At 47.4% G+C, this 65,480-nt stretch overlaps 19 protein-coding genes and 2 non-coding genes across 21 annotated transcripts in view; 12 read left to right on the forward strand and 9 right to left on the reverse strand.

Annotated features, from left to right (window-relative positions):
• The first annotated feature begins 876 nt into the window (after positions 1–876).
• Positions 877–2,221, forward strand: F4817DRAFT_249784 (RTA1 like protein-domain-containing protein). Its single transcript, XM_049299148.1, has 3 exons — positions 877–1,436; positions 1,490–1,664; positions 1,729–2,221. The coding sequence occupies exons 1-3, from the start codon at positions 975–977 to the stop codon at positions 2,109–2,111; spliced, it is 1,020 nt and encodes a 339-aa protein (XP_049155285.1). The 5' UTR covers positions 877–974; the 3' UTR covers positions 2,112–2,221.
• Positions 2,222–4,470: 2,249 nt separating this feature from the next.
• F4817DRAFT_249813 (uncharacterized protein) lies at positions 4,471–6,396 on the forward strand. Its single transcript, XM_049299149.1, has one exon. The coding sequence runs from the start codon at positions 4,562–4,564 to the stop codon at positions 6,161–6,163; it is 1,602 nt and encodes a 533-aa protein (XP_049155286.1). The 5' UTR covers positions 4,471–4,561; the 3' UTR covers positions 6,164–6,396.
• A 4,291-nt stretch (positions 6,397–10,687) lies between these two features.
• Positions 10,688–13,099, forward strand: F4817DRAFT_249865 (ferric reductase NAD binding domain-containing protein). Its single transcript, XM_049299150.1, has 4 exons — positions 10,688–11,259; positions 11,313–11,465; positions 11,519–12,396; positions 12,458–13,099. Exons 1-4 carry the CDS (start codon positions 10,994–10,996, stop codon positions 12,970–12,972), a joined length of 1,812 nt encoding a protein of 603 aa, XP_049155287.1. The 5' UTR covers positions 10,688–10,993; the 3' UTR covers positions 12,973–13,099.
• A 4,459-nt stretch (positions 13,100–17,558) lies between these two features.
• Positions 17,559–20,309, reverse strand: F4817DRAFT_349370 (uncharacterized protein). The gene is made up of 7 exons (XM_049304819.1): positions 19,908–20,309; positions 19,789–19,848; positions 19,641–19,705; positions 18,789–19,569; positions 18,609–18,719; positions 18,280–18,557; positions 17,559–18,206 (listed from the first exon to the last, which is right to left on the reverse strand). The coding sequence occupies exons 1-7, from the start codon at positions 20,031–20,033 to the stop codon at positions 18,122–18,124; spliced, it is 1,506 nt and encodes a 501-aa protein (XP_049155288.1). The 5' UTR covers positions 20,034–20,309; the 3' UTR covers positions 17,559–18,121.
• A 597-nt stretch (positions 20,310–20,906) lies between these two features.
• Positions 20,907–20,980, reverse strand: F4817DRAFT_t141. The gene has a single exon. It is a non-coding gene; the product is annotated as a tRNA-Asn (tRNA).
• Positions 20,981–21,520: 540 nt separating this feature from the next.
• Positions 21,521–22,735, reverse strand: F4817DRAFT_361406 (uncharacterized protein; the record flags this gene model as incomplete). Its single annotated transcript, XM_049306400.1, has 2 exons — positions 21,521–21,576; positions 21,796–22,735. 2 exons carry the CDS (start codon positions 22,733–22,735, stop codon positions 21,521–21,523), a joined length of 996 nt encoding a protein of 331 aa, XP_049155289.1.
• A 656-nt stretch (positions 22,736–23,391) lies between these two features.
• On the reverse strand, positions 23,392–25,759 carry F4817DRAFT_361407 (FCH-domain-containing protein; the record flags this gene model as incomplete). The annotated part of the gene is made up of 3 exons (XM_049306401.1): positions 23,392–23,798; positions 23,848–25,621; positions 25,715–25,759. The coding sequence occupies 3 exons, from the start codon at positions 25,757–25,759 to the stop codon at positions 23,392–23,394; spliced, it is 2,226 nt and encodes a 741-aa protein (XP_049155290.1).
• Positions 25,760–26,570: 811 nt separating this feature from the next.
• F4817DRAFT_250028 (DEAD-domain-containing protein) lies at positions 26,571–28,497 on the forward strand. The gene is made up of 4 exons (XM_049299151.1): positions 26,571–27,001; positions 27,075–27,560; positions 27,622–27,859; positions 27,915–28,497. The coding sequence occupies exons 1-4, from the start codon at positions 26,826–26,828 to the stop codon at positions 28,392–28,394; spliced, it is 1,380 nt and encodes a 459-aa protein (XP_049155291.1). The 5' UTR covers positions 26,571–26,825; the 3' UTR covers positions 28,395–28,497.
• Positions 28,498–31,691: 3,194 nt separating this feature from the next.
• F4817DRAFT_250054 (uncharacterized protein) lies at positions 31,692–34,500 on the forward strand. Its single transcript, XM_049299152.1, has 2 exons — positions 31,692–32,380; positions 32,446–34,500. The coding sequence occupies exons 1-2, from the start codon at positions 32,086–32,088 to the stop codon at positions 34,401–34,403; spliced, it is 2,253 nt and encodes a 750-aa protein (XP_049155292.1). The 5' UTR covers positions 31,692–32,085; the 3' UTR covers positions 34,404–34,500.
• Positions 34,501–35,679: 1,179 nt separating this feature from the next.
• On the forward strand, positions 35,680–36,400 carry F4817DRAFT_250076 (uncharacterized protein). The gene has a single exon (XM_049299154.1). It carries the CDS (start codon positions 35,825–35,827, stop codon positions 36,125–36,127), a length of 303 nt encoding a protein of 100 aa, XP_049155293.1. The 5' UTR covers positions 35,680–35,824; the 3' UTR covers positions 36,128–36,400.
• F4817DRAFT_250075 (PLP-dependent transferase) lies at positions 36,401–39,048 on the reverse strand. Its single transcript, XM_049299153.1, has 3 exons — positions 37,562–39,048; positions 37,372–37,493; positions 36,401–37,255 (listed from the first exon to the last, which is right to left on the reverse strand). The coding sequence occupies exons 1-3, from the start codon at positions 38,442–38,444 to the stop codon at positions 36,674–36,676; spliced, it is 1,587 nt and encodes a 528-aa protein (XP_049155294.1). The 5' UTR covers positions 38,445–39,048; the 3' UTR covers positions 36,401–36,673.
• Positions 38,918–40,459, reverse strand: F4817DRAFT_349388 (RmlC-like cupin domain-containing protein). The gene is made up of 2 exons (XM_049304820.1): positions 39,945–40,459; positions 38,918–39,785 (listed from the first exon to the last, which is right to left on the reverse strand). The coding sequence occupies exons 1-2, from the start codon at positions 40,080–40,082 to the stop codon at positions 39,273–39,275; spliced, it is 651 nt and encodes a 216-aa protein (XP_049155295.1). The 5' UTR covers positions 40,083–40,459; the 3' UTR covers positions 38,918–39,272.
• A 53-nt stretch (positions 40,460–40,512) lies between these two features.
• On the forward strand, positions 40,513–43,490 carry F4817DRAFT_349390 (ArfGap-domain-containing protein). Its single transcript, XM_049304821.1, has 4 exons — positions 40,513–41,278; positions 41,360–41,376; positions 41,486–41,596; positions 41,661–43,490. The coding sequence occupies exons 1-4, from the start codon at positions 41,164–41,166 to the stop codon at positions 43,407–43,409; spliced, it is 1,992 nt and encodes a 663-aa protein (XP_049155296.1). The 5' UTR covers positions 40,513–41,163; the 3' UTR covers positions 43,410–43,490.
• F4817DRAFT_250119 (uncharacterized protein) lies at positions 43,479–45,059 on the reverse strand. Its single transcript, XM_049299155.1, has one exon. The coding sequence runs from the start codon at positions 44,966–44,968 to the stop codon at positions 43,547–43,549; it is 1,422 nt and encodes a 473-aa protein (XP_049155297.1). The 5' UTR covers positions 44,969–45,059; the 3' UTR covers positions 43,479–43,546.
• Positions 45,060–45,691: 632 nt separating this feature from the next.
• F4817DRAFT_t140 lies at positions 45,692–45,763 on the forward strand. The gene has a single exon. It is a non-coding gene; the product is annotated as a tRNA-Cys (tRNA).
• Positions 45,764–47,064: 1,301 nt separating this feature from the next.
• On the forward strand, positions 47,065–47,957 carry F4817DRAFT_361414 (uncharacterized protein; the record flags this gene model as incomplete). The annotated part of the gene is made up of 2 exons (XM_049306402.1): positions 47,065–47,479; positions 47,557–47,957. The coding sequence occupies 2 exons, from the start codon at positions 47,065–47,067 to the stop codon at positions 47,955–47,957; spliced, it is 816 nt and encodes a 271-aa protein (XP_049155298.1).
• Positions 47,958–48,238: 281 nt separating this feature from the next.
• On the forward strand, positions 48,239–49,527 carry F4817DRAFT_349396 (GAF domain-like protein). Its single transcript, XM_049304822.1, has 4 exons — positions 48,239–48,433; positions 48,507–48,621; positions 48,747–48,827; positions 48,911–49,527. The coding sequence occupies exons 1-4, from the start codon at positions 48,431–48,433 to the stop codon at positions 49,264–49,266; spliced, it is 555 nt and encodes a 184-aa protein (XP_049155299.1). The 5' UTR covers positions 48,239–48,430; the 3' UTR covers positions 49,267–49,527.
• A 665-nt stretch (positions 49,528–50,192) lies between these two features.
• F4817DRAFT_361415 (carbon-nitrogen hydrolase) lies at positions 50,193–51,221 on the forward strand (the record flags this gene model as incomplete). Its single annotated transcript, XM_049306403.1, has 1 exon — positions 50,193–51,221. One exon carries the CDS (start codon positions 50,193–50,195, stop codon positions 51,219–51,221), a length of 1,029 nt encoding a protein of 342 aa, XP_049155300.1.
• A 4,532-nt stretch (positions 51,222–55,753) lies between these two features.
• On the forward strand, positions 55,754–57,325 carry F4817DRAFT_319675 (uncharacterized protein; the record flags this gene model as incomplete). The annotated part of the gene is made up of 3 exons (XM_049301093.1): positions 55,754–56,006; positions 56,072–56,262; positions 56,363–57,325. 3 exons carry the CDS (start codon positions 55,754–55,756, stop codon positions 57,323–57,325), a joined length of 1,407 nt encoding a protein of 468 aa, XP_049155301.1.
• A 1,595-nt stretch (positions 57,326–58,920) lies between these two features.
• F4817DRAFT_361417 (uncharacterized protein) lies at positions 58,921–61,154 on the reverse strand (the record flags this gene model as incomplete). The annotated part of the gene is made up of 4 exons (XM_049306404.1): positions 58,921–59,125; positions 59,336–59,761; positions 59,871–60,698; positions 60,931–61,154. The coding sequence occupies 4 exons, from the start codon at positions 61,152–61,154 to the stop codon at positions 58,921–58,923; spliced, it is 1,683 nt and encodes a 560-aa protein (XP_049155302.1).
• A 2,216-nt stretch (positions 61,155–63,370) lies between these two features.
• F4817DRAFT_349422 (glycoside hydrolase family 3 protein) overlaps positions 63,371–65,480 on the reverse strand; it is a 3,960-nt gene continuing 1,850 nt past the window's right edge. The window contains exon 5 of the mRNA XM_049304823.1: positions 63,371–65,480. This exon is cut by the window's right edge and continues 85 nt beyond it. Coding sequence (XP_049155303.1) covers positions 63,897–65,480 — 1,584 coding nt within the window. The 3' untranslated portion in view covers positions 63,371–63,896.

The raw sequence follows: 65,480 nt of genomic DNA on the forward strand, positions 1-65,480 counted from the left end.
TCATCTTATCTCTTACGTCCTACGGGAAGGGAAAGTCTATTAAGTCTTAGACCAGGCTAAGTATATAGCCCATCAGACGGTTTTATCTCAAAAAGCAAAATAGTACAGTTTAACCTCGAGCACTTCCCGTACAGTGTCCTACAGTCAGCAAGTCGAAAAACATGGATTAACTGCGGCCATAAGACGCGCTGACATTAGCCGCGCTGACTTGCAGATTCCTCGTATGATTGGCCACTGTTAATATGGAGTCTATGGTCGAACCATACTGTCGGGTCAGCTTTCGCCCCCCGTCGAACCCCGATTGGGCATCTCGCAGACCTGTTTCCATGTGAGAAGCACATCGAGAGGTCCTCTCTAGCCTTGCTTGGAGATCGACCCAAAGTTCTGTTATGTCCGGAAAAAAAAAACACCTCGGTCGAAGAGAGACAGGAAGCCGATGTTGCTCGGCCCGCGGAAAACTACTTGGGCACCATTTATACCGATATTCTCGTTTCTCCACTGTAGATGCTAGTCTTCTAGAAAGAGACACATAGACGCCGTTTAAAGGCTATGGATTGGCTGAGTGGGCCTGCGGTGTTCCCCTGTATAGACAGGTATCGTCGCATGCCAACATCTTGTGTGCCCTCCTTGTGTGAATCTTATCTCCAATCCCAGAGCGGGCTGTGGGGAGAGTACCTACCAGCACGATTGAGATGGGATGTACCTTTTGCAGGGGCCGTCCTAGATCTTCCATCGGCTCACCATGAGGAAAATCCATCTCGGGCCGGTGCATGGTGAGAGTTCATCCGATTGCTTGTGCTGTTTAGGCATCACTGCGATTTCCTCTAGGCACTTAGGATACCTAACTGGACCTGTGATTCTGAGTCTACCTTACATCGGTATGAGATCTAGCCGACTTATAAACTTGTTCACCCCGTTAGGACTTTCTCGTCTTCCAAATTGTCGTCAGCTGGAGCCGACAAGTAACATGCGACATGGCTAGTTCTACGGATTGCGTCTCGGGCCGCTGCTCGCGGATCTTTCTCACATACGAACCTTTCCTCGCTGGAAGTGCCATCTTCCTGGCCTTATTTGCTATTTTGATTCCCATCACATTGGCCTTAGGGATCAAGTACAAGAGCTCTGTTTTCGCTACAGCGGTAGTGACGGGACTCGCCTTGGAAGTGGTGGGATATATCGGTAGACTCCTGTTGCACACTACCCCGACCGATAGGAGTGGTTTCATTCTATTCTTGATCGGAACTATCACGGGCCCGACGTTCATCTGCGGCGGTATATTCCTTATAGCGCCGCAAATCGTTACCATCTACGGCGAAGAATTCCGCTCATGGAGGCCGGTTTGGTATTTATTCGTACTCTATGTGCTCACGGCTGTATCTCTTGTACTCGAGTTGGTTGGAGTGCTTGTCTCGACAATTCAAGATGACATAGGAGAAGTAGGTTTTCACACTTGTGTTAGACATGGTCTATGAGTCTAACTTCTATATAGGTTGCTATAGGCTCCCATGTCCTCGTCGCTGGACTAGTTATTCAACTTATTACCCTGGTTATCTTCATTGGTCATGCTATCCTGTTCGCGATTGCCGTGCAAACGAGACACCATATGTTGGATATCAAATTTGCCGGCATATACAATAGCAGGTCTTTCAAGGCCTTCTTGTTCGGTAAGGAAAAGCGATAACTACAGCCTACGAAATCCTAGTAGGCTAACTTTCAAATAACGCATAGCATTCACATTTGCGATTCTCTTGCTCGTCCTGCGAACAGCCTATCGAATCGTGGCGATTGCCGAGGGATTCGGCAGTTCGATCGCGCAGTCGGAAACGTTGCTACTAGTACTCGACGGGTTGATGGTACTGCCCGCCACTTTAATCTTGCTAGCATTCTTCCCGGGGCGAATTCTGCGGGACTCGGGGTCCCAGACACTACCTCGTAGATCCCCCAGAACGCCACTTCAACCGATACGAGTAGCCCCGTACGACTTGCCGTCGACCAGAAGCAGCCCGACTTATAACCGAATCAGTACCAAGTCTTCTACGCCAGGTCATTCTCCAAGGAAGTCAGCACCGCCGCCTCCAAGTAATATGGTGGACAGTGACGCCTTGTGGTAAACGAGGGCGTTATATGAACCGGGTTCGGAGATCACATAGGGTATCATGTGGGAAATCTATCAGTATCAGGAGGAGGGTTATCTAAGTAGCATGTAGCGTTCTCAACCGCTACCTGTCAGGCCAGCTGTGGTGGCTTTTCGATGAACATTTTCTATTATTCTCATATACCCTTCATTTGGATATAGTAGGGGGTTGGCCTTAGGAGTACTGGGGCGTCACTCATTTAAAGTTGCTTATTCCTGCGTTACGTAGGCGTGGATCCCGGCGTTGAGGATATATATTTTTAGCGGAGCGCAAGGTCGTCACTTTGGGATGAGTTTGCGTTGTGGGTTTATTTACCTTCTTTTGAACCATATTATTATTGTGTCTTGAGCGACTTCTAGCACAGTGGAATCTGAATTAACTACTATTCTCCATGCTATGAAGATGTTTACACCGTTCCTTGATAAGGCCTGCGTGACATGTCCGCATTCCTTGATTTTTACTTGGCCATAATTCAGGGTCTAATACAGGTACCTCTTTTAGGAAGAGTTCAAACCTGCAAGCACGACGCTAACAATATAATACATAAGAGACAGTAATACGTACGTACCAAATAACGCACTCAAGCTATCACGCCAAGAGCTACACTGTGTAATCACCTCGTCTCTGATAAACTAGCCCACCGCAAAATCTTCTCTGTCCCAACCCTCGGTCCCGGCCCTGCTGTCAGCGCCGGGATGAGCCAACCACCGGCTCGGGTTAGTAGTGCCCGTTCCTTGCCTGCTCTGTAAGTCGGGTGCTCCTATTGGTCTCCCTGGACACCTGCTTGTATATATGGCGCTTACCGGACAAAGAGAGTGGAACAGATCGATCGAGGGTGAATATTGCTAGGGTCATTATTAATTTGCATCCTAACGCTAAGAAGAAGGGTCACTTCCGTACTCGCTAAGCGGTATGGGGTCCCGGAACGCTGGTCGGCGTTTATGATCGAGGACGTTCTATGATCTTACCGATGGGGGAGGGGGGCAGAATAGGGGTAAAGGCCATCTACCTACGCACAGAAGTACCAATGTTGGATTGTTAGGCATAGCGAGTATCTCATGACTGGCGGGTAACTATTGATCTAGGAATATTCGCCGGCAAAGGAGTTCTTGTAATTAGCCAGTGACCTACCTGAGGGGTGCAACGAGTTCTATCCCTTGCGTGGGAAGATGCGCCTATTATCTTCGACGAGCGCCACTATAGTCCTAGTAACAGGGGGCAGTTCGCCGGAGTATGTATGTATGCCATAGGATGATTTAAACGCAAATCGACAGCGCTTATAATATTGAGTGGCACACCCTTATCAACGTCGGCATGTTGAAAGTTCTATCATTTTCCGAAGCCTCTACTTGGGCAACAGAACTAAGGCTCCTAGATAGGTATATATACCCAGACATGCGGAGTGTGAAATTTTATATATATATTCGTTAGTCAAACAAACTGGCCAATGCTTTAGAGCATTTACCCCTTTTCCGCTTTGTTGGCGCTGCGCTCGCTACGTATGGGGTATAGAGTATCCATCCAAAGTCGAGGGCATTGCGTAGAATTATATATACTCTCAAGTCAGCAATATGATATCGTTCTAAACCGAATCAGCTTGGTACCGAGCTGACTATTTGCACTGCGTTCCTATCGTCGCCTCGTATTAATTAGTAAGATTATTAAGAGGTATCTTGGAAGCGTATATGATCGGTCCCTAAAGTGTTAAGCATAATAGGTATGAGAAGCACTACTCTAGGAGTTAAAGGCGGGCGTGATATACTTTCAAATGTACTCGGGAATAATAATTTAGGGGTTAGTATTCGCGTACAGTTAGTAGGAAAGGGTATACAGTTGTTAAGAAAGAAAAATACTATACACGCTTCACATATTTTCAATCTCTTAGAGTGTAGGTTCCAAACCTTACGATAGCCAGGCTTAAGACGACCAGTGTCTTCATCTTGCTCCGACCGGGTCTTCCTGGCACTGCCCTACAAGTAACAATTCATTGTCCTATACCCTTTTTTTCTTTAGGAAGCTTCAATGTTCGACACAATACCCTTTGTCTATAGAACATTCGCTTAGCCTTCCACAAAGCCCCGGTTCAATACAATCAAATTACAGGCATCTTCGAGATGATAGCAATGATTCTGTTTCACAACGCTTTCTTCAATTTTGAAAATGGCTTCATTGTGTACAGGTTCCAGTGTGGGAAACCCTTCTATATTCTATAGGAAATCTAGTTGTAAGAAGAAAAGTATATAATATGGATGTAGAACCTAGAGCTTTCGATTTTGCCTTCATCATCTCACACAGATTCCAGATCGTCAACCTTCTGCTTAACAATAAGAACTACTGCTCTAACAAGCTTGATTATCTGTAATCTTCGACTGTCCGATTACTAACTTTTACTCATACACTTACCATTTTATTTAAACATAAACAAGATGGCGGAAACCGAATCTACAGGCCCTTCAAGCGCCGTCGCGCAACTATCGTCTGACAGTACTCTTAGTGGGTTCTCCTTGCCCGACCCCGGCTTCGACCCTTCTAACAATCATGCCATCAAGGCTTATTACGAGAAGAAAGAGAAGAAGGGTGTCCTCGCCGACGAAGATGGTATCGAGGGGGATATCGAAGAAGAGGCCGAGAGAGCAGTCACTGACTGGGAGGAGGCAGTCGGTCGAAAAGCGACCGACGAAGAGCGCGAAAACATGAAGGCAAGGATCCGACAAATTCGTGCCGGTGAATGGCTGGAAGGCGCAAAAGCGCAGCTCGTCGGGAAGGCCACTGTTCCGATCGCTTGGTTCAACCGTCTCGTAGCTCAGAATGAAGGGGTTATCCAGTTTGTTGCCCAGAAATCCGTTGAAATGAAACAACGGAGACAGGAGGCTAACGGGAAAATCGCGGAACTCCTAGAAGAGTTTGAAAGGCTAAAGGACGCTCAAGTGGCCAGCGAGGACATCGACAAACTTAAAGCCCAGATCGAAAAACTGGAGCAAGAAGTTTCAACGCTGCAAGATGATCTTACCAAGGCCGAAGAAAAACTCAAGAAGCTCGGCGAGGAGAACGACCAACTAAAGACCCAGCTTAAAGAAAGCCAGGACCGCGAGAAAAATCTCCAAGATAAATACGACAGGCAAACATCCGAGCTAAATGTTTGCTACAGAAACCTCCGGGATCGAGAGGAAAAGATCGAACAGCTCGAGGAAGAGGCGAGGGCAATACGGAGAAGGGAACGAGCTGTTAGAAATGACAACAGGAACCTCGAGAAGACGATCGCTGAGCTAAAGCGTAGGCTCGAGGACAGTGAAAATGACAAGAATAAGGCAACACCGAGCACCGCGCCTGCCCCATCTGCTGAGTTCGACACTATGAAGATACTTCGAGAGCTCAAGGAGGCGAAGGAGAAAGACGAAGAATTGAAAGAAGAGAGCAAAGAGCTCCTTGATCGATGGATGGCCCAGGTTGCCGACAGGAACAATCTCTTGGAGTTCTACAACGCCGTGGGTGAAGTAAGAGAATCGATGGGCAAGCTGAAGCAACGAGTCGTCGCCTTTTACCATAGTCTCGGTTACGACGACGACACCGTCCGATCTGCGGGAGAGGCTCTCGACAACCTCGAGGAGCAGATTAGGGAGCAACCTCAACAACGGCTCGGCGCCCGGCTCTGGGGTCTCAAGCTCCTGGCTGAGAAGCAGATGTTAGGGACGGAGCTAATGACGCAGGTGATTAGGAACGACACCCTAAACATGAAGCTTGAGATGGCCAAGCCGGACGAGCAGATCGACATGGAGATACGTATGGAGTACAATATATTCAATGACATCGAGATCAATAAGCGGGTCGCAGCAGAGACGCAGATGTACCGGGCGCATCGCCGCGAATTAGTTGGGAAGATGTTCGAATGTGGAGAAAGGTTGAACCTGATCGCCGTCGAATGTCCTGACCAGCCGACTCGAGAAGCCATCACGACTGCGTCTCGGGAATGCTTATCCCTGCCCAGTCTTATGAGGCTAACGCCGGTGGCTGCAGAGTCGCGCGAATAATCTGCAAACATCGCGTCTTCAAAGTTGTCCTCGCTACCATCTCTGACAATAGTCCCTATATCGCGGGCTTAATCCGGAGCGAGCAACTGCCAATATACTATAGAACGGCCGAGTGACACTAAGAGTAGGGCCGGGGGAAAGGGGGAAAGGGGGAAAGGGGGTTATCCAGTAAACTGCCTAAGCGTCTGTGTATAGGGATCTTCACCATGTTTCAATTGTTTACTCGTAAGTTCTGTTTTAGTTAGTAGATGATTGTTTAGTTAATGCATTAGCGGAATATTTCTTGTAAAACTTACAATTTCGCACCTACATATATCGTGTATTTTAGGATGAAAACTTGGACACCGTCGTGAGGCCGCGCTTCTCCGCCATCCCTATACGAATGTTCCACTTCGGGCCGTTCCCGGCCACTATATGCTGATTACCTCGGACGCTCTCGTAGCTCTCTCATTGACGTAGCGCTGATCTAGTCGGAGTTTTCTGGAGTCCTGCAAGATCGATTTGCAGCGGCCGTATTGATGATGCGGGGAAAGCTCGCCAGCAAAATATCTACGACGTAACTCGAGCTTGTTCCGAGAGAAAGCCTAGAGGCAAAGAGACCTTTGAAAGACAAGGATCGCGAACCCATGACAAAGGGTGCCAGTATAGTTGCGGAGCTTTATTGTTACCCCCTCGAATTTCCTTGTATATTTCGGTTCACTCAACGGAATTTTACCCCTCATGTACCTGCATATCTAGAATAAGTGGTTAGCCAACTTCGAGTTAGCTATGCACGGACTGAAAGGGCATGATGTTTTCGATAGCGGAACATCACTCCGTAGTTGAAGGACCGGAATAAAATAGGGTCACAGCAGTGTTGTCACGTTATGCATCCGGGGATGCATGAGGGAAACTGAGCGCGAATGCTTCCTTGTTGAACAGCAGCGTCCAGAATCTCCTGGATTCCGTCTCGGCCTGACTCGTATTGACAATGTGCCTGGGTAGACTTCGTCTGAACAAGCTCAAGCGCTTATGTAAACGTCGCATAGCCAAGAGATCCCGATAGTAGGGGGTTGTTTTCGACCGGGAGTATGGAACGCCATTTAATTATCGTGAGAAGTACAGTTGAGCTTGATATTGCAGGCATGCCGGCTACCGCTGCAACTACCGCAGATCGCACGACATCAAAAGAAGTCTCTGAGGACTCTCATATAGCTGCAAGGTTTATTAATCCGGGGAGACACTTAGGAATAGAGTGTCTCCATGGTTTCCCCAGATTTTCGCCCGGCAGAATACGGTGGGATGTTCCTTGTGAGATGCCAATGCAACCTGCGAGCTATCACTGCAAATTAATTTCTGCGAATGCGTAGGCGATTCTCACGCCGAGGGATGCTGTAGATAATTAGGATAATTGGACGTTGGGGTATCCCGAAGAAACTTGGCGCCACGCCAATGTACCGATACCATTAAGCTGACGGTTATTATGGGAGAGAACATGTGAATTAATTGTCATATTGAGTTTAGTGAGGCTGACCTTTGCATATCATGTTATTGTCTAGGTGAAGGGATTGCCGAAGATTATTATCGAATCAACTGCGCAACCCAATGGCACGGATTGAATTGAATGTGTTTTCCCCTCCAGAGATTTGGGTCACAGGCGGTAGAATTGCTCGCTCGACGAAAATACCTATACATCAGGTAAAAGGTAAGCGACTAGGTTAATTATATACTTGGTTAGCCTCGTCATTGGTTGTAGCGGTCCTTGTTTAGACTTGTATCCTGCTCTTGAGCGAAGATCCGATCTAGTAAAAAGATTCGAAGACTTCCTGAAGACCATTAATACGGAAGAGTGAGAAGTATCATGCCAGTTAAACGTGAATATATCGGTCCTGCTTTACGGTGCCATTGCTGAATACATATAATTACAGAACTGGCCTAATGTGAAATCATCAGTTATAATTGATTGGTAAAAAACTTGGGTTAGATATCAAAACCGAGTAGGCATGCGAAAGGACTCATCTTGTCCCGATCTGGATTGTCGGAGAGATCGGTCAGATAGATCCGGCATGCTACACGGCACTCTTCAAGTACAAAGAGCCTCATGGCCTGTAGGATCAATCCTCTTATAGAAGACGAACGTACTCGATCCAGAGCTAAGGTCGAGCTAAAAGATAAGCAAAATACCCCTGACAAAGAAACCACGAGTACGGGTTGAAACGGTTAATAAAGCAAGCTGTAGGACATCTTGCTACAATCAGTCCCTCGCCTGGTCCCTTTCGGGCCTGCAGCAGATTAGATTATTCGTTTCTTTCTTTTTGATACTGACTGCCTAATTGAGCTTGTCGGTGAGATAGCTATTGGTTCGTAGTGGAAACGGCGAGCATGTCATAGCCGGGGGCTTGTTGTGTTATCCGGCTTGACTGTGGAGGACTGAAGCTTGACCGCGATAAAGTTGAAAACTAAGCTGCTACTGTTACATTGGCCGTTTTTAATTGCTAGGTCATGTTCCGGTCATTAAGTAAGTAAAGATCGCTTCTTGGGCCAGTAGGATAGTTTCTCTCCACTATAACGTACGCAGTCTTTGTTGGCTAGTCGGAATATTTTAGCCGCCGTAGGGATAACGAGCGCTTCTTAAAGCTTTATCATTAGATTAGTCGCAATGAGGTAGGTGGAACAAATTTGATAACGATATAGGACGTGGTCTTTCACATGCTGACAAGTCGCTGACATGGTCTCGACCCGTCTGACAAATCTCCATGATTTCTGAAGATGTAAGGGAAGCAAATGGCACAGCTGAGCAAAGCATTTTCCTACCTAAAGACATGCTTGATGCTGACCTAAGGGTAACGCACCGGAATTCTTAAATACCAGAGACCCGGTAATCAGAATGACGCGTGGAGAATGCCAAGTGTTAAGGGTCCGCGATCATGTATGTTGATTAAGCCAGCGATGACATCTCGCCTCTGGATAAGCATAGATAACTGTTACCATGATGGTAAATCGGGCTACGAAGCAACGCAACCCGACCCCTGGATTCGCGGCTTGGGAGATGAATTTGGTAGTGACACATCCGTCTTAGAAGTAGACTCAGCCAGGATGAAGAATCGCGGATTTTTTCAATTCCCTGGGCTTGACATCAAGGTTTTCTGTGGTGTTCAAGGAACCAGGCACCGTGACAAAGACAGCGTACACCACAAATGAGTACAATCCTTCTCGTCGTAACTCATGGGCGTACACCCTAGCACCCGAAAGTCCAAGTCGGTAATAGGATGTCGTTCACCTAGGATTCGGACGGATTCCATGGTGTTCAACGGCAGGATCACAAAACATCTGCGGCGTGGATATCTAGGAGACATTCATAGATAAGGGGCGTCGATCCTCGCACGGAAAACCCTCAGGACTTCGTAGGTAGAGAATTACTAATTCATGTCCTAATCGGGATAAAAACTTGTTGACGGTTGGGAATCGTCCGGGACTTCGACAAGGTTCATAAAACCGATGAATTTATCCATATTATCATTAACTTCCGACAGTAGTATAGCTGGTTTGGGATTACGAACAAGGTTATCGTAGGGTTACCAAGGAGAAAACAGAAGGTTGAAAAGGGAAAGAAATCAGGGAATGGGACGAATCGCAGCAAAGTCCGCTAGGGCTGCAAAGCATTAGAGTACCTGGAGTACCTAGGTACTTCCTCTATTCGGGGTACGGAACGGGGCATTGGTTGTTGCGGTCCACTAACTTGGGCACTAAACCTACATCCAATAGCTTTTAATTAAGGCCCCTGCTGCTAGCCTACAACCCTACCTTATGCAGCCTGTAGGTAACACCCTAGATCCCTGACAGCCGGTACCAAATATTTCTGAGTGTTACACTCACCCTCACCTTCATCATCTTCTTCACCATCTTCACCCTCCTTCACTACGTCAACCCGTCAAACCAAACACGACTATTCTAAGGGTCCAGAACATCAGCCCACATATCCACATATCCCACATATGTATTCTTTCTTCTATTTCCCCCGAACAGTACTATAATATCTTATTAATCCTAGTCCATAGCTCCGCCGACCTGGACCTAGAAATGCAAGTAGCCATGTCACTTCGGCTTCATAAGCGTAACCTCGCTCCGTCCACACACGTCCACATACGTCTGCATACCTTAGTCACTCCCACGAATCACACTTCGTAAGAGGCTTGCTGCTATACATCCAAATGTAGCACTGTATCTCCTTCACTCCAAAATGTAACTTCCTCGCTACCAGGAGCAGGGCTAGCTCACCACTGCCGGTGAAGCCATCTAGCCCCTGTCTGATACCGTATGCATGCATGTAGAGTTGTTAATCATGGCTCTCGCTGATGGATGAAGCAATCCCGCGTCCTATATGGTACTTCCTCTTTGGGCATAGAGATCCAGTTAAGCGTATTCTCTAACGACCATGGAAGACCATGGCCACACGGACATGTGCTTCGCCAAGTTATTCGACTCCGACAAGACTGAGAGCTGCCATGATTTAACTCGGGCTACGCCCGTTCAACTTTTCCTCCGAGCCAAGAAAGATTGCGTTGAGAATAGTTGATAGATTACGTCCGCCCCTAAGGTGACCTATTAGCTGATCCGCCTCATCCTTTGAAGACTCTGATATCAGATCAACAGCTCTCCACTCGGTCCCGATCTACCTACGTCCAACAAAGGTGTGCCTCAACAGAGACGCGTACTCGTGTATACTACTGATAGCACACTATACCATTGTTGTTTTATAAGACCTATCCTCCTCGTTCGTTTCTTAGGGGTTCTGATCGTAGGCTCAACACATCGTCTCATTATTTCGAAGTCATCATCACCTTTGCAACCATGAGTTCGCCAACATACGGGACGACGTCAGCGGCTGCTTCTGAATCTTCTACCGCTGCTGCTGCTGCCGCCGCCGCCGAAGAAGCGGCATTCTATGAATACCTAGAGGAACGACAAGTTAGGAACGCAAAAGTCTTGGTATACTACGCAGCCGGACTAAGTTCCCTTATTGGCGTCTTCATCATTGCTCACTGGCTTCGTTTAATAACTGTCAGACTCGGCTGGTCTCGTAACCCGATATTTCAACCTTTCATTGCTATAGCAAGGTGAGCATGCCTGTCGCAAGAGATGGACGCATTCTAACCTAGTATTTCCTTAGAGTTTCTAGGAGGATATTTATACAAAGCCTACCTGGCTTTACCTCTATCGGACATGCCGCCGTAGTGACCGCCTATGTAGCTCTTAATGTCCTTTTTAGCTTCTATAATGTCGATTACAGCATGCCTACCGATTTATGTGCCCGGTTCGGCTGGTGAGCTCTTATACTACCACTTCCATTTGCCGCGCTAATGTGTGATATGTTAGGATGGCAAGCGGAAATATGGTCTTGGTAGTCTTTCTCGCACTGAAGAACACACCTTTGGCGATTTTTACGGCTTATTCTTATGAACGACTCAACGGCTTACACCAAATTGCCGGATACACCACATTGGTATACACCATCTTGCATGGCTGTATATACACGGCCTACTTTTTCAACGCAGGAAGCATTTACGTCCTCCAACTTGATATCGTCACTGCTGGTATTATCCTTGGATTTGCTCTGCTCTTCACCGTTCTCGCTGGTATGATATTAAGGCACTTTCACTATGAGCTCTTTTATATTGCACACTTGGCCCTCTTTATTGTTATTGTTGTCACTATGGGTCTACACCGTCCCAATTTCAACCCCGACAAGACATTGTACGCGACCGTAATTATTGGTGCGTTATGGTTTGCCGATCGCCTCATTCGGTTCTGTCGACTTGTGTATAACAGTATCAACAACGAAGCCACTGTCTACCCTCTTCCGAATGGTGGTACTAGAATAGTGCTCAAGAAGCCTCTCCTACGCGCTCGGCCTGGGAAGCACTGCTACGTCTGGCTACCGCGAATGCGCGCCTTCGAAACTCACCCTTTTACAATTGTCGCTAGCGAGCCCATGGAGCTCATTATCAACACATATAGCGGCTTCACTAGGACTCTCCATAAGTACGCACTGAACAACCCTGGAGCACGTCTTAAGGTCTCGGTGGAAGGTCCCTACGGCACACTACCCGATCCTATGGATTTCGATAGAGTCGTATTGGTCGCAGGCGGCTCTGGCGCGACGTTCACATTCGGAATGGCAGCTGATATGCTGGCACGAATGTCTGAGAATTCCAGACAGCGGATTGACTTCATCTGGGCTGTTAAAGGTCATGGTAGGTGATCACACTTAATGATAAGTTTTTCGAGATTAGAAGCATACTAATTCGTATCTAGAAAACCTAACGTGGTTTACGCAACATCTTCAAAACCTCAGCAGCCACGTTCACGCTCCGAAAGTTGCTCTTAAGCTGCATCTTACAGAATTCGCACCTACATCGTCTATTAACCGAGACGACTCCATGGAACGACGTTCAACATCGGTTACCTCTGCAGACATAAAACCGTCGACTCTCGAAAGGGGCGCTGACCATTCTGCCATCAGCGTCCCCGGTTCTTCAGCCGCTACTCGGTACGAGTCCGACAAAGATGAAAAGGATATGGATGCAATGCGACATATGGAGATTCCTTCGGCGGCTACAAGCACGACGATGTTTCCTATTATTCATGGTCGGCCAGACACGGCGGCCGAGATCAGAGCCGCAGTAGAGTCTCTAGACAAAGATCAACGAGTTCTAATCGCTGCTTGTGGACCTAGCAGCTTGACTAAGATAGTCCGCGACATTGGAGCTAGCTATATCAGAGTTGATGGACCTGCAGTTGAGGTTCACTGCGAGCAATTTGGTTGGTGATTTGCGATCTGTTTGCAAGTATCACGAGTTAGGGATTTTCCTTTTTTATTACGTACCTATCTATGGGATACCTATGATGATCTATTGTCATCTATGCGTTTTTTTATGTAGACGGCGCTATTGGATATATCACCTTACACCAGCTATCAGCTAGGAACTAAGGAGGCGTTTTTGGAATTCGTACTACGATTATCGATCTACATAGACATAGGCACGTCATGTGTCTCTTATCACGGTTACAAATATTCTAAATTTACTCCAATATGTTCTCTATATCTACGGGACACTTGCCACTGCAGTCTAGCAACTTAGCACCATGAACAGGAAGTCCGACATGTTTCGAAGGCCCGATGCAGTCGTGAATCCAGCCGTGATCATCGCCGGGGATGGGCTTTTCCCATCCCACAATCTGTGGAGCACACATTAGCACGTCAGCGATCTGCAACTGAGTATCCATCGCTGCGCATTTTTTACATGCCTCATTGGTAAAGTCTCTTACGACCCCGGCGCAACTTTTAAACCACCAGTCGGGCCGCTCCCCATTACCAATGGATTACACAGCTCACGTCTGATTAGGAAACTAGACACTTGATCCCGGTCTTTTGATAACAAGAGCCGTGGATGTTGTTGCAGTATCAGATTGCGTTGTATCAATCGGTGATCATTCTTCAAGGGTACCTTGGCTACTTGCCCGCCAAGTCTACTATGGCTACCTTACCTACCTACCTAACCTAGTCGGCGAGCCGCAGGGTAGGTTCGTTGCACCTATACAAGCATAAACATTATATTATCGCTTCGTCCAATCAGGGCTGCAAACGGCTGTGTTCGGGACGTATGCATATAAATGTGAAGGCCTACCATAGGTAGGTAATGACGAGCATGAGCGTGGGGGACGTTCGCTTGTCAGTGGCTGGCCGGCCGGCTGCATGGTACAGCACGGGCAGACAAGACAAGACAAGACGAGACAGTCCCAATACCGGTACTTGCCTGGTCCCATGCACGTTCTGCCCTGCACGCCGTGTCGGCGTTAAATAAGGGTATACCTATCCTTCTTACGGCGAGCCCAGCGATTCACGGCCGTTTTTGGTAACAGCCCTCGACGCCCATGACGAGGCCTGACTCTTCCCGGCATCTCGGTAACAAACCAAATAGTGCGATCTTGCGCCCTTACGCCGGCACACGTAACGCGGCCAAATAAAGAGGATTGCGAAAATTTTTCCTCGTCGATGGATAAGTCTGTTTATTCTAGGTATTCTGCCCTTCTGTCATACCCAATCCGGGCTTGGCCCCGACCTGTCATTGACTCACCGGCGAATCCTCTGCGTTAGGCGGCTGACAGGATCGCCATCCCAGCGCGGGCCTATCCGGATTTGTAGCAGGAACCGGAGCGTGCGTGTGCAAATACCGTTGGAAAAGAGGGTGTTCCCAGGGGCTGACTAGGTACCTAGTCCGCACAGCACACATATCACTAGATATGTTGATGACGCGGGTGTGCTTACATGAGAATCTTATATCCCCACGACGGCCGCAACGCACCTATCGGCACGGGCCCGTCCAGCCTCGCTGAGCCTATGTAGATTGCGCGGACGGCGTGTGACGAGGGATTCGCCTGCAGCAACAGTCTGGGGATCGGGCCCCGGGGCCTGTGCGCCCCGAAGTTCTACGGCTTACGATGGGGTTTCCAGCAAGCTCAAGGTGCCGTTGGAAGACATGGCGGCGTCGAAGCCGTGGTTTTGTTTCTCCGGGTGTCTCGGCACTCTGAGATGTTGTCAAGCCCCTCGACGGCTGTATATCACAACTTCGTATTTTCGGGTTCTTCTAGATTAGTGTGCGTGGTGGAATATTCCTTACTTTTCATATAACTAGGCCCAATCCCGTAGACTATTCCAAATCTTATGGCTCCGTTTTGACCCCTCTCTTTGGAGGCCTCACTCCCAAAGTGCACTTACGTACTTCCGCGCGCAGATTTTGATGACGACGACACGATTCGATCCACATCGCAAGTGTGTTATACCGTTGGAACACCTTACCTAATGCGTTCGATAACACCTAGTCAGCGGAGCTCTACCGCCAGATGCGCCTGTATCCCACAGGGCGGGACCAGGATGAACACCATCGTAGACGCTCCGAAATCACTCATCCCCAGTTAGTCGCGGCGCCGTGATTCGTCCCGGGGCCCATGAGGTTTGATCTCTTGGCAAGCCACGTTCGATTCCATGATCTGACAAACCCCGACGCTTATCTCAACTAAGGTAAGTAGGACTTCCATACATACAATCTGGCTGGCATGGCTTGTACGACAATTACGCACCGGGCTCGTCAGAGGGCCGCGTCAGACCCCTTCCATGTGGATGCCGGGCCAAGAACGCTGGTATTTCGCCATTGGAATAATCCATGCGGTGTGGGTATGTGAATGAGCAGAGATGGATATCGAGGCTGTGGTGGATGATGTGTCACTTGGTTGGCGGAAATAAATAAATGGCATTTACTCCCATATCCGACACGCCCGTGCCGATTCGGGAGATCGTCGGTTTTGAACCCGATGCTGAATAGAGTCGCGACAGCTTCGTATCAAGCAATGCTCTTCATTGTTAGATAAACTCCTAAAAAACTTTAAACCTTGTGAGTATAGTGATTTATTATAGTTTTCGCAGATCAGAATTTGTACCAGCAGTTCGAGAAATTAGGTTCTCATATATTCACAACTGGGAGTATCGCGATGATGCTCATCTCTCCCTTTTTAGTCTTTTATTCTTATGGATTTGATACTAATGTTATATAATTCAAGTAGAGCTGTGAGGGTTGCAGTTTACCCCTGTGCGCGTCCCAGAGTGTTCGTGCTTTTAGGAATTAAGGGGCTATAGGGATTAGTTCTTTAGACTATAAGTAGGTAGTAGACAAGATAATCTACTTATCAAGCGATCCTGGAATATATAATAATACTTACACAAAATAACATATATATTTCTCAAGTATATTCCTATGAAGAACGGAACCTGACTTTGTAGAATTGATATTTAATTCCTTATTGTAACTTTCTTTAGTTTTGTAAGTCAACGTATCGTTATGAAATGCTTTTTAGGTCCCTATTATTAAAAATAGCATTGAGTAATAGATAATACCTGATAAGTCTTGGTTTCTAAAGCTCTTAGTAATTCTTTTACTGCATCAATTATATGCTTGATATGAAGTTAAGCTTAAAGTGGCTGGCTCGCCACTATAGAACGCATCATAGACAAAAGATAATGGTGTCCAGTATAGTGTGTCTATAGGTTGCTTACCCCTCTTCTTAATTCGGGAAGACACAGGAATGATACATGCCATGCGGACTTTTGTCTAAGACTTACATCAAGAAGGTTTCATGTATAAAGGTGGTGGTGATTCAAGCGGGCCGCGGGGCTTCATCCGCACGCATGTCTTAGATGAGCGTCTAAACTTCTGCACCAACGATATTTTATCACCAAGATTATTGAAGCGGGATAATCGCCACTATTTTATGTGACGATATAGGTGATGGCTGCATTGCAGTTTCTAATATCCATCTTGTATAACTTTATCGGATATGCAGCGACTTGAGACAGAAGTGGTGGCTATCATGGTAGTCATTGACCTTTTCTTTTTCTTTTCCCCTGGGCCTCCCAGAAGATCAACCGTTCCCCTTCTATGTAGCTGAATTTAAAATTTGACTAGTATTACTACTATGTTCTATATTCCCTAGAAATAACTTCAATGACAGTGATAATTGGGATTTAGATACTGTAACTCTTTACATCAATTTGCCTATAAGTTATAATATTATTACTTGATGACGCCGGAACTGCTTTGAGATGAAAGTTTATAGTCAATATAAATATATATCGGTGCTAACTAATAGTCTTAATTCAAGGCAAGTGGTACGGGCCTTCTTATTTGAGGGCTGGCTCCCAACAAGGTAGCGGACCTTTAACTCCGTTGTAAAGCCTGCTCCAAGTATTCACTGACCAGGTTCTAGGATGGTAGAGGAGGAAAGATACTTGGTAGTGATAGAATGACGTAGTATAGAGAACCTAGCGTATTATAGCTCTACTACTCGCTTTACATTACATGCTCTAATGAGATTGACATGTGTACACAACGTACTCTAGAGCACGAGGGATACATACCAAACCACTCATAGTCTCTAATCACAACTTACCTCAAGTAATAGAGACAATATCCATTAGTAACGCGCAAGGGGATGCTAACACTAGGCTCGACTAAGCATTACTGAAAATAGAAGCGCTTTGATGTATGGCAACGACCTCGGCATTAGCAAGAAATAGTTTAGGTACCTAAGTATAAGCAAAACCCAATTTAGTGAGGGGTATATTAGTTATCCTCAAGTGAAGCTAAAAGGGCCTATATGATACGATGTTGCAAGAGTGCTGCTACCTGACTTGGAAAATACAATGTGTTGGACGGCTTCTAGGCAAAGACTATATGATAGAAACTCTACAATCATTAAGAGGTTTTTAGACACAGCCGACATACGCCTCGATCTAATCCTTGAAGCAAGGGGGACGATGGGCTGGACAAGAATTTAAAGTAAAGAATAAAGCAAGATAGTGGGAGTATGGACTCAAATATATTCTCACTCTTCATAAATCTCTGAGCCTGGACGGGTCTCTAATTATTGGCTCTATTGTAATAAATTGGCAAACGATCCCTAGGGAGTCTAATTCTCCTTACTCGCCGATAGCCTATTCTAAATGCTCTTCAAACAACCTTCACCAAGATCTAAACAGCTTTAATATAAGTAGTATGGAGGTATTCATATCTTATCATACTCTTCTGTCGATTCGACTATCCTCCTTTCTTCCATTGTGACTCTTAAATGCCGGCCCTTGGAGCACAAGGCAACCTTCATTATTTGATCTAGGATCCAATGTATGAAGGCAATTATTGGCCGAACTAACAATGTCGAGTAATCGCATATTGTAGTAGATTGGAAGGTTAGACTCGAAGAACGCGAGCTCGTCAGCTGGCAAGAGGTTAACGCCCCGCTCTAGAGGCAAAGCGTTTCCTTGCAGTGACGTGGTACTACAAGTTCCAAGCCAGATTCCATGGATAGCGACAGGGACATGTTCGAATTATTCGAGGTGCAATACCTAGAAAAGATAGATCTATTCGTTCACCGAGGAAGAGACTTTCCGGCATTGTATTTCCCTTTTTTGCCATTCCTAGCCACGAAGGGAGTAATCTTGTTTTGAAACAGCCTATTACACTATAATCAGAACTTATTGACCAAGGCTTTGGATGTGGAAAGTAGCAAAATCGGGTATTTAGTACCTTGTAAACCGAGAAATTCGAAAGCCAGGAATCGATGGGAGTAGAGACATGCCACCTTCGCTGTTTCGTAGTTTCATGTAGAACTTCAGCCCAAAGTAGGTGATGAAGGTCAAAGCAGCGGAGATCGAAATGTAGAGCCAGATATAGCCAGAGACTACCGGCGACATCGTTGCGTCGCTAGGGCCTCCTGAGTCAGACGTATTACCACTATCTACTGGTCGATACCGTAAGTCTCTCCAGTCGTTAGACCATTGAAAAATGGGCATAGCGAATATGGTCTATTATATTTGTCAGAAGCTGTATAGTAGGATTCATTTCTAAGAACCTACCGCCGTTGTCGACAGGGGAAGATAGATCATAGCCACGAAAGCGATACCAGTAGCAAATTTTGAATTCTCGGTGCTGGTCTGGGCTTCTTGCCTTGATAATTCACTCCTCATCTATAAACTTATAAGTAAAGGGGCTACAACATACACGACTCTTGCTGGGGTATTGAGATGACAACTTACTATATCTGTAGCGAACGAAATGTCCTCAACAAGGATTCGACATTTAGAACTTTGGCCATTGAGCATCATAATTATATCGTTAAATCGCTCCGAAATTATCTCCGTCATTCTCGTCGAAGGTTCATCTTTGAGAGTCTTCAGCATCTGCAAATCCGAAAGAGCCTTGGATAACTGGAGTTTCGTGGCCTCGACTTCTTCCTCAGCCTTCCGGATGGCTTCTCGGGTCGACCTAACCTTATGGATAGTTTCCCAGCTGAAACGATCCTTTACTTCCTTAGCTTCTTGAAAAGCCTTCTCTCCCATGAGAGTATCATATTGCCAGTGCCTTTTACTAATCATGGTACAAAGACGATCGTACTGCAACTCAACGTAGATGCTCAACATGAGAAGGGGATGTCCTATTGCATCCTGATGAATGTTTACGAGCCCTTGTATCCTTCTGATTTGCTCATCCGAACAGCAGAACATAACAGCCAGTGTCAGGCTCTGCTTCTCGAAATGAGTTGCAGCCATAGCAAAGGACTCTTCATCAGAATCCGGATTTACGACCGCAGTGTGCATCCAAATTTTCTCTGGGCCCTCTGGAAACTTGTACGTGCGAGCTACGGAGGTTAATGACGTCTGTTTTCTTACCGCGAGCATTGGAAAATGGGCGGGCAGGTGAAATGCTTTAACTACTTTCTGCCAACTTTCCGAAGAATCCTTGTCCAAAGGAATATCTGTGTATGCCGAAAGGACAGCACTATCTGTGAGTTTTATATCTTCCGCTCGGGGAATACAGCTGCATTATCTCAATATGTGTAAGTCCCTATCAGATAGCGTTCTTCGAAGGCATGGGAAATAAGAACCTACAGTATTACAAAACCATTTTTAGGTAACTTGTCTACGATGAAGTCGTCCCGAATGAAGTCCAAAGTCTAGTCAATCAAAGATGAGCCAAAAAGCAAATGAAGTATAGAAAATAGAGCCGATTTGAATGCTAGAATTGGTATAGTTGTACCTGTATCCAATTTTCCCAGCTTTGATGGTCCGGTAAATCAATTATCTCAGCATCTTGAACCTATTCCAAAGATTAGAACTTTTTTACTTGTAACTAGTCTTTATTACTAGTTCACCCACCGCATCCAATCCCCAGTTCTGGATAACTCTGCATTGTTGACCCTTGGTACGAACTTCCAATTCGTAGTCGAATGAGTCGAGATGATTAGGAGCTATAAATGGATCGGAATCAGGAAACCACTCCATATTGGCATAGCTATGCCTCGAGGGCTACAGTTCAATGCAAACGCAAGCAATGTCATCCTGAGACTCAGGGGTATGTAACTACTTATATTGGGCGCGCCCCATAATTAGGTTGATATTTTCCAATGTCCAACTGCATGAGCTGAGGTTCGTGGCGCGGGCATCTTGCATGAGCATCTCGAAGTCTCATTGGCCCAGATCATTTAAAGAAGCAGGCTGCAGGTTGTACGAGACCTCGGCGGTTATGTGGACATGAGTTTCGTGCCACCTCTATTTTACATCTATGAGAGATATACAATGTATGAAGGTAATAAAGCCAATAAGGAATTCCAAGTTAAACAGAAATTCTAACTTAACTAGAATTTAAAGGCACTTGGTATTGAATATTGGTATGAATAAATCCCTGACCCCTGTAAGGCCCTTGCATATAAAGGGGAGACGTTAAAACGTAGAGTCGACGTTTGAATATCCTCGTAGACGCAATCAAATATTCACCATCAAAACGCCGAAGCAGCTTACTTTTAACAGATTTTGAAGCTACCTACCTGATAAAGGAGTAGGTAGATGAGGTGAAGGTATTGTAAAGTTCCTTGCGAGATTGTGATCGCGCACTGAAGGCGCCACCACAAGCAAGAACATTAATTCGAGGATCAAATATACGTATATTTCAATTGGCATATATCATGTAAACTTATTTACTCATTCAAAGCTGTGTTCAGCGTTTCCTAGTCTTGCTTAGTCAAAATAGCCTCTGTCAATATTTGGACAAGTATTAAACATTGGGTGTAAAGAATCAAAATGAATAACAGAATGGAATAAAATTTTGTCGATAATGAGAGTAAAAATGTTATGTTAAAAATCAAAAAGTAAACCCAACTCCCCCGGAAAGGCTCGAACTTTCAACCTCCTGATTAACAGTCAGACGCGCTAGCCAATTGCGCCACGGAGGATGGACTTTGGGAAACCCGCTGATTGGCTCAGCGAGTCCGCATGATTAGGGATGAATCCCAGATCTTGCTTGTGACAAACCAGCTTGTAATTTTGACTTATAAAGGTCAGTGCGCTGTCTATGTGGGGTGCCCGAATAATACCCGGGTATTTTTTTAGATGCATTTCTCTCCTTTAATGAAAAGATACTCTTACAATAGATAGGGTGACAAAAGCGATTATATTATTTGGAAATGTGTAAATTCATGTCCTCATCGAAAACAGACAACGTAGGTACCTGTTATAAAAGTTACCCAATCCCACGTTTTCATCTCCATGAGCCTTGATGTCTAAACTAAGAGCGCAAGGCAATAATTACGTTAACCATCCATAAAACACCACTCTCTTATGTCAAAAGCCAAAGTCAACTTATTATAGAGAAAAAATGAACCGTCCGTTTTATTTAATCTAGACTCTTAAAACATCATTACTACAATATGGCTATATCATAGATATATAAGCATCCTTGAAATCCACTGTCCTAGATGATAATAGCCATCTCTCTATTTGGCGCGATCCGAGAGGGTATGTATCTGTAAAGTGAAGATTCTTGACGTAACTAGGAATACCGTCTAATTCCCATTCTCAATTCCCTCAGATGTATAGATGCATGTGTACATAAACACACTATTAAAATCCGAGCCAGCTTCTCAATCCCAAATTAAAAAGATCTTGCTTCCCCCCCCCGCCATCTAATACCCCCAGCGTTACCGCTACTCTTCCCGTAAGCGATTAAAGAAAGCAATCGATTTCTCCTGATGCTTTGAACTGTTGTAACGCTTATCTTTCGACTTGTGGAAGTGAACTGCGACTACAAAAGTGAACCGTGGGAGCTGTTCCAATATCTTCTTGTAGGACGGCTTATCTTCTCGTCCGCAACCGAACTTCCACGGGATGAAGGTATCTCGGAGGGCGTTGTTCTCCTTGAGCCACATGGTCCGCACGCACTGGAGGAAACAAGTGATGTAGTGATTCATGTACCCATTCGAAATCTGCTCATATACTTGTAGTACATCCCAATTCCGAGTCGATCCCTTCCTCATAGGTGCCATGTCACAGACAGCAGACAGCGCCTTGACTTGTCTAGCGTCGTTGATGTCGACGAAGGCAGGGGTCTCCTCGGCGAAATGTCCGAAGAGGCCTGAAGCACAAGCATCTTGGTAATTCAAGTGGACTGAGGTACTGGTTAGAAGCACAGTGCACTCCCCTCGCTCAATGACGCGTTGAAGTGCCCACCGAGCAAAATCACTGCCTTTGGGGTGTATGGGGTCGAACCCGAGGAATATGCTTCTGCTGACACTCAATGGGATGTCGCTATACTCGACAAGTTCCTGCAATCCCGGCTCGACGTCCTCGCCATCGTCGTCTTCACGACGCCCGAATTTACGATAGCTGTCCTCGTCGATATGTATCGTATCAGTGCTCCGGTTAAACCACACAGGCGTATTCCAGAATGCCGTTTTCTCCACACGTCCATGCATCTGGGCAAAGGCACGCGACTCTCGGCAGACCTGGGCGATCAGCGGAGGTTTGGCGGACATGGCTGGTGCTGTACGTATCCGTTTCTGAAAGCGGCTTGACTGAAACCTTTGATGGGCCGAGTCGTGCATTTGGACAACGCGGCACGGTAAGCAGTAGGTCCATATCATCCAACGAATTTCAGGTGGTAGACGCCGGAATTGCGGGAAGGTCTGTATTGCTCCAATGGAGTCCTCCATGATTGATTTCAGTCCGCTCGGAAACTGCCTTTGACGATGGAAGGATATTAGGTATGTACCCTTGAAACAAGATTCGAGGGTTTGATTATTGCAGGGTTTCAATTGAGGGACCCTTGTCTTGAAGATCTGAAATAAGTTATGGCCTTGCTCATGACCAACAGCTGCCCACGCCTATAGCAATTGCCAGTCGCCAGGACAACTGGCGATTCCCGAACAAACTGCCGCTAAAGTGGGCATTGCTGACTCCCTAAGAGATATATCAGTGACTCAGGTGTTTTCTTGTTGATATGATAAAATTTCAATGAGGTAGTAAACATTCCTATCAAAAGATGAAGAGATACTGAGTCATTTACTACCTAGGTTTTCTACACTGTCACTTTTTACAATCTAACGAGCTTTGCTTTAGCTCTATCCTTTTACGCGTTGAACTTATAAAACGTAGGTTAGCATGAAAACTACAATGACAAGACGAGCGTATGGCATATTTAATACCTTCTGTTCTCGTCGGGATATCGACATCGCTTCCAACATATATAGGTACATCTCTGCGTCTATCCAATGCTAATCCGTATTTAAAAACCTACAAGCCACCGGTTGGTGCCATTACCAACCATGAAGCGTAAGCGTAACTAGTGTTTCGTATAGGATAGCCCTCGCTAGTCTGTTACTACCTGTACGTAACTCGCCGGTACGCTCTTAGTCGCGCCCCCTTTTTCTACTTCGGCCCAACCATCCCCTGGGTCTTCCTTGATCAGCACAAATCTTTCGCCCTCCGTCATACTATGCTCGGCTTCGCTCTGCGCTGCGTAGTCGTACAGCGCGACAACGTACTTCAACTTCTTAGCACCCCGGCGCGGTGCGACTGCTGGTCCTTTCTTCTTGATACCTGGGCCAGTCGTGTTTATGGATGACCCCGAGTTTGAATAAACGGATGCAGGTCGGTTGTTTATTGAAGAAGAGCCCGTATCTTGGGGGATGATCGGCTCGGGGAAGATTTCTAGGTAGGTGGCGGGTACTAAACCTTCCTTGTAACCAGCACGGACTTTAACCCATCCTGATCCATCTGCGACAGTGTGAGCAAAGGTAAAATACAAGTCAAGGATGAAACTCACCATCAGGCTCAAGGATAATAACCTCCCGCCCCTCAGGAACGGAGAGTTCGGTATCCCCATTGGCATCGAAGCCGTACAGCATCTTACCCTTCTGTTCACCAGTCTTCTTTGAGACGGGGCTACTAACTAGGCTACCAGGTAGCTCACTGATATATGCGGCAGGAGGCGGAGCGACAAGACGACTCTTTTTAACGGCGGGTCGAGGGCCTGAAGGTTCGGGGGGTGCTTGTGGTTCTTCAGCAGGGGCACGCGGGCTTACCGTCGAGCCGCTTATCGATCGATTAGCACTTGCGGCGTATCCAGAGCTTAAAGAGTTCAAAGTATTGGATCGACTCAAATCTGGGAGTTCTGCAACGTGGTCTGGTGGACCGGAAGGAGGTTTTAGTAGAGCTCCTGCTGCTGACTGTCGTTCCGACTTATACTTCTTGCGTTCTTCTTTGGATAGCTCTCCAGGGCATTCGGCAGGCACTTTCATTTCACATTTACTGTGACATGTATATCCGCAATCCCTGCAATCAAAGCCCTTAGCGGATAGCCCCCATATTCGTTCACCGCACAAGTCGCAATTCGTTGGTATCTTAAACGTTTGCGACTTGAAATTGTGGTTTTTGGCGCCCAGGGTGACATCCCCAACTGCCGATGTGATGGTTGATGTTTCAACTTCGGCCGTCAACCTTTTCCGGTCTACTTGATGCAAGTCCTCCTGCATGGAAAAAATCTGCGATACAACAAGCACCTCGTCCTTGTTTTCCGTTCCCTCCCGTATCCTTTGCTTAATACGCTTTACACCATCGATTTCTCTTCTCTTTTTATCAACTTCTCGTCGGAGATCCCCTAGCTGACCTTTGGATTTGTTTAGTACGTTGCGCAAAAATACCTTGGCCGGTTCGTCGGTGACCATGAGGTCGTCATCGTGCCATACCGGGCTGGGCTCGAACACCTTATCAGATGGTTCTTGCCACGGACCCATGTTATGCTGGATATACATCATAGAATCTAAGTGCGGTTGGTTCCTAGATATTTCCTGAGCGACGTTGTCGACAAGGCTAGTGCTCTGCCGGAGCATTGCCGTCTCTAGATTGGCAGCCGTAGTCCATAGCGTATTTAATTTCATGGTACGGAATTCGGATAGGTCTTGTAAGCTGTCCAGCAGTTCAGGGATATATTCGTGATAATACTTTTCCTTCTGCTTATTGGTCACGTTGATAGCTATCAAATACGTGTTCTTGACGTTGCTCATGTCATACAGCTGCTGCTGATAATGGCTTTGTGCCTTTGCCTTGTCAAAGGCGGACTCGGTCTTCTTTCGCTTGCTCTCCACCTCCTGGCATGCCGCATCATACTTTGTTTTAGTCTTGCGCAGGTCGGCATACGAGGACTCTCTTTCGGCTTCGAGTTTCGTGGCATATTCGACGTGACGCTTACGTAGCTCTTCGAACCTGCCTGCATAATATTTCAGGGGATCGGCGACCTTTTGGATAAGTTCATTTGCGTATTTCTCGTGCTCGTCGGCTAGTGATTCGAGGGTTGTAAGATGGGTTGTCCATATAGTTAGGGATGCATTCTCGAGGGAGCCCGGAGTCATAGCAGGCGTGTCGCCAACACTCAAACTAGCCGACTTTTTATTTTTCTTTTCAAAGTACTTCTTAGCTAATGCATTGAGCTTTGCGCTGTGTTCCTTCTCAATCACACTTCGTTCTCGGTAGAAATTCTGTATGTCGTCTAGCCACGCGATACCGTTGGCTACCCAAGCATTAGCGGGTTTGAAGCCATCCTACAAATCGCGGTTGTTAAAATTTAGCAACGCCCACGGGGAAAATGGATAGAAAGAAGATGGGAGAGCTGTGGTGAGTAGTAGTTAACGCACCTTCAACTCGGTACCAAAGGTTGGTACCGCTTCCACCTCAGCCATTACGGATTAGAGATGCCTTTAGGCATGCAGGCGCAAAAGCGACAGGTCCGCGATAAATATTTGATATGTAGGCTGAATCAGTTTTGTAGGTCTCATCTAACAGAGCCATAGCATGAGTACGGGTTTTATTTAAATAGGTACGGAACTGAGGCCTCGGTTTTGTCGTAGTGTCGTAGTCCGGGGGGCTGAAGAATGACGAAAAGGGTCGAGCGCTGCAGGGCGAGTTATTAGCATCTGTTATTCTGTATTGGCTCTGTATTGGCACAGCCCACTTTACTAACCTTTTTTCTAACCACCCAACCTAAGAGTTGATGCCCGGCTGTTCGGTACAGCGCTTTCCTTTATTATTAGTACATGCGTAACCCCGCCTTGTAGAGGAGAAGTATACGAAAGTAGACCTATACACAATTAATCATACGAGTAACATCTATGAATGCATTAGGTACTTGTACCGACTTAGTGATACAACTCTAAATTATTGATATCTGATCGATTGCACCTGCAACGTCCGAGGACTCAGCTGGCGGTTGCCTTTCAGGGGTCCCCTCTTCTATAACCCCACTACATAAGTACCTAACTGTACCTAATGTACTAAGTAGCGACAAGCTGCCCCACCAAGTGACAGCTTCAATGGAAATGGAAATGGAAATGGAAAAAGCTCCATTCCAATTCAGATCTTAAGTTAGAGACATCATTGATTACCATCATCAGATGTTCTACAGACTACATGCCACAATCTACATAACCTCGCCGCCGTTTTCCTCCCATTTTCCTTTACGATACAAGGATACAGAGTGGATATCTAAATATTAACCTTGGGATTCTTAAATATTTCCAAGGCATCGCCTTTGTCGTCCTTGCATAATCGCCCCTCCATCCTTTCTTGCCTGGAGATTAACGTCGACGCAACCGGGCGAACAAATATCGTGACTCTAAAATTTATCTCGACATCACCCCAGCGAATTCACCGTGACTACGCGCAACATACTCCAGTTAGTCTTTTAGCCATCCGATAACCAAACACATCGATACCTCGCCTCGCGCATCGCGTACCATAACCTTTGCCATGGCCGATCTAGCTAGTCGCATTAGCCAGCCTGCTCCGGCTCAAGGGCAGGCCCAGCCGAATGACGATTCTAGGCTCCAGGAAAGCAGTTACGATGTCGAGGTCCAGCTCAGCGACCTTCAGAAGGACACGGAAAATCCTCTAGGATCTGCTCACACATTTGAGGAGCTTGGTTTGTGAGTGTTACGTTGAAGTTGAAGTAGAAAATAATATAATAATAAGTGCTAACCTACCTAATCTATTTTCTAGGCCGGCAGAAGTTCTTAAAGGCCTCTCGGCGTTGCGCTTCCAGAAACCATCCAAGGTTCAAGAGAAAGCGCTGCCACTAATGCTTGCCGATCCTCCTCAGAATATGATTGCTCAGTCTCAATCTGGGACCGGCAAGACGGCGGCCTTTGTTACCACGGTCCTGTCCCGTGTCGATCACACTAAGCCATCTCAGCCTCAAGCTCTGCTCCTTGCCCCCAGCCGTGAGCTAGCTCGCCAGATTCAGATGGTTATTGGCCATATCGGACAATTCCTACCCAACCTAGCTATAGCAGCCGCTATTCCCGGCGCCATACCTCGCGACGGACGTGTCGATAAGAGTATCGTTGTCGGTACACCAGGAACCGTCATGGATCTGATTCGAAGACGTCAGTTTGATGTGTCCCAATTACGACTCCTTGTGATTGACGAGGCCGACAACATGCTGGACCAGCAAGGTTTAGGCGACCAATGTACCCGAGTCAAGAAGTATGGCCTCTATTATTTAGAAACTTCAACCCACCAATATGACGCTAACAATCTCTTGCAGCATGCTACCTAAGAGCATCCAGATTCTCCTTTTTTCTGCTACCTTCCCCGATAAGGTTATGAAATATGCCACAGCCTTCGCACCTAACGCAAACATGATAAAGTTGAAGGTGCAGGAACTCACAGTGAAGGGGATCTCACAGATGTACATGGACTGTCCCTCGGAATCGGATAAGTACGAAATTCTCTGCAAACTGTACGGTTTGATGAACATCGGTTCCTCTATTATTTTTGTCAAGGTAAACATCTAGCAACTTAGTAGTTAGTATGCGTGCTGTCTGCTAACGGAATTAGACGCGAGATAGCGCCACCCAAATCCAGCAAAGAATGGCAGGCGACGGTCACAAGGTATCAGTCCTACATGGTGCCTACGAAGGGAGCGAACGAGACGCGCTGTTGGAAGAGTTCCGAACTGGAAAGTCTAAAGTCCTCATCACCACTAACGTCCTTGCTCGTGGAATAGACGTGTCCACGGTATCTATGGTCATCAATTACGATATCCCGATGAAGGGAGTAGGAGATAGCATGCACGACACGGAGACCTACCTCCACCGTATTGGTCGAACCGGCCGTTTTGGCCGTGTCGGTGTCAGTATTACTTTCATCTCGGATAAGAAGAGCTTTGATGCTCTCAATGCTATCGCGCAAGATCTAGAGATTGACTTGGTCGCGTTGAAACCTGACGACTGGGATGAGACAGAGGAACAAGTCCAGCGAGTCATCAAGTCGAGCCGAGCTCAAGCAGATTTTGTTCCAAGCGGAGGAGCTGCGTGAGAGGGGCCAGGATTGATCGAAATCGGCCTACCAAGTATTGGGCGAATCAGTTTCGCGTGTTGAATCATGTATGCGACTATTTCGATATCAAAACTACGAGGAACGAACTACGTGGGCATTCCACCGAGCCGTTGGGGCGCTGACACCGCTTTTCTTTTCTCTTGAGGCGCTCAATAAATAATAGTCCTACGCAAGAGGATTGTAGTTAATGAGAGACGACTAGATACCTATTCACAGAAAAAAAGTCATTTGATTTCCCACGATAGAATTCTGCTGGAAGAATCCTTTTTCCATGTAACCTTCCTATTCGTTCGGCTTCGCCTTGATCGGCGTGCTGTTTCGAAACACGTCTATGGGAGAACCATAGTATCAACGAAACAAAGGAGGATGCAGTCTCCATCTAAATATTCTCAAGCTTCTCTCCACGCGACGCACGTGGCTCAAAATCGAGAACGAACATGAACGGGTTTCTAAATAGATTGATTCGGAACCGCCAAGAAAAAAGAAACTTGTTGATATCCTAGTCATGACCACGAGGACTTTGCCTATCTGATCAGCCATGTTTATATTATTAGTATCTTGAAATTTGGAAGGCTTCTAGAATACCTATCTAGGTAGGTAGGCAAAGAGCTGAGTAGTAGACTGCTACAAGGTATCGACAATAAATAGAGCATTTGAAATTTATAGAGGTTAGTTATAAGCTGCCTAAGCATCTAAAGCAGATATTTACTCGCTCTATCTTCACTAAGAGTCGATGTCGAACATATTCAAAAGGGCCGGGGAAGCCGATTCCATACAGCTTGCGACGAGATTCCATATTTCCATTGCTGACGTTTTCTTAGTGATGAATTGTGGCACGAGTTGTCGTGTTGTAAATCGCATACTCGATAAAGCAGGAGACGACAATACCTACATAGTAGTAGTATTTCTGAAACCAGCTAGGATATCCTTTTAGTCACAAGTTGAAGAGCTTTAATTGTTTTAAGGTTGGACGGCAGAGGCACAGCGAGGCCTGATTGGACGATCGTCATTGGAACCCCTGGTAGGAATCGAGGTACATAGGTAAGTACCTGCTTCTTAGAGGCACGAACTGCTCAGATGGTGACGTTGCACGCAGATTGCTACCTAGGTACCTACCCGGGTGGGGGGGGTCCTAGGATAGACTGATATTAATCTGTTAACATTATAAAAAAGGGTTAAAATAATTTATTTAAATAATAAAGACTTATACGTTTTGTATTAAATATTATTTAACTTAAAGATTTTTATTATTTTAATAAAGATATTTTTAAAGTTTTAAATTTAATTTAAATATAATAATAAAAATAATAGTTTAATAAAGTTAAGTTAATATTATTTTTTTATTAATATTGTATTTTTAATAATGTGTTAGCTGCACAATTTTAGGGTTATACGAATAAAGTGTATATGGTATATAATTATATTATGTTTATAATAAAAACATTAACGTTATTAATGTTTTAATATATTATTAATATTTTATTATAATAATAATAATATTATTAATATATTTATTTAATAGGTTTTATGCATTAAAGGATATATATATATATATTAAAAATTAAAAAAAGGTTATTTTAAATATTTTTTATTTTAAGGTTTTTAAAATTGTTTTTTTATTTTTTTTTTATTAAGTTACGATAAGATTTAAATAATTATAAGTTATGTTATAAATTATATAAATTATATAAATTTACGGGTTATTTAATTAAGTTATAAGGTATTATATTATATTATATTATATTATATTACGTATACGTGTAAAAAGGTAATTTATTATTTTATATAAAATATATTAAAGCATTTATTTTTTTTAAGTTAATTAAAGTGTTTTAAGTTTTTAAAAGTTATTATAATGATTATATTAAATTAAAATTAACGTGGTAAAACAAGTGTAATAACCGTATTAATAAACTTTATTATATTAGTAAAAATTACTTAATATTAATAGTAATAACATTTTATTTTTAATAATTTTTTTTATTTTTATAAACATTATTTTTTTTATTAAAATCTTTTTTTTATTTTAATTTTAAAGCTATAATAGTATTTATTAAAATAGTATAAAGTTAATAATATTAAAGTTATTTTAATTAATATATTATTTTTATAAAAAGGGCTTGTGTTAAAATGTATGGTTAATGCGTGTGTATATTTTTACAGAAAAGATCGGAAGTAACGTTAACATTTTTTCATATAATTATAATATAATTTTGTTAATAGGCTTTTCCTAAATTAACATTATAGTATATTTTAACATTTTAAAGTTATATTGTCTTAAGACCCCCCCCCACCCGGGTAGGTAATTGCTATATGCAAAGAGATACGGATGAATGCATATATGTGCATATTGAGGCGTTTACATATTCATCAATGGAATGGCGGCGGCTGTGGGCTGGCTTAGCCTTGGTGATGTGTAGGTGCATAGGTAGGTACATATCTCACTACTTGAATATCACATACAATATATTGGCCAGTAAGCGCTAGGTTCCAGGCTCTGGCGATTTGCGGCAACGTTTAAAGTTAGACGCGCGCCAGCCAAGGTGTCACCTCCATACATTAGGTACACTATGTATACTCCCCTACTATATGCATTACACCGCCTAGTCTGCCCCTCCCCGGCACAATTTCCCTTCTCCAGAGTTTATTCTGCGGAAGAGATCTATATTTAACTTATGAGTAATCACCCCTGTCGTTCCGCTATCGAGATCAGCCTCTACCGGGCGTGTCTTAATATTCGGAACTCTTACACATACAGCATGGCAGACTACCAATTAAGAAAGAATTGCCCAATCACAATTGCTTCTGTCGATCCTTTCTCGATAGAGCTGATCCTGCTCGCATGTATTGAACCTACTTGGACCTACTTGGACCTACATTGATTTATTCGTACACTCCCATTTCTACGTATGGTGCTAGCTTCAACACGACAATAGATATGACACCTCTAGCTACCCTTACCTACCTCGCATGGGGTTGCTGTCTGCAAGCAAGCAATGCCATGGCCGGCCGCATCTACGGTATACGCCTGTGGCACTACCCTCATGCCGTCAATATTTCCTATTGGCGTTCGGTCTCTATCGCTCATATTGTGGCTTAAGCACCCGCAGCATCATCACCCACATGAATAGTACCATTCTTGAAATTGTATGTCGTATACGTACATAGAGAGGCCCAAGATCGTTTCATTCATCTGACCCCATTCTCGCCCCCTTCGGTGCTGAGTCTTTTATCACCTTCTGTAACAAGCTCCTCCTCTCTTTCCTAGCTCCACCATCCTTCAAGCCCTTTCTCCATTTCATACCATTTCCATATATTATATTATTTCTTTACCAGGGTTCTTCGAATCCGGTCTATTCTGGGCTGTGCAGAACCAACGTGCTGGGATGCTGGCTTCCCCATCCTTAAGTCACTCCCCCTCTCATAGGTTAGTTTAATCAGCCTCTTAAAACCATATATCCCAGCTCGTAGCCACGAGGACCGGCCTCTTGAGACCTCTTCTCACCTTTTGCTCTTCATCGAACATAATCGGGGAGTCCTGTAGATCTCCAGAGTAGTCTCTGACGATCAAAGGATGCAATGTGCCTCACCCACAAAACAACACCAGAACGGAGGCCGGTTATATGACAATATTGTATACTGACAGCCCCCTAAGATAATTTCGAGTAGAATGGCTTTCGAGTCTTTGGCTCGTTGCCTCTTAATATGGATTACCCTTTTAGCCAGCTTCGCCGCCGGCGCGAAGCTCGGTGGCGATATCGCGGCCTTGGTACCGACATGTGCTCAGCCCTGCTTGGAGTCGTTCGTAGTGGCCAACTACCCATCGACAGACTGCACACAGAACCCGACGTTGCAATGCATGTGCTCAGAACAATCACATTCGGGATACACGATCGGGGAGGGAGCGCTACAATGTATTAGTACCGAAGAACAACGTGGAATATGTGATAAGAAGGACATTGCTGGTAAGTACACCAAGTTTCTTCTAGGTTAACTATACGATATCTACAGACATTAACATCGATGATAGGTTCTGTTAAGCGCGATGCCTATCTTATGTGCTCTAACGTGGCAAATGCGCTACCTAACACGCATGCTGTCCTGACGGCCACAATCGCAAACTCCCCAACTGGAGTGCCAGCGTCGATAGTCGCTCCCTCACCAACTCAAACTGGATCGACGACCGAGGCTGCTTCCTCATCATCCGGTTCATCAAACTCTCTCACGGGCGGTCAAATTGCTGGAATCGTTATTGGCGTCATCATCGCCATCATAATCATAATAGCTGCTATCTTCTTTGCTAGACGTATGCGCAGGCGGAATTACCAAGGGCTTGAGAGTAGAACCCCCGATATGACGGAGAGGGGCGGAGTTGAGACGCCCGAGTCGGGGAACTTCATGTCGGCGCCGTCTCGGAGTTTTACGGATCTTGAACCGCCACCTCAGCTACCACAATATCGCACATCATCGCCGCTATTCCCTGCCTCTCCTATGCCACCTCGTACTCCACCCAGACTTCCTTCGCCTAGCCCTTTCCTTTCACCAGCCCCTAGTCAAGAGTCCTTTGGGCTCGGCATCTCACGCTCTTTAAGTTCAACCCCTGCTTCAATGTCATCCCAGATTCCAGTCAATAGACCAACATCAAAACTCCTCCCCGCCAAGCCGACTATGGACTTAACAGCTCCTCCTCGACCTCCCCCTCCACCAAAAGACCTATTCAAGTCGGACGCAGTATTGTCTGGCGAGTCATCTGCGCGTACACAACAGACCAGCAAGACCAGCCTCCTAACAAATACGACAGGAGTAACACCTGCGTATATCACTGATAAATTTGGAAACTGGGTGCGGAACAAGAAACACCGCCAATCTGATCACCGGCAGGTCGCGGCGGTTGCAGAACTTGACACATATACCCCTATGACCGTGGCACCAATAGAAAAAAAAGAGGAGGAGACTGAGACTATCTCGGCAGCAGTCTCAGCTGCTTACGGAATTCCTAACAAGCCACCGTCAGCCTTCTTATCTAAAAAGAGTTCTACTAAAAGGCATCAGCGCTCTTCCAGCGTATATTCACAAGATAGCTTAGCCCGTCGTACTCGTTTGATGTCTTATGGTGGACTTGGGATCCAGCGCGGCCGATCTGATACATCTTTATCTGACGACTCTTTTACAACAATCAACTCCTATTCGACGAGTTCGGTAGATGAAGATGTTAACGGGCTTGATAGGACTCATTTGTCACACCCCCCAACACCTAGAGATATAACACGTACCCCTACCCCTGAGCTTGCTCAAGCCAAATACGTCAATGTCTCAGGACGCCTCAACCGAGCTTTGCTTCAAATCGACCCCACGAATAGGGCCTCATTTTCAAACTCGCCTCCTGGCCAGCCTAGCCCGACGTTGAAGGGCGACGCTCTCCTTTTGAAAGATGGCAACTCACCTTATCCTAAACCTTTAAAACCTAGGCGCCAGGACAGTGCTCAGATGTCAAAAACAAGCCTAGTTAGCGAGACGGAGTTGGTGCGGCCTCCTCGGCTCGACGACACGCGGCCATCGATTCAGAGTCCGCTATCGCGTTTCTCACCCCGGTTACCCAATGACGAGGCTTGGTTCCCGGATAGGCTTCAAACACCCCCAGCGCAAATCCCTGGGACCGAAGCCTCGCCCAGTCCTTTCGTAATTGATAGGCATCGAACGCCGTCTCCTATGTCATCGCGATCAGGCTCGGGGGACCAACCGCGTCCACATATAGCACGTGCGGTCTCGCCTTTGAGCCAGGCACAAACAAACCAAAGCAACGCAGGTGCTAGCTCGCTATTGGCAAAACGCCTTGGAAACGGCAAGGCGGTAGAGCTCGCGCTTGGCCCTAAGAATAATAAATTAAGCCCGCCCTCTCCTAGAGGTTCCCTTCCTGCTACACCAACGTGGCAGCCGAAGCTGACTCCAACGAGACACGGCGATGACCTGTACCTCAGTGTGCAGTAGAGGCGAGGCCTGCTACTTGATTAAGAAGTAGAGTCTTCTTAATGTTTCATTTAGTCGACGTGTTCCTTTCTCGTCTCCTACGTCTCATTGCATTAGAGGGTACTGTACATTCATCGCATAGCATCGCATCGCATCGCATATATATACCTACGGGCAACGTCAACTGAACGAAATTTCTTTTCTTCCATTGCCGCTACGGCCTTGTATTACTACATATTTTTCTACGCCTGCGGGCACTCATATTTGCATATACAATGCGGCGTTCTAGGACTTGATCTTCATCTTTGTTGTTAAGCATGGAGAGAATCTTTTTTTCTTTTCCTACTCGGAGTTCGGGGATACAAAATATAGGACTAGAAGGAGAGATAGGGATCGATATCCAACCATACCCAGCATAGGGAACACTCTCATTGCATCGTTCAATCATAACTGTTTTGTATGTATTATATCTAGCCTCCGCGGCTCAAGATTGAAGCTAGCTTAGCATAGCGCCTCGAGTTGATAGACTCGAGATGAATTAAAAATCTTGCTGAATCATGAATTGGCTATTACTATTGTGAATTGAATTAATATGTAACTACTCCCTTATGATTATAAGTGTAATACTCTTTAGTGTCTTAGAAATTTAACAATGCCCTACTACTTTCTTACCTCCATACAAATAATACTCATCGAATGATACGATGCAATGAACGTATCTATTCGGAGCTCTCTCTAGGCTGGGCTAGCTAACTTAGCTAATCGCTACATGAAGACATATCTTTAATGTATTAGGCTATTAGTTGTCAGTTATCAACTTTCGGCATTCTCGGACCTCCATAGCCCTCTTCGCACCTGCAGTAGCATTCGGGATCCAAGCATTCCCCGGGAGCGGCCCGGGAAAAATGGGGAATCTCCAGTGTGCAGTGGGGCTTAGCTCGGCGTTCTGGCCCCACATGGAAATTTTCTCCATAGAGGTTCTCCAAAAAAATCATAAGTTATTTCAGTCTTCGTTTCCTGCAGTGCAACTCGACTTCTCACCTCCCAACAAAGAAGACAGTCGGGGAAGAGATCCGGATCGCGCACTGCCACCACAAAACCAAATACACTTCAATTACTGCGGTAGCGACGACGAAAATACTCTCTGTTTGAGCGTCAGCTTAGCACGTATTGGTGTTCGTACAATTAGTGTGAACCGGGAAGCGGCATCGGAGGCTTTGCGATAGAATACATAGAACGGAAGCGCAGATATCCGCGGAGGCTATATCAGATCAGATCAGACCAGACCCCGATAAACTCACCACACACCGCTCGCGTATTCCTTCCCTATCCCAAGCCAACGTCATCCACCGATACCCTCACACCCAAAGACCAGACCAGACCAGACCAGACCAGACCAGACCAGACCGGCCAGGCAGAACCAAAAAACAAAACAAAAAAAAATGGCCCAAGGCGCCGTCAAACCCAAAAAGTCCAGCGCACCCGCGTCCTCGGGCAGGAAAGCCAAGCCGCAGCCGCCGAAGTCGACGAAGGGCGCGCGGGTGTCCAAGGCGAAAAACGCCTCGTCGGCGGATAAGCTGCAGCGGCGGCTTGCGGCGGGGCTGGTCGCGAAGACGGAGAAGTTGTTGGGGGAGCGCGCGGGACATCTGGAGTTGATTGGGAAGGGGAGGGTGAAGGGGGATAAGGATGGGAAAGATAAGGATGGGAAGGGGACGGCGAAGGGGGGGAGTCGGAAGTTTGGCTGAGGAAGTGGGATGGATGGGATAAGATGAGAAGGGAATGTCGCGGAGCTGCTGCTATGATGGCTGGTGGACTGATGTTGCAATAAAATCCGCCGTCTGTAGTTTGCAGTCCGCTCGCTGGACGATTCAGTCGGTTACTACGACGAGTTAGAATGCTAATATTGCAAATGACGAGGCATACCACCTCGAAGGATATGGGCAGGTCTGTTGAAGACTACGACATGGAGTTAGTTTGCCTGTCCTCGGTATACTCTCTCAGTAGGGGATCATCCTAGAGATCTTTTGCAACATATGTCACTTACGGACGAAGCAGTCTCAATATTACGATAGGAGAAGTGCTTCAAGACGAATTATAAATTACGGCCACTTACCTAACTATAGTATTCTCTTACTACAACTTCAAGTTGGTCTGGGTAGACTATCCAAGAGACGGGTCAATTAGCAAGGTCAATAGGAAGAAAAAAAGAGCTTTTGCCATTGTCACTAAAAGCCTCTTTGACATATAAGTCTATGTAGTTTAACCTAACTCATACTATTCGTCCCAGATATTCATTTACTACCCCCATCCTTCCACTCCTTAGCTATCCCAGCCAGTCTACCCTTCACAAACGCCAAATCCTCATCAACATTAACCCGCCAACTCGCCACCGCAATACGACACGCAGGCTGTCCCTCCCACTTCGTCCCGCTAACGTACCAATCCCCCGATGCTTGAATCTTCTCAACCAGCTTAGCATTAAGCCCCGAATCACGCGCGCGGAACAGCACCACAATATGCGTGTTCTCCTCCTCTTTCCCCCCTACCCCCTTCTGCTCGGCCGTAAGAGCGGCTAGTAATTCGTAGTCTCCCCTCAGCTCATCGTCGCGCGCTATAGCCCCGGCGATTCCCCGCGCCAGCCGCACCATGCGCGCCAGCATATCAGCTACGCCCGCCGCGCCCTCGCTTAGGAGCACCGCGTACACGGGTAGCGCGCGGAAGCGGCGCGAGTTCTCGAGGCCGATGTTTAGGGGGCTGGGGATGGCGGGGCCGGAGGACGGGGTCGGCGTTGAGAGGTAGACTGCGTTGGGGTTTTGGAATACGGCTTGGGGGGTGTGGGAGGAGCGGGTGAAGAATATGCCGGTGTCGTAGGGCTGGGTTGGGTTAGCGGTTGTGGATGGGAGGAATATAAGGGGCTAGTTAAGGGGGAAAGGGGATTGGGATAGACAGAGGGAGGAAAGAATAGGAGGAGAATATATATAAGACGTACGACGTTAAGAAGCTTGTGTCCGTCCACAGTGATGCTATCCGCGAGCTCGAGGCCGGCCGTAAAATCCCGGAGCCGTGCAAACTCGCTTGTTGCTGGGAGGGCGCGGGCAAAGATACCGAATGCTAGATATTTCCAGACATTAGTTACTTATCCCAACACATGCGTACATTATATGGGCAGTAAAACATACCGCCATCAACATGTATCCAAGCCTTGTACTTATCAGCCAAGTCCCGTAATCGCCGCATCTCCTCGACGCTAGTCGTCGCAAATCTCCCCGTATTAACCTCACCCGCACTAACAGCCACAATACTAGCAACCCCTTCGCGCTGCAACTCTCTCTCCACAGCATCCAAGTCCAACCTCCAGGGCTCAGCCTCGCTATACCGTAGTTCCTTCACTGCGCTCCGTCCTAGCCCTACAACCGATGCCGCTTTCGATAGCGAACTATGGCCCATACTCGTCAGGACCTGAATCTCTTTCACACCCGCGGCGGCACACGCACCGAGCAGTCCTAATTCACCCACACCACCACCATCCGCGCTTCCGGGTGGCAAGCGTGCGCTAATCACGGCTTCGCGACCACACGCCAATCCCAGAACATTACTCGCCGTCGCGCCCGTCGTAAACGTGCGGCCAGCCCAGCCTTCCCCCCCACCCCCGTCATCCAAATCCAAACCCAACAGCCGCAACAACAGCCTTAACGCCACATCCTCGACCTCAGTCGCAACGCTCTGCCCCGGCAAATGCACCTGCAGGCTATTATCCAGCGCCGAGACCAAGTTATCAGCCGCCTCGGCGACCGGCAGCGTGGACCCGGTCACGAACCCGTAGTACCGGCCGCTGCGGTTGTGGCCGGCGAGCGCGGGCGCGATGTCGGTGGTTAGGTGTGCGAGGGTGGCGGCGGGGCCGCGGCCGGTGAGGGCGTTGGGGCTGGAGGGGCTGGGGATGCTGGATCGGGCTGTGGAGAGGGTTGAGGTGGAGGGGAGGGTTGGTGCGGATGTGCCCGGGGGGACGGCGGCGACGGATCGGATGAGGGTGTAGGAGGTGCGGAGGAAGGTTTCTGTGTCCATTTTTGGTGGATGGGGGAGGTTGGATGTCTCGGTATAAGTCTATAAGGATGGTGGTTTATGTTTGTATACGTACTATATTACGACTTAGGAACGTCTTGGACGTGGTTGATGTGTATAGCGAAGAGGAATGCCAAGTGAGCTAGAATAAGTCACGACTCACGAGGGTATTCAAGGCAAATCAGATCAGTTCGAGGTGAAATGAGTCCAGGATCGAAATTCTGAATTTTATATTCATTAACTTGGAAAAGAAATTATGTGATCGGTGCCGGTTTATCGATCGCAAAGTATTACCTCTAACGCTGATGGCTTGGAGACGCTAAGTTAGGCTCACCGTCTAGATCTTACGCTTCTGGTTTTCATTTGTAACTCAACGCTTATGGTGATTCTGGGAGCATTGAAGGACCTTGGGTTGCTTCTTGTGTTAGGAATGAAGTTGTGATGTTATTGGACGAGTGCGGGGTGTATATCATGTAACGTCTATACTTCTGCTTGTTGTAGACTTTGTTAAACTTCAAGTAGCCGCCTAAAAGTTCTCAAAAGTAGTGATCAAACCCTCCCGACGTCTCTAAATGTGGGCGACTACTTATACCATGGTTTTGTAACGCACTGGTTATTATCATATACGTCAGAAATGGCGAGAATTTATAAGCCAGGAAGAGTAAAATAGTAGGAAAGGAGTCGAGGCTCGTGGCACAATGCTTAACTACAATCGTTCGGAATATAAGTCATGATGATAAGTTATACTCATCATGCTTAATTTCTCAACAATTCATTTCCTGCTAGATCGAGATGACATCTATCTCATCGTCTCTAAACCGTCGCTAAGAGCTAAGCTTTCCTCACCAGCCAGGCCAATTCTTCCGCCTTCTCGGGGCTAACTAGCTTTCGAAACTCTTCCGTGTTCAAGAAGTCATGATCGCAGAATTCGAAACCCGGAACCACCGTTTCTGATATCAAAAGTCCGCCACTGGTCTTTTCACTACCGCTAGCATTATCCGGAAGTAAAAAGCTAGCTTTGAACTTCCCTCCCTCGACGATCCACTGTAACTTCTCACCATTGGTAACATCCGGGCCGACGGTGAACGTCTCGATCCTCTTCCCGCCGCCGGGGAGGTCAGGCTCGTCGGCATGTATTAGCACGTATACGCCGCGGCCACGATGTAGGGTATGTACGGTCCTGCCCCGGTTTCGGTGAAAATTGCCTTGAGGCGACTGGGGAGTCAGGTAGTAGAATATGGAGGTCGAGGCATTGCGGTGAGCCGGGTCGAAGCCAAGTCTCTGTGGCACAAGAGATGATGCTGGAGTTTGGGGGAAAGGGGAAGGTATGAGAAGAGGATCACGCTAGTCAGGGGTTTTTTCGTTAGTTGCTGCTTAAGACGAAGGGTTCGTCGTGAGAGAGGGTGAGAGAGGAAATTGGGATATGGAATAAGCCGAGAGGTTGTAAATAACTTCAACAGTTATCCGTCATTGCTGGAAATATCACTATCTCGAGACACCTACATCGGTTTCGACGAAATATCCACCCTCGATATGAGGCACCAGCGAAAGTGCCTTGATAATGGCTTGAGTAGGTGGAGGCTCAGAAGCGGCTGATGGAAAACCCGCGGGAAACGACGGTTTGAGTTCTATGCCCGACATGACTGTTTTCAAGAAGTCCTAAGCATAGACGAAGGTATCACATATGTAGGAAACTCATAGTGACATGACAGTATCGAGTGCGTATCGAGTTATAATATATTCAACCCGGTAGAACGGTCACACCGCTGGGAGTATGTATGAACGAAACCCATGTCTAGGTCCATATGCCTCGTCATCATCGTTGATAAGCACTAGAGCTCTAATTCCCTGTCTTTACGAGATAAGTCTAAGGCCTTGCGTACATAAATATGTAGGAAGTGTAAGCACGAAATACGCTTAAAATAAGGGGAATATCCATGGGCAACGTAGGTAGATGGCTTTAAGGGCAGCTGTCTGGCGTCTGGCTGTAGGCTGTTTATATTGAATAAGGATCCAATTGAAAGATAGCGAGAAATGGATTCGGGCTGTTAGGCTTATTTTAAAGTGGGGTGATGTAAGTGGTGGATACCTCCTATGAGTGGGCGCTAGAACTAAGCTAAGTTCAGCTCGGCTAGGCGTTAAAATGGGTTAACTAGTGTAAAGTGCTTTCCCGTTTTTCCTCCTTTATTTTTTGTGGGGTCTCTTTCAATTCTTAAGTGGAAGTCATTGCGATCCAGACCCCCGTCTTAAACCCCGTCTTAGACTCTTAGGTACCGTCGATCCTTTCTTCAATCTTCATACTTCGTTTGGAGTCGAAAATGACCTAGGACGCACTCTTTCTCCAGTTTCCTTTTTTTGTCTTCTTCCTCTTCGGTTTCTTGAGTTGAATTGTCGAGATATTTCATTCGTATCGGTCCGCAACGCATGTGTGTACATGCTACGCTCCCTTTTAAATCTGACAACTCTCAAATCACAATGCTCAGTTCCAGCTGATAAAGGCCCAATCCGAATTGAGGAAGAAATAACCCCCCTGACCTATATCTAACAGCGACATACCCTCCTTCGGCTTCAGTCGTCTCCCAGCCTCCAACGCGAATTTCCTATTTTGTTGTTTGTCGGAAGCTCAACCTGTTTTTTTCAGCCGCGCGCCGTTGCAACCGGACTCGTACTCGACCCATGCTCACGAGAGCATACATTTATAATTCAAATAACGAGCGCAAATATGTCTGGGCTCATGAGCAAGCGCCAGCAGGCGCGAAATGAAAAGGTCTTGCAGGATCTTGTACATAATGTACCAGGGAATAATTTTTGCGCCGATTGTCAAGCAAGAAATCCATGTACGTCCTACCCGCAGAGCTAATTCCCTTTCATATCTATAATACAGAAACGAACTTACAGAGCTAACTTGCGTCTTCTAGCTTGGGCATCATGGAATGTACGTATTCGAGGCCTCCTCCGTCACCATCATCGTAGACTTTTAGCCGCCATCTACATTATCTATCCCTAACAAAATCGACACGAACTCGACGCTAATATAGTTGCAGCTTGGTGTTTTTCTGTGCATGCGATGCGCTGCCATCCATCGCAAGTTGGGCACTCATATATCTAAAGTTAAATCGCTCAGTATGGACAGCTGGTCCAACGATCAAGTCGAAGTACGAATCACCTAGAAGCCCCCAGAGATGGAGTTCGCTCAGTCTTGACTAACTGCATTAGTAGAGTATGAAGCGAGTGGGAAACGACGCGTCGAACAAGATTCATAATCCCCAGAATAAGAAGCCGCCGGTACCTATCGATGCTGACGAAGCTGATTCCGCCATGGAACGATTTATACGGGCCAAGTATGTGCAACAGAAGGCTGTAAACGGTACGAAAAAGCATAATACTGGAAGCTCAGACGAAGGTACTCCGCCGCCGTTACCGCCCAAGACTGGTAGTCGTTTCTTCTCCTTTCGGTCCAAGAAGGATACGCGTCCACGCGAAAGTGTTTTCGGCGTCCACGACCCTCCACGCAGCCCTGACCAGTCGCGCAACAAGGCTCCTAAGGTCTTTGGAGCTAGCGTGCATCAAGACACCCCGGAGGATATGGCACAGAAGTTAACACAGCTTAGGGATATGGGATTTACGGACGACAAACGCAACGCTATGATTTTAAAGGGTGTCAATGGTAACCTTGAAAAGACAATAGAAGCTTTAGTACGGTTAGGAGAAGGTGGAGGAGGACCCCCGTTATCTCTACCAAGTCGTGACAGCTCTATACCTCCTCCAACCTCAAGATCGTTAACACCTCAACCCTTGACGCCGAGAACCGCGCCCTCCATCGGGCTGTCGAAATCTAGTCCACCGACAGCGCGGAGTCCAGCTAGCGCCGCATCAAACAACCCGTGGGACATACAGCCAGCTCAACCCCAGTCGTCGCAGTCAACGGGAACTTTGCAGAACAGGAACCCCTTTTATGCTTCAAATCCATTTGGGATGCCGAGCCAGCAAGCCGATTTTAACTTGAACCAGAGCTTACAGAACTTGAACTTGTCTATAGCACCGGCTCCTCAACAGGCACTCTTCCCACATCATACTGGGGGAGTACCGGCTCCGCAGCCCATGTCGCAGTCTTTCTACTCGCAACCGATGACTCCACCAATTCCGCAAACACAGAGTTTTACACAGTCCTCACTTGCCAGCAGTCAGAGCTATTTTCAGCTGCCTCCACAGCAACAGCAGAGCTACAACCCGTTCCTACAAGCTCCTGCAAATCCGCAGCCTACACTTTCGTTAAACACTTCCCCATACCAGAACCAGGGCTCTCTTGCAAATAACCCTTTCGCTAGATCTCCTACTAGAGTCGTGTCGCCGACTTTAAATCAGATACCCGAACAGTCGCAACAGAATTTCTATAACTCATCCCACTCTGTGTATGCGAGCAATGCGAGCAATATGAGCAACCCGAGCAACCCGTTCTTTACGACGAGTCAGCCTGTACAAGCGTCCGCTCCAGCCCAGATGTCTCAGCCAGCCCAACAAGCATGGTACGAGACGCAACCCCCTGCACAAGTGGCAACTCAACCGATATACCAACAGCAGCAGCCTCAAAGGCCTAATACCGCTTCAATCATGGCTCTATATAACTACCCTCATCTAGCCCCGGCTCGTCCACAGGTCCAAGATCAGAGTGCATCCAGTACGCAGATAAACCAAACAGCCCCTGTACCAGCACAGCCGCAGGTACCTCTGCAACAAAACACATCATCACCCCTAGCGGGAAGCAATAACCCCTTTATGCACAATGCGGCAACCCCCGTTCCAAACGCAGCCGCGGCTCCATCGCCGTTCGCAGTACCCAGTAATTCCAATCCAGCTCCCTCAGGTGCCAGAAGCAGAGAGAGCATGACTCTTGGAATGGAGATGGCTTGGAATAACGGCCGACACAGTCCAGATGCGTTCGCCAGCCTGAGCGCGAGGAGCGGTTAATTAGATGCCCTGCACATACGTGTATATATAAAATAATAATCAAGGTGTATCATATCAATGAAGAAAATTTAGAAAGTATATATCCCAACCATTGTGCCCATGTTCTCCCCTATACTACGTATCTTTTCCGTGGCGAGCTACTTATGGATCTCTTTCAAGCTGAATTCCTCCCAAGGTATCTCCTCTAGGTTTTCGAAGCCCTGTTCTTCGGTCCGGACCACTTCGCTCCAACCCCGGAGCAAAGCACGCCAGTAACACATCTCTGCCGCGGGGCTGAAATATCCCCCGCCATCGAATAGCTCCCTTTGCCGCCGCGCAATGCCCTCAGCAATCTTAGGGTGCCGTTCTAGCCACTCAACCGTAGTCTCGAGATCGCTCCAATCCGGCGCCACAAACACGATGTTAGCCTCCCGAGGATCGTACTCCTTCGGCCAAGCATCCTTCACCCAGGGCGCCGGATATGGTACCAACTTCCTACTACTATCAAGGACAGTGCGCTCCACGCCCTCAAGCTGGTAACTAAAGACGGGCCGCACAAGGTGCGTGACATGCTGCATCCAGGCGATAGGCGGTGCCAAGACCACACTCGCGCACAACTGGTGGTACTGGAACCGCCCGCTGTACGTCACGCCCTCCGTGTGCACGATATATCGGTAGCGGCAGAAATCCTCGATCATCAAGGCGTTGCTGCCGTTCGCGGCGAGGGGCTCTACGTCCGCCCATGGTTTCCCCCGCGCGGTTAGGACCAGGTCGTGGCGGAGACGGCCGCCGCCGCGCGGGCTGTTGAACCAGGTTGTGCCGCGCCAGATGGCGCGGGGGTCTTTGCTGGTCCAGGACGGGAAGCGGGATTCGAGAACGGTGGTGGATTTTGCGGCGCGCGGGAAAGAGCGCACGCTGGAGATGGGCCAGGAGAAGAAACTGAAGTGCGGGATGGTGAAAAAACGTTTATTTGGACCGTTGAAGGATGGGTCTGCGGGGCGCGAGTACGATAGAGAAGGGGAGGTTGGGTCGTCTTCGTGGTTGAAGGCTAGGATGGTGTTGGGGAGGGGCTCGGTGGGGGGAGCGGTGAGGAGCGCGTTGGCGAGCTGGTGCAGGGTTGCGGAGCGGTGCTGAAGCATGTCTTCTGATAAGTCGACTTTGCGCGCGTAGGTGAGGATGTATAGGCGTCGGTCGCGGATGCGTAGGATGGTTGGGCCGAGGCCGTGCGGGTTCCGGCGCAGGGTGAAGGGGCCTTTGGATACGGCGGTGTCGATTTCTTTGGTTAGGTCTGGGAAGGCGGTTGTGCACTGCGCGGATGTGAGGATGCGGTTGTTGAGGAGGGCGGGTGATAGCAGTGGTTTGTTCTTCGAGTTGAAGTTGGAGTTGGAGTTGGAGTTAGGGGCGGAGTGTGGGTGGTGAAAGGTATCGGCCATAGCTGGTCGCGACGAGTCGAGGCTGTGGTCGGGTACCAGGAGGAAGCAGTATAATGCCAGGCATATCACGGAGATGAGGACGATTTGTCGCAGGCGAGTGCTTGAGACGAGGGCTCGCCTGCTTGTTCGTATTGTCATGGCGCCCATTGTCGCGGCGGGTGGCCCATCTCAGGGTTGTTCTTATGTCTACTTTTGACCCTCCCGACTTGGATTCTCGTTCAGGTTTAAGGCATAGTATACTTCAGGTACCCAACAGTTTAACAACTCTCAGATTTTGTAAGGACTGTGAGTATCTAAGCTATCTAGTAGTGAGAACAGGTAAAGAAACTCATTTCGAGAAACCAAACAATGATAAAATTATGAGATAGCAAGTTCGCGCCCATATCTGCAGATCTGTTGAGAATAACAGGCTATCCGGGACATCTGGCTCCGAGAGCGTGGCATGCATGCTATTCTAGGTAGTATCTTAACTGAACACTTATCGCAACTACGACGTTGGATCCCGGGGGGTTTTCATGCGGGCCGCCAATTAACTTGTGCATGAACATCCCGGTTTGGTACCTTGTCTACCCCGGAAATACCTAGGTACCTACGTAGTGAAGAGTTGAAGATCTGAGGTATGCATAGGATAACTCGATCGAGTGGAGCGACAACATTGCGATCCAATAGAGGTATATGAGCAACAGATCTGACTTAGTATTTAGCTAGCTAGTACATGTGCTATAGGTACTTTTTGTTTTCTATCAAAATTTAATTACACGATGGCGTCTTTTTAGCCTATGTCGTCTAAGACTACATAGGTAGAGACTAGACTCCGCCCGAGACTTTGCTACATAAACGAGTGCAAGCAGCCGAGTTCTCAAGTCACGTGGAGTCTTAGCTCAGTGGTAGAGCGAAGGATTGCAGATCCTTAGGTCGCTGGTTCGATCCCGGCAGGCTCCTTTCTCTGGTCGGTTGAATTATAAAATAATATTCGACATTTGCTTTTTGTAAAGTTCATATTCATTTTTTATGTAAAAAAAATATTTTCAGTGTTTGAAGCCAGTTCTCTTTGTTCATCTCAGTTTAACGTAGGTAATATGGCGACTTGGTATATCGATTGGAATACGTGGGCATCGGATATGAGTATGATGACTTTGAAGCTTATATTTTCATCTTTAGCAAGAACAGTATTGTCTTTTACGCCAGTCCCACGTGAACATAATATCATATTGAGCGGAGTGGGGCTTTTTCCCGCAAGAATCATAGCTACAACTCAAGGAGCAAGGACCTCTAGTGTAGTATGAGCATAGTGAACACCTTTCTTCTCATTTTTCAAAAACCAAAAGAAAAAGAGCTTTCAAAGTTCCACGATATGATAATAGTTGTGGTATCACAAGTATGAGGTATGAGTCAATTTATAATTAAGAAACAGTACTTACAGCAAGTCGCCTCTTAACTCCTAGGAACATCTGACTTAGTAGTCAAGGGGTGATATACATACAAGCATAAGAGAAGTTTTTATTTCAAATCATGTTTCTAGAGCGAATGTATATAGTAAGAGAGCCGAGTGTTCATCAGCCCTTCATAAGTTATATAATGGCTTTAGATAACTAGAGATAGAAATCAACACCCACAAACGTGATAGTTAAAGGGACAGTATACAGTAGGTTAGCTCCTTATCATTATGCCCAACATATTATATATAAACCTCCAAGCCACAGCTTCAGTCAAACCGTCAATCACAAAGGATTTGTCTTGTATGGCCCTAGTTGCTTGTTTGTTTGTAGAGCTAAGATTCGGCGTTTAGACGAGGGTGGTGCGGAAAACCCCCAACGATACACCATTCCTAGGAAAGAATCCCGCAAACCTAAGGCTAAGACGAAGTATACTCCCCGATATCTGCAGACGATTTGGTGCCATCGGTGATATCGTAGCGGAGTTAAGAAGTCTTGGTAATAAGGGTTGGGTGAGGATGGAGCCCAACGCGGCTAACCTTTCGGAGACCCCCGTTAACAAGTTACGATAAAACAAGGTCCTTCTGTGGATAACCTACCTACTGATTAAGCAGCTTGTCGGTTAACCACCGATTGGCGGTTGATATTTCAATCCACCGTCTTGGCATCCGCAGTTGACTTTATAGTCGGACTTGGGTATCACACGAGGTTATCCTCTTAGATATTGATTTACACAGGACTCGCCGCAACGTCTTTTAGGATATCTAACTGCAACTCGGGCTGTATGTCTATACATTCAATTTCGAAATGATTGTCATTCCAAACACCTGGTTTGACGAAAAGGTCCAAGATGAGGTAGCGACCACAGAGCAGACTACCGCGCTTAAGGCTTACCTCGAGGATGATATAGAAGCCGAGGAAGCGGGAATGCTTATCACTGCAGACGTGCACCAGGAAACCCTTGCTGACACAACCTCGGCCGAGGAAATAAACGAGGAGCTATGCAAGCTCTGGGGGTTTATCATTGACGTCATCGTGGACTGGCCTTCGGAGCACATCAAGATTGCCAATCTTTTGGATACCATCAGCAAGCTTCCACATGTCGACCGCACGGGAAGAGACAGCCTGGAAGTTTTCATGGACGGAACCGGGACGGTCCGGGCCTCTGAGCTGTGGCAGGATCTCCCTAGATTCTGGAACTCGTTTAGCGATTACTGGCATTGTAAGTTACTCAACATGTGTTCTCCTCCTGTCGTACCGTACGGGTGTAAGTGTAAGCGCGTGCTAACGGTCGTGCAGCGTCAGCTGGTTGGCCATATAGTCGACCTGAATCTAGCGCGGAAAAAGCGGCTAACTCTCAATGGACTAACATCAACTCATTTGCCGCGATAGTCTTCATGGGCGGCCCGTTTGCGGACATGCCGCTTTTAGGAGACTGGGGCTGCTATGTGATTAAGAAGGCGTCGAGGTCGGATTACGAGCCTGTAGAAGTGCATATTCCCTCGGCGGCTGTGTGGATGCGGTTTGCCGGCAAGGAACTGTATCACTTTTACTTGACGCGGTATGAGGGACCTTTGATGCGGGAGAGGTGGGAGGGCTGGAGGAAGGAGTTTAAGAAGATATGTAGGAATGATACGGTAGATGCTGATATTAGAGAGAATGCGGCCGAATTAGCAGCGTTGATGGGGATGTCTTTATGAGCGAGTATAGTTGGGAGATTGACATCCTATTATTGTGTATCGAGATGCAGAAGAGATAAGTTCCTGCTCGTGTATATGCTTTAGTCTTATAAGTCTTATAAGTCTTATAGGAGAGACCCCTATTTATATGCCTGAGGAAGGTACGTAGACAGCTACTCCGTTGCTGCCACGCCGATGCGCTTAGGTTAGCGGTAGTTTCGGGTACCGGTAGGGCTAATCTCGGTATTAGTTAGCGGGCGAAGTGGGTCCCTCCCGCTAACAATCGCGTGCTTGCTCGACATGCAAAAACCCTTTTTCCCTCACGAGTCATCGTCTCTATCGTTGCAAGTTAAGTCGGATATATGCGAACTATATATAAATACGGGTATTAGCGTGTGACATTATCCGCAGTGGTTATACTGTACTGGGAAGACTAGGATATACCACCAGAGATCCCGAGATTTAAGACTTGTGACACTGCTGTGGGCTACAAAATGGTTCGAAATCTCAAAAAACCCTCTTCCCCTAAACTTAGACATTGAAATTTCATCCCCTGACTTATACTCATAGGTCCATGCAGATGCATCGAATTTTGCCGAGGGCGTGACAAAAGAGCAGGCTTACACGCAAGTCCTCTTACAGGCGGAAGGTCTCTTTGACGGCCAAAGAAACTGGGTGCGTTCATGCCCTCAGAATTCAAGCACCAGACTCACACTTATACTTCTGCCTCCTTAGGTATGGTATGTCTTCGAGTATTTAATCAAAGTAGTATTGTCGGCTTGGAGTTGGACTGACCGATGACTCCTTGAAGCAATCTTGCCAACGCAGCATCCCTCTTATGGCACGCTTATAAATCGTTGCCTCACCCAAGCAACCAGGTGAACTGGGCAGGTTAGTAAAATATTGAAATACGGAAGAAGCCTCTGCGGCTTCTTAAAACATAAGTACTCGAATTTACAGCTACGCCATTGCAGGCTTCTACACCCTTGATCCGCAGACGACAACATCAAAACGCCAGCTCGTCCTAGGGCCGTTCCAGGGCAAAGTCGCCTGCCAAACCATCGCCTTCGGTAAAGGGGTATGTGGTACGGCGGCGGAAACCCAAATAACGCAGCTAGTTCCCGACGTCGAGAAGTTCCCGGGACATATCGCCTGCGACGGGGATAGCAAGAGTGAGATCGTGGTACCTATTGTCGTCGGGAGCGGAGAAGCGAAGAAGTTGGTGGCTATCATAGACGTCGACTGTGCGGACTTCAACGGGTTCGATGACGTGGATAAGAAGTACTTGGAGCAGTTGGCAGAGCTGATAGGGAGGAGTTCTGATTGGTGAAGCAGGAAGTGTGAAGGCGGCTTACGGAACTATCACTGGCCTCAACCATAGCCTCTGGCCTATTATAGGTTAGATTATCTCTAAGGCCTTATTATAAGGTCTCCCATATGCAGGCTGTGGTGGAAATATGTCGCCCTGATGCGTCAGAAGTTGCCAAACCTGATTAAGACGATGTACCTATGTCTTGTCCCTACGAGGCGTATTTCAATCGCAGGGCAAATTAATCATATTCCATACGCATTATCAATAGCATATCATGACTTGTACGCCGAATTAATGCAAATAAGCAATAAGCAATAGCTTTGATCATCTAAATCACTTGGGCTCTATTCGTGCCCTCCAACTTGTCGAGTTTACAAATCCGATAGTTCCCCTGACTCTGACCACTACTCCTATGATATGCTTATCCATACAAAACAACCCTAGAACCCTTCTACCATTAATGTCAGGAATGTCCTTATATCAACTACTGCGTCCTATACATACATCAATCAAGCTGTCGGTGCTGGGTTCGGCAAGCAAATGTCTCCGCCATGGTAAGTCGCGCGTTCTACAAATTCGGATCATTACCGCACCCTTTCCTTAAACAGCCTACTTCGAGAGGTTCTACTGAGGGAAGCACATGAGTGATATGTAAATAAGTAGATATAATAAATACAGTTCGAAATATCAAAAATAACAGAAATACCTGCGAAAACACCTAAGAATAACTTAGCATACTAATAAGGAGAGTATCGGGTATGCCAATATTCAATCTAACCTTCCATCCTATCAGCTTATGCACCAATCCAACACACCCGCCCCGCACCGGACGCCAAACCCGCTTCAAACCGAACCCACCTCCAATTCCGAAATCCCGATCTCGCAGCCGAGGAGCTTTATCCCACCTCGTCCTCGTCCTCGCGAACGGTGATAATGCGATAACCATGAGAAGCTTCCTGCGGACCCTACGAGCCTTCTACTCCAAGCCGACCACATCTCGTCCCCGGACTCTAACACCTAATTCCCTATCCTTCGCAGCCCGCACCATGGCCACCTCCACCGCGCCCGTCCTCAAGCAGCCTATCAAGCTAGCCTGCATCCAGCTCGCCAGCGGCCTCGACAAGACGGCCAACCTAGCCCACGCGCGGGACAAGGTCGTCGAGGCCGCGCAAGCAGGCGCTAAACTCATCGTATTGCCAGAATGCTTCAACTCGCCCTACGGCACCAATTACTTCCCGCAGTACGCCGAGACCCTCCTCCCCGGCCCCCCGTCCCCCGACCAGTCCCCCTCGTACCACGCGCTCTCCGCCATGGCCGCCGAGACCGGCGCCTTCCTCGTCGGCGGGTCCATCCCCGAGGCGGATCCGGACCCCAGCACGAATAAGTACTACAACACGTCTCTGGTATTCGGGCCCGACGGCGCGCTGCTAGCGAGCCATCGCAAAGTACATCTCTTCGACATCGACATCCCGGGGAAAATCACCTTCCGCGAGAGCGAGGTGCTGTTCCCGGGGAACAAAGTGACCATTGTAGACCTCCCCGGGTACGGCAAGATCGCCGTGGCTATATGCTACGACATCCGGTTCCCCGAGCTAGCGACGCTGGCCGCGCGCCGCGGCGCCTTCGCCCTGGTATACCCCGGCGCGTTCAACCTGACGACGGGCCCGCTGCACTGGCGGCTGCTGGGCCAGGCGCGCGCCGTGGACAACCAGGTATACGTGGCGCTGTGCAGTCCGGCGCGGGACCTGGATGCGGCGTACCACGCGTACGGGCACAGCTTGGTCGTCGATCCGATGGCGCGGGTGCTGGTCGAGGCGCGGGAGAAGGAGGAGGTTGTGTATTGGGAGTTGGACGGCGAGAAGATCCAGGAGACTAGGCGGAATATCCCGCTCGCGACGCAGCGGCGGTTCGATGTTTACCCGGATATTAATGAGGGCAAGATTAGTTTTGAGGAGCCGAATCCGCCCAAGTGAGGTTGTGGTGATGGTGGTGGTGGTGAGTAAGGAGTTGGTTTCGCTGGGTTAAAGGGGAGGAGGGTTTAACGTGGGTTTAGATATATCTAACTACCTACCTAACCTACCTAAGGCATAGGACGTGGATAATAGAACTGAGCGTTGCCGCGGGAGACAGCTTGGACGCAAGGTTAAGTGTTCCTTGGGAGGTTATCTTGTCTTATTGCCTCTGAAAGCATAGGCACCACTACTCTGCAAGTTCTAGTGGTTATTTTTATCACTTATTGTAAATAATATAGAGGCAGACGGTCCTTAACGAAGTATGATTTACGACAAAATCTGAGGTTATAGTTATATTGTCGGCGCATTTATATGACCGTCTAAAAAGAGGTCTTGTATATGTCTTAGATACCTACCTACTTATGAATTTGGTCTGTCTTATGAACTTTGATCATCTTTTAACATAGCGTATAACTTATTATCCTCTACCCTTTTCCGTGAGATATCATTCTAGTAGCCTTCATACCTATTCTACTATCAATTCCTCTCCTGGCAATTCACTTCGACGCGGGCGATTTTTACCCGAGAATAAACGTACCGAACATACATTTTCGTATAGCCATGAGCAATATGTATTTTACTGTATCAATCTGCCTACCTTATTAAAAACGCGCGCGTAGTGTTATACACAAATAACCTATACTCCTTTCGTCTTCACACGCTTGTGGATCGTCTCCGCCACCAAGTCATATGCGGCTTTCCGGCGTCGTATGAACACGATATGCCGTACGCCGCCCTCGCAATCATCTGGTGTTTGACCGAATAGCCGTGCCGCGGCGTCATCGGCTTGTGCCATAAAGCCACCAAGGAACGACGGTACCTAGTTACACTGGGGTTTGAACTGTTGTAACACTTATAGATATCGTATGCATGTATACCTAAGATATGTTGGATATGTTGTGTATGTGTATTTTCAAGGTTGGACCCTGTTATTACCTCCCACACGGGAAAAGGAGGCACGCGAGCAATTTCCTTATCGGATACTAAGCTGGTAACGGTCGATCCTCAGGGTCTCCCTTACCTGAGAGAGCATGCGTGGTTTATACCTAGGTAGGTATGTCTCACTGAACTACCAACCCCTCCCTCCCTCTGCACCCCACCAATTCATCATCTATTAATCGATCGAGGTGCCACAGACGGACCCCGAGAGACTGCCGAGAGTTCAAGGATCGATGGCGGCTAGTTACTCTAGGATTGTGTGATACTATATAAACGTTACTTTTTTTGCGTAGCATAGGGGGGAAGCCCGTGAGCAGGATCAAGTGTCTGCGAACGGTAGGTGTTTGTGAGATAAGGAATAGGGAATAGGCCATCACTCTTTCGGGTTTCATATTGCGCGGCTGATGAATACAACAAGGCGAAAAAGGCGGTAGAAAAAAAAGCAAGGGAGGCCAAGAGTAACGAATAAATGACTGGTCACATCCCGCATGTTCTTTTCCGAGCCGTTGCTATTCTGCATGTCAGCGTCGCTTTCCGATACCGCTCGGCATCTCATCTGAAATCTCGAGAATCTGTGATCTTGGGCGTCCTGCTCTCTTAGTCGTTGTGAAACAGAACGACAGGAGTTGCCAGTCTGACAGTTTGAGAATTTCCAGGGTTGCTTAACGTTTTTCCTTTAGTCGCGGACCCCCTACTCGGGAAAAGGAAGATATCAATATTACTCGCTTTTGCTTCTTTTATTCAGACGTCTTCTTCATCCTTCTAGGTAGCCTAATTGGCCCTAAAGACAGGTCCAGCGGGTTACTAGGTAGTTATAAACTAGTATTTTTAGTATACGTCTAGATACGTCTAGACCACTTTGTTAGTGCTGGTTAAGTTGGTATTTGCTTTTTGATACTAGGCGGAATAGGTATAAAGGCCTATTCCCGGAAACTGATGCTAGGGATTCGGATGCGGCTCTACGTAGCCGGCATACGCCTTGCAGATCACGAGGATGACCGGCTTGGCTCTCATTGGCACTATAATTTGTCTGTATGCACTCTGCTGCTAGATCCCATAATGTAACTTAGAAGGCTTATTTCTTGCATTGCAAAATCTAAGGGTCGGGGTGAGATTCTGCAATTTGACTCTGTTCAAAACATCATGTGGGTGGATGGATGGCTGGTAGTATCGGTGGTGGTGGTAGCAGTCGGTTTAGAAAATTTATTTCGCTTATGAACCACTGGTTAACTGGGATGGCTCCGCGTTTAGATGCGCTCTTTGTAGTAGTTTTAGCCGGGTTTGTTCGGTAAGGGCGCTCAGCTTTGAACATTAGTATGCAGTAGGCAAGGCCCGTATGTATATACCCTTTCATAATTGCAACGGCCGGCGAAGAGATATATCATAACGGGACAGATAGCTTGTAGTCTTTTCCCATGCATAATAGGCGATGTCGTAGTAGAAGTTGTGACGAACATTTTGTTGATGATCATGAAATCTCTTCGGTTCCCTAAGACATCTTTTTAAGACATGCTTGAGAAAATGTTCCTTTTTTTAATTCTTTTTTTATTTTATTTTTTATAGATCTCTTCCATGCAACTCACGACCCGCTTGCCTATAACATCAAGATGTCTAGATCCGTAAACGTTTGCGGCAAGTGGACACGAGACCAAAGTAATCTGTACTGTAGGCGTTCTAGACGCCATGGTTCCCTTGCACCAAATTCGTCATGTAATCCCGGTTGACAAAATGCTGCAGTTCATACGGTTACAGCGCAGTCATTGTGTAACTTTTTCCGTTTGTTCGAGTCAATTGGAACCGAAGTTGATACGACGGCAGGCCAAAAAGAGGCAACAGGTCGCATGACCATTTACCTAGTAAACAAAAAAAGACAGATATGAGATCGGGTAGGAAAATGAAGGTATCGAGGATGAGTGTTACAAGAGTCTCAGACCTGTCACAGGGCGGTGAGGGCACACGTGCTTGACATACAGTTTGTGATTGGCAAAGGACACTAAACGTTAAATAGTCCCTAATTCGTCCTAGTTAGTTAATCTGTCTATTCCTGCAAGTTTTATATGTGAGGGAAAGACTTATGTAGCTTCCCCAAAGCTAGCGGTTCCGGCTGTTAGGTAATGATACAGCTTGCCTGTGTCACCCACCAAATCAAGACAACTCTGCCCCGCTCTAACCAGAATCAGGGTCTTCTTAATCGACCAATCAACTTACATAGATTCTTCAACCTTCTCTCTGTTAGTTGCAATATAAACCGCGGATGCTACCTGATCAGTATCACAATTGCTTTTTTAATACTTTCGAAATAACCCCTCAGATCGTAAGCTTCGCGAGCATCTAAACACTTACCACATACAATTATGCAAGCCATCAGATCGCGGTGTTACAAATTCTTTATAGGTTTAATTGGCAGCAATACAATTGACGGCAGCACAGCAACACAGCATAGCCGATGATGTCGACAGTGGATCGGATATTCGTTAATCAATTCCCTATGCCCTTAGGTTGTATTGCATACCCATAAGTGGAGAAAATGGAGTAGGATTTAGGACAAGGATACATATTGTGACCAGGATTAGCGCAGGGGCCGAGACCGCTACGTACGTATTTCCCGCCCTACCACCACCGCTAAAGCTCTAGCGCTAGAAATAAGGCAAGATGCATCTCGGTTGATAATGAATTTCGAAGAATTTAGAACCACGACCGCGAGACTCTCACGATACAATGTATGTATACTCTACCCTACCACTCTACCACTCTACCACCACTCTAACCGGCTTTTCATCCCTATTCCCCGTCAAAGGACGAGAAATAAGAAACCGCGCTACTGTGTAAATATGACACCACTTCAACCATTTATAATGTCAAGGGGTTCCCGTTTCTTATCCACTGCTTCTAAGTTCTATTCACCGCGTCTATGATCTATGAACATCCAATATTCTACCCGACTCCGCTTCTCTAACAAACTGAAGGAGAGGGACGATCAATATTTAAATAATTTGTCCGTGCAGCAGCTGGAAAGCAAGACAATTGGTACCCGTCAAGTTCCAAGCAACTAAGAAACCAAGTATCTAGGTAGCTTCGTCTCGGCGTGCATCTCATTACAAGTATCTCGTATATACGTACTTACGCTACCTAGGTACCTACATACATGTGCGTATACATGCGCGTATAGGTACCCACCAAAAGAAGCAAGGCAGGTAGCACCAGAGCGACTGTATCTACCCGCCGAAACATTGAACAGTGATAACGTCATATCATTGCGCGTGGAATAATCGACGGTCCAAATCATTGAAAGTTCCGACTTCTCCCCGCCATCTAAATATTCTTGTCTACTACCTTAGGTACATTTACTATTATTACCCCGAACAATTATCCCGACCAAACAAAGACGGGCTATCCAACGATTCCGGTCCAATCTTTCCTCCTCCTATACACATACGAATAATTTCAATTCGTATTATATAGGCAAGAGGTGGTATTGTGAATCATCTCTTACCGAAAAAATAGTCGCAACGGCTATATAATCGCCGTGGCGCTTTCGAATTGGTAGAGTAACGATGAAATACGGGGAGCACTTTGAAGAAGAGTCGGTCCCGAGCTGGAGTTTGCATAATATCGACTACAATTCGCTGAAGCACCAGATTAAGGTACACACCACTAAAGACCAGGCCACCGCAATTGCTATCCCTGGCCAGCAGGATCATGCCCTGAAGAGATTTGAGGACGCCTTCTATATCGAACTCTGCAACCAGCACAATCGCGTTGGTCTCTTCGTTACAAGCAAAGCCGACGAGATTTCAAGACGACTATGTACGCTTTCGTCGCTACTATCCCAATTGATCGACCTCGTTTAACTAACAGTGTGTACTCTACAGGTCACCTCTCCGACTCGATACACCAACTCATAGTACGATGTAACAACGCCGGCGGAGTGTCGTCTAAGCGGCAACGGCGACTCGCTAAATATGCATTACAAGTTGACGAGTGCGGCGACGACATTAAGGCATTGAGCCGATTTGTCAACGCCCAGGTTATCGCGTTCCGCAAAATACTCAAGAAATACAGGGTATGTACTCACATATAACTTCCCGACATTATAGGAGAAAACCTACGCACGGTCATGACATAGTACTAACGGTTGGCGGCCTACGCCTGCGTATACATAGAAATGGACTGGCTCAACAACGTTAAGTAGTCGTTTTAAAGAGAATATCCTCACCTCACCCAAGAGCTTCACGAGGCGCGACTTTCATCCCTTACGACTACATCACCGAGAGTTGCTCGCCACCTTGGAGGCCGCCATTCCCGACCTGAACTCCCTTCAGATCGAACGACAGAAAGCGAAGTTACAATCCGAACAACGCGCCGACAGTCGCCGATCTTCGCAGACACAATCCCCGAAATCCGCATCCATCAGTACACCGGGTGGTTCGTCGATGACGTATTGGAACGAGTACGACCACGGGAGCGAGGCGGGTGATCACGACGAGGAACGGGGATACGCAATCTATATCGACCCGAACGCTAGTGTCGACTTCCCAGGCTTTGTGTATATTAAAATGATATTCACTGTCCCGGTAGACAAAGTTCGGCACTGGTTGAAAACGCGCACGCCACATCTATATCCATCCGAAACACAATCACTTCTCGGCAGCCCTTCGCCTGATTACTTCAGTACCCGGCATTCGACTGCACAGACGACTGATAACGAAGCGACCGAAGACGAGTACGCCTCGTCGCTAAATTCCAGCATCGGTCGCCGGAAAGGAGCACGCTATGCAGCATTGCCGGCGACAGAAGAAGACAATGACTACCAAGTGACCTTGTACCGCGATAAGGTGCTGACTCGGACCGTGGTATTCACTTTCATTGCTGCGTTTATCCTCTTGCTCGTCTCCGGGGTATTAGTAGCAACAGGCCGGCATAAGCTCCGGCTCGAAGTCGACGCGGGCGTTACGGTCGGATCCGTGGCAAGTTTATTCTGCGCTTGCATGGGCTTAGGTGCCATGCTATATCGTCAGTACCCCGTCAGCATTCTGTACAGTCTTGCTGTCTGGGGCGCGTTCACGGCTGTGTGCGCCCTGAACGGCATGTTGCTTGTATTAGTAGTGGGGAATAACGGGTTATGAAAGTAACCAATCGCTACCACCAATTGATTTTGGCCTCGGTTGGGGTTTGTCTTACGTTAGGTGTTTCGTGGCGTTCTATAGGGTGATCTATTAGAGAGGAACGGGCAATACTTACCTCGCATATACGAGGTTACATGCCATGTGCATATACCCTCGCCTTACCACTGCGAGGCCTCGGGAAGTGAAAGAGGTATACATAGAGATTGTTATCGGAGGGCTCGGCTCAACCAGGACGTAAGGTCTCGTTTTTCTTATCCACGTTGCGTTAAAGGCTTGTTTCGAAACGGTACGATACCATACATAGATTTCGGGTTCGCGAGCCTGTTCGTAGGTAGTTATTTGGGTTTGGAAAGGCGCGATTGTGTTGCGGCTCGCTGCCGCCGGTGCGATTTGTATTTGTACGCGAGTACCTAGGTTAGGTAGGCATCAATATATATTATTACGATATTGTACGGTGTTTCTTTGTGCTATATCCTAGTTGAACTATGTTGCTAGTATAGGTACCTATGCTTACTGTTTTGCTTTTGCTTTTGCTTGTACATGAAGCACGACCGTGATCCGACCAATCGCTTCTTTATAGAACCGCTATGCGCGCAAGTCAACAGCCAGAAGAGGCAGGTCAGTAGAAATGAATACATCTTTTGGCCTGTTATAACGAGGTATATCAATATCAATATTCAATTTAGACCGAAACATAGACCAAGGTATTATTTCTTCCGACAATATCATTCAGAGTCCATTCTCTAGTATGTAGTCAGTCTCCTACTACCCGCACCCCCATCCCTTTTTGCTCGCGCATCAAACCTCGCTGTTTTCCAGTGTATACCATCCATCCGTAGTCCAGACTCCATACCCAACCAGACATAGAGAAGACAGGTAGAGAAATAGTCGGCAGGACGAAGAGTTGAGAAAAATAATAAAAAATAAAAAATCTTTCATGTTCCGTTATTATAGTCCTGCCTTTTTCCAAACACCAAACTAAACCTACAGACCTGGACAAACTAAATACCTAAAGTAGGAGACGAGGATATATATATGAAAATCAGAGGAAGCTCGCCTGATCTTTCCCCTTCTCCTTGAAATATCACTATTAACCTCCAGGCTCCAATAACAAGTTTTTCCAATCCCGTATCCAGACAGACAGACAGACGGACAGACAGACAGACTTCCCTACGCGGGGGGAGTATATATTTAAACATATACGTTAGGTATGTATGTAATGAGACACGAGCGAACGGTATTTCGAAATATACCACGGCATCCGTATCTTCTCAGCACCTACAGACGAGAAAGGGGGAGGTGAGTAAGAACGGCTCCCGTACGGCGGGGGCGAAATGTCACCTCTGCGCGAAATCGAAGCACATGGTATGCGGCGGGGGCATCAGCCGCGAGCGCTGGAGGTAGTGGTTGCGGTCGACGTTGAGTTTCTTCTCGAGCTGGCTCATCATTTTTTCTAGGGCATGAGTTAGTTAGTTAGTTACGTGTCTCCCCCCTCCCTAAGAAAGAGAAGGATAGGATAGAATAGAATAGAATAGGATAGGATAGGATAGGGCTTACCAGCGATCCCCCACCGAAAGCTAAACAACCTTAAGCTCTCAAACTTCTCCTCGATATCGGCCTCGCACTCGGCCCTCTCCTCGGGGAAGATGCGCCGCAGCGCCGCGTACGCCTGTATCACCAGGTAGCACGTAGCGCCGGCGGGGGCGCACAGGAAGGCGGGCGACCGGGGCGCGGACCCGAAGTTGGCGTTGAGCTTGCACGATATGTCGGTCGACATCTTGCAGGCGAAGCGCAGGGCGGCTATGGCGGTGGAGATCTCGGCGCTGGAGGCGACGAGGGAGGAGGCGGGCGCGGAGGAGAATGGGAGCGTGTTTTCGAGGATGGAGAGGTAGGGCATGTAGAGGGTGAAGAGCGCGCTGGGGGGAGGTTAGTAGGGGGTTAAGTAGTTGAGTGTATTGGGGGTAGGGTTGTACGTAAAGGGGGATGTATAGGTGATAATAGGGGGCATACCTAACAAGCATAGCAAAACAATCAAGCGTAGCCTCCCAATCCAGCGTCTCCCCCAGCAGCGTCAACGTGCTCTCCCTAATCTCTCGATCGAGGTCCGCATACGTCGATACCAGCGGCATCTTGCCCGGCCGAGCATCGCGCTCCTTATCTATGCGGAGCGCGCGGTGGAACAGACACGCTGTCTTGGCCGAGAGCTGGAAGCCGCCGAACTTCTCGGCGCCGATGGGGATATTGGTGCTCAGGTGCCGCGGCGGCGACGGCGGCGACATGGGAAATGCGACTCCGGATGATGATGCTGTCCCGCTTGGGCCTCCGGTCGAGCTCGGCGGAGGCGTTGTCGGAGGCGTCTCGGGCAGAAGCGTGTTCCGCGTCGGACTCTCGAGCAGGAACGGGAAGTCCCTCGCGTTTTCGTCCTGGTGGATGAACCTAAGTCTCTTGTAAGTATTGCATCTCGAACGAGCTGTCGTTTCCCCCCTGGTCTAACTACCCCCTTAAGAAAGGAAAAGAAAAGAAAAGAAAAGAAATCACCACTTACTGCTCCAATATAAACATCCCCCACCAAAGACCACCACTCTGCTCCTCCTCCTCCACCCCGTTCATAGCAACAGCAACATCAAGATCAACATCCCCCCCTCCCCTCCTCCTCCCTCTCTCTCCCTCCGCCACCTGCGCCGGCCTGATCCCCAGCACGCGCGCCGTAACGACAGCCTGGCTCAGCGTGCGGTACGCCGTAAGCGCGTCCCCGTGCCCGTACTCGTACAGCGCGACCAGCGCGCCGCACTGCACCACCTCGACGTCCGGGCGCGGGTCCCCCGCGCACGCCAGCAGCAGCGACGACAGCAGCCGCTTTACCGTCCGGTACGTCTCGTCGAAGATGGGCTGCGGGCCCGCGTCCGTGATCCGCATCCGCGTCAGCAGGTACATGGCGGCGACGAGGAGCGCGGCCGTCTTGGCGGGCCGGTCTAAGTTGAGATTGGGATTGGGATTGGGATTGGGATTGGGATTGGGATTGGGATTGGAGTGAAAGTTGGAGTGAGAGTTGGAGTGTTCGGGCGTGTCGGACCCGTCCGTCAGCGCGGCGAGGCTCGCGACTTGGTGCTCGAAGAGCGTCGGGTGGATGACGGCGTACCACGAGTGTATGCACAGGAAGTACATGTTGACGACGGCGCGCCAGTCGACCTGCTGCCCCGACCCGGGCGATATCAGCGAGAGGATCTGCGCGGCGGTGATCCCCTCCAGGGGCTCCGCGCCGCGCAGCAGGGCGTCGTGCGATAGCGAGTGCGGCTGGTAGATTACTAGCTGTGCGCCCTGCGGGATCACGTTGTTGGATATGTCGTGGATGTAGTGGCATTTAGCGTTGAGTCTGCGAGCGTGGTTAGCTTCTGTCTGTCAGTGTTTTCTGTATAAACCCCAATATCAATTTCAAAATGTCATCTTTGTGGCGCTGTTAAGCTAAGAGATATTTTACGAATTCGACGAGAAGTTTGTTCAATTTGATAATATGTTAGGTTAGGCTGGGATGTCTTCCTCTGGGATAAAAGAAAAGAGTCAAGAATATAATAGTAGGAGTAATATGACGATGTATATGGCCTTACCTCTTACACCTATCGCAGAAAGGCAGCTTCTTATCACATTTTCGTTTAGACGCACGGCACTTCTCACACGCGCGCGCGGCCAGGCCGCCTAGGGCCGACGCTTCTATAGTGCCGTACGCGGGCGAGCCCTGGAAGCACTGTCGCTTGGGGGAGGGCCCGGGAGACGATTCCGGCGTCGTCTCGGACATGGGCGAGAGCCCGTTCGGAACCTGTGTCGTCTGCATGTCGGCGGACGTGTGGTGCGCAGGCCTTCAGGCACCTTGCGCATTTGGTATGTATACCTATTTCTCGGGAGTACCCTGGCCTGGCCTGGCCTGGCCTAGTAAGAGGCCCGGGTAAGAGAGAGAGAGAGAGAGAGAGAGAGAGAGAGCAGAGTCTCTAACCGTCTAGCTGCTGTTGCCACTGCTACACCAAGGATCGGGGTTGTTGTGCATTTCCCCCCCTTCCTCGGGTGCTTGCTGATGTCGCTTGACTAATGCGTCGGACGACCTAAGGCTGACCGGCTGTAGAAGATGGGTGGTGTATAAGGCGTGTCTCGGATAGTTGCAGCCTTACAAAACCAATGATGTAATATGTTGATATAAGCCCCGACTATGTATTTACTCGCGGCACCGAGTTGAGTCTCCGCGGAGAATAAGATTTCTGGCCGTCGAAAGAAGAATAAAAAAAAAACAAAGCTGACTTGCCTCCCGTCGGTGATTATCTAAGGTAATGATATTATAAGTCAGTGGACTCGTCGCCGTTTTTGCCTGTGTTTAGTTGCAAGTCGGCTGTTGATTCGCCCCTTTGGAACTAACCGGATGATCGACAGGTCGAGCTGAGAAGAAGAATGAAAGCAGCGGACAGGGATTGGCCAAGGAGAAGCTTTTGGTAGCACAAAGTACGTATATACATACAATACAAGGGGGGAGGGGATATCGAATAAGAAAAAGAGTAGTGTATGTGTGTATGTAATGTAGAATCTAGGATAGAGAATGTGATGTGTAATGTAATGTAATGTAAAGTAATACAATTTCAACTCTGTTTCTGTTTCTGTCTCTGTTAGTTGCTAGTTCTTCTCTCTTACCATCCAATCGGCCAAGTTCCAGTCCCGAATCCTAAGTCCGAAGAAGACTCAATAATAGAACGACAATCCGCGCTAAGAGTTAACGATTCAGTTCTGCCCCGGCGAAATTCATCTAGTAGCGCCTTTACACTGGTCTACCCTTCTCCAGCTTCGAAGGCCTAAATACCGAGGCTTACAAACCCCCCCTTCCCCACAGACCTTCTAGGGACGGATGGAATTGTTCTGCAGCAGTCATAAGTGCGATATTACCTTGTCACCGCGAGCTAACTATAAATAGCTTAGGCTAGGTAGTTAATATAGGCGATAATAATAACGAATATCTACCTAATAATTATGTATAAGCTGATTACCTACGTATATCTTAAGCTTGGCTTTTAACGTTATTACTGTTAGCCTCAGCTCTAATACATACCTACCTACACGAGCTTATTAATTCTCGCATCTTACCAATAGGGAAAAAAAGACGGCAATGATACCTACCTAATGCGAGGCTGAAAAAAAAAAGAACGAGAACGAGAAAAAAAAAAAGATAGCGAATGACCATGTAGCGGCGTCACAAAGCCGTCAAGGTGCATAAAAGGTCCGATACAAGCTAGGAGCTGTCATCGGCGCGATCAGAATTCGCCATTGGCCGCTGAGCCAATATACATACTTTCCCTCCCACCGTCCTTAGGTGAAGTAAGACGGTCTTCTCTATTGCGATTTGTTCGTTTGGGAATGTTCGCGTCAAAAAGCGGTCGGGAATATGTAAACTTGTAATGTTCTTGTCTTGTCTTCGCCGAAAAAAAAAAAAAAAAAAAAAAGGGATCCAAGGTGTGGGAGGGACGGATGGATGGGTATCGCATTTTCGCTACGATTCTCAAGGATATGAAATGCTAGCTTGGTACAAGCCCCACAATCTCAAGATCGTTGCTTGACCTCCTTGATACATACATAGTAAAATACCTCTCTTCCTTGAATATTTATATAGAAATATTCGCGTTATACTTTATACCTCTTAAAATACCAAATAGCCTTAACCAATAGACTGTAAAATATCTCGCAAGCATTTTAACCAATTAACATTTAAAAGCTTTATACCGTTCAAGTGATCTAGTCAGTAACCAGTCGAGGTTTCTCGAATTTTAACTCGTGGGGCTTGTATAAAACTACTATGTAACATCTCAGATCCTTGAGGGTTGTACATTAGGTTAGGTACATACTAACGCTAGAAACAAGGAGGCGAATCACCCAATGAGGCTCTAGAAAGGTCCCACTCTGACGGGTCCGGCCCCAACAGAATTCCCATGTGCTAGTGGAGACGGGTGACCGTTGCTTCGCCTAGTCTCGTCGGCGTTAAGAGGATGTCGGAATGTCGGAATGTCAAGCTGAGGCTGATTATTTAGTATACCTAAATAGGTATTATAACTATGAGCAAGTTTCCATTCACTGCTCTATCCCACTACGGAATACTATTAATAAATCCCAAAAACACAACAAGGTAGCACCTTGTATGCCGAAATCTACATAGGCCGTAAACATGCAACTCCAAGAACCCTTCGAATACCCATATAATCTAGGTTAGCAATGTACCCAAGGTAATACGGGTCGTCGTAATCGTCACCCATTTACCTTTGCCACCGTAATAGTTACTGAACCGCCCACCCGATAAGTACATACAAAGTTCCAACCATGCATCCCACCCATTCGAGTATGTAGTGTATAAGCTCTCGCAAGCATGCCTCCACTCGACCGACCAGGTTCAACCCGGCTTCAATCTTCTCCCACAAGTAGGTAAGCCTTAAGGTATGCAGTTGTAATCACCATAAGCCATAAAACATTCAGCTACAATTCCCTCGTGCCCGCCTCATACACCATGCCCAATATTACCCATTTCCCCTTTCCTCTTTCCCTTTACCCATCAGATCGTCAACGTTCCATTCAGCGGCAAATCTCTGCTGCTCCCACCGACGAATATCCCGTACTCGCCCGGCTGTAGGTGCCACTTCTGCGCGACCACGTCCCAGACGCTGAGGTCGCGCCTCGTGACGAGGAATGTAGCCGTAGCCTCCATCGTCGCGTTGAGGAACGCCTTTTCGAAGCCACGTAGCTGACGCACCGGCGCGTTCGGGATCCCAACGTACAGCTGAGCGACCTCGCCGCCGTATACGTCGCCTACGTTCTTTATGTCCGCACTAATCGATGCTACCACATCCCAAAGATCTACCTGCCCGCCCTCGCGGATGGCCCCTGTCGGATATTCATCCGTGTTAGCATCGTCGTGCTTTTCGATCTTTAAATTCGAGTAGTTGAACGTCGTGTAGCTTAGTCCGAAACCAAACTCGTATCGCGGTGTGATATTCTTCAGATCGAAGTGTCGGTAATCGATATACACGCCTTCGCTAAAGTTCGATTGAGGGAAATGCTCGAATTGATCCAGGGGCAAGTCTGGTTTGGCAACATGTTCATAATCAGACTCATTCTTGGCTACCGTGTACGGTAGCTTGCCCGATGGGTTTGACTCTCCATATAACAAGGAGACAAGAGCACGGCCAGACGCCTCACCGGGTAGGTGCGCGAATATCAAAGCCGTTACGTTCGGGTGGTCGATCCACTGATCCACCAACCGGACGCCGGCATTATGAAAGATGACGATCGTATTATTGCACCGATCCGCCACATGTCGAATCAAGCCGTCAGTATAATCGTCCCGTAAGTTCGGACGATCATACCCTTCGCTTGCGAACGCATTGACAATAACGAGACATGCATCCGACGTGCTAGCAACATCCGGATCGGGACTAAAGAAGTCCCAAAATACAGCCGTCCGGTCATCCCACGCGCGAGCGTTGAGAGCGTCGTACGGCGAGCTAACGAAAGCTGGCGTCACGGCACCGGAACCACCACCACAGAACAGCGTCCCATTAGGAGCAATGTCCGAAAAATCTTCATAGTAGTGGCCCGAGAAACCGGCACTTGTGTCGCGCCCAAGATAGGATGATTCGCCTCCGAAAGTCCACGCGGCAACACCGCCGTTAGATTTGTAGTTCCACTGGTCGGGACTCTTTGCCGAGTAACCGAATACCGAGAGCATTCTCGGTTTCCTTAGTGGAAGTGCGTTCTTGATATTCTTGACTAAAACGTGACCTTCAATAGCACCATCTAGTAGAACTTTCTGAGACGAGATATTTCTCGCGTCGACGATGTCGTGCGGCTGGGTTAGGTCTACAGGCATACCGATTCCCGGCTCTGGGAAGTCCTTGTCCTGTCCTACCTGATAGTACCCAGCCATGATTCGCGTTGCCATGTCATCTAAGCGATCCTCAGAAACTGATCCATTTCTAACTGCCTCCGTTAGCTTGTCTCCCCAGAGCTTCGAACTTGGCATGACCATGTCCATTCCAGAGTTGGCCGATGCAACACCAGCATGAAGAGCATCCCAGTCCGAAGTAATGGCTCCCTGGAATCCCAGCTCCGTTTTGAGGAGGCCATTTTGGGTTTTGCT

Source organism: Daldinia loculata (assembly GCF_022478755.1).
Source record: "Daldinia loculata strain CBS 113971 unplaced genomic scaffold F4817scaffold_64, whole genome shotgun sequence".
NCBI classification, from domain to species: Eukaryota; Fungi; Ascomycota; class Sordariomycetes; order Xylariales; family Hypoxylaceae; genus Daldinia; species Daldinia loculata.

What these genes read in the sequence shown, in the direction of transcription:
- F4817DRAFT_249784 (XM_049299148.1), top strand. Translation starts at nt 975, where the DNA reads ATGGCTAGTTCTACGGATTGCGTCTCGGGCCGCTGCTCGCGGATCTTT. An exon ending in TTCAAGATGACATAGGAGAA is followed by an intron (nt 1,437 to 1,489) that starts GTAGGTTTTCAC and finishes ACTTCTATATAG; the next exon opens with GTTGCTATAGGCTCCCATGT. An exon ending in TTTCAAGGCCTTCTTGTTCG is followed by an intron (nt 1,665 to 1,728) that starts GTAAGGAAAAGC and finishes AATAACGCATAG; the next exon opens with CATTCACATTTGCGATTCTC.
- F4817DRAFT_249813 (XM_049299149.1), top strand. Translation starts at nt 4,562, where the DNA reads ATGGCGGAAACCGAATCTACAGGCCCTTCAAGCGCCGTCGCGCAACTA.
- F4817DRAFT_249865 (XM_049299150.1), top strand. Translation starts at nt 10,994, where the DNA reads ATGAGTTCGCCAACATACGGGACGACGTCAGCGGCTGCTTCTGAATCT. An exon ending in CCTTTCATTGCTATAGCAAG is followed by an intron (nt 11,260 to 11,312) that starts GTGAGCATGCCT and finishes GTATTTCCTTAG; the next exon opens with AGTTTCTAGGAGGATATTTA. An exon ending in CTGGGCTGTTAAAGGTCATG is followed by an intron (nt 12,397 to 12,457) that starts GTAGGTGATCAC and finishes ATTCGTATCTAG; the next exon opens with AAAACCTAACGTGGTTTACG.
- F4817DRAFT_349370 (XM_049304819.1), bottom strand. Translation starts at nt 20,033, where the DNA reads ATGGAGTGGTTTCCTGATTCCGATCCATTTATAGCTCCTAATCATCTC. An exon ending in GCTGGGAAAATTGGATACAG is followed by an intron (nt 19,706 to 19,788) that starts GTACAACTATAC and finishes TTGATTGACTAG; the next exon opens with ACTTTGGACTTCATTCGGGA. An exon ending in TTCCCCTGTCGACAACGGCG is followed by an intron (nt 18,558 to 18,608) that starts GTAGGTTCTTAG and finishes CAAATATAATAG; the next exon opens with ACCATATTCGCTATGCCCAT.
- F4817DRAFT_250028 (XM_049299151.1), top strand. Translation starts at nt 26,826, where the DNA reads ATGGCCGATCTAGCTAGTCGCATTAGCCAGCCTGCTCCGGCTCAAGGG. An exon ending in ACATTTGAGGAGCTTGGTTT is followed by an intron (nt 27,002 to 27,074) that starts GTGAGTGTTACG and finishes TCTATTTTCTAG; the next exon opens with GCCGGCAGAAGTTCTTAAAG. An exon ending in CAATGTACCCGAGTCAAGAA is followed by an intron (nt 27,561 to 27,621) that starts GTATGGCCTCTA and finishes AATCTCTTGCAG; the next exon opens with CATGCTACCTAAGAGCATCC.
- F4817DRAFT_250054 (XM_049299152.1), top strand. Translation starts at nt 32,086, where the DNA reads ATGGCTTTCGAGTCTTTGGCTCGTTGCCTCTTAATATGGATTACCCTT. An exon ending in TGATAAGAAGGACATTGCTG is followed by an intron (nt 32,381 to 32,445) that starts GTAAGTACACCA and finishes CATCGATGATAG; the next exon opens with GTTCTGTTAAGCGCGATGCC.
- F4817DRAFT_250076 (XM_049299154.1), top strand. Translation starts at nt 35,825, where the DNA reads ATGGCCCAAGGCGCCGTCAAACCCAAAAAGTCCAGCGCACCCGCGTCC.
- F4817DRAFT_250075 (XM_049299153.1), bottom strand. Translation starts at nt 38,444, where the DNA reads ATGGACACAGAAACCTTCCTCCGCACCTCCTACACCCTCATCCGATCC. An exon ending in TTGGATACATGTTGATGGCG is followed by an intron (nt 37,494 to 37,561) that starts GTATGTTTTACT and finishes GGAAATATCTAG; the next exon opens with CATTCGGTATCTTTGCCCGC. An exon ending in GACACAAGCTTCTTAACGTC is followed by an intron (nt 37,256 to 37,371) that starts GTACGTCTTATA and finishes AACCCAACCCAG; the next exon opens with CCCTACGACACCGGCATATT.
- F4817DRAFT_349388 (XM_049304820.1), bottom strand. Translation starts at nt 40,082, where the DNA reads ATGTCGGGCATAGAACTCAAACCGTCGTTTCCCGCGGGTTTTCCATCA. An exon ending in GATATTTCGTCGAAACCGAT is followed by an intron (nt 39,786 to 39,944) that starts GTAGGTGTCTCG and finishes ACCCCTGACTAG; the next exon opens with CGTGATCCTCTTCTCATACC.
- F4817DRAFT_349390 (XM_049304821.1), top strand. Translation starts at nt 41,164, where the DNA reads ATGTCTGGGCTCATGAGCAAGCGCCAGCAGGCGCGAAATGAAAAGGTC. An exon ending in GGTCCAACGATCAAGTCGAA is followed by an intron (nt 41,597 to 41,660) that starts GTACGAATCACC and finishes CTGCATTAGTAG; the next exon opens with AGTATGAAGCGAGTGGGAAA.
- F4817DRAFT_250119 (XM_049299155.1), bottom strand. Translation starts at nt 44,968, where the DNA reads ATGGGCGCCATGACAATACGAACAAGCAGGCGAGCCCTCGTCTCAAGC.
- F4817DRAFT_349396 (XM_049304822.1), top strand. An exon ending in AAGAAACTGGGTGCGTTCAT is followed by an intron (nt 48,622 to 48,746) that starts GCCCTCAGAATT and finishes TGACTCCTTGAA; the next exon opens with GCAATCTTGCCAACGCAGCA. An exon ending in CAACCAGGTGAACTGGGCAG is followed by an intron (nt 48,828 to 48,910) that starts GTTAGTAAAATA and finishes ACGCCATTGCAG; the next exon opens with GCTTCTACACCCTTGATCCG.